At 35.8% G+C, this 69,720-nt stretch overlaps 7 protein-coding genes across 13 annotated transcripts; 3 read left to right on the top strand and 4 right to left on the bottom strand.

Annotated features, from left to right (window-relative positions):
* Positions 1-1,324: 1,324 nt before the first annotated feature.
* LOC104908732 (hypothetical protein) lies at positions 1,325-5,034 on the bottom strand. The gene is made up of 2 exons (XM_010697883.3): positions 4,537-5,034; positions 1,325-1,695 (listed from the first exon to the last, which is right to left on the bottom strand). Exons 1-2 carry the CDS (start codon positions 4,905-4,907, stop codon positions 1,584-1,586), a joined length of 483 nt encoding a protein of 160 aa, XP_010696185.1. The 5' UTR covers positions 4,908-5,034; the 3' UTR covers positions 1,325-1,583.
* Positions 5,035-10,271: 5,237 nt separating this feature from the next.
* On the bottom strand, positions 10,272-19,525 carry LOC104908733 (uncharacterized). Of its 3 annotated transcripts, XM_010697884.4 has the most exons (13): positions 19,234-19,525; positions 18,931-18,959; positions 18,439-18,544; positions 17,194-17,347; positions 16,844-17,026; positions 16,454-16,614; positions 15,842-16,118; positions 15,135-15,349; positions 14,321-14,419; positions 13,710-14,236; positions 11,435-12,207; positions 10,942-11,140; positions 10,272-10,858 (listed from the first exon to the last, which is right to left on the bottom strand). In XM_010697884.4, the coding sequence occupies exons 1-13, from the start codon at positions 19,400-19,402 to the stop codon at positions 10,697-10,699; spliced, it is 3,054 nt and encodes a 1,017-aa protein (XP_010696186.2). In that variant the 5' UTR covers positions 19,403-19,525; the 3' UTR covers positions 10,272-10,696. The 3 variants fall into 3 exon arrangements, with proteins under 3 accessions (XP_010696186.2, XP_048503744.1, XP_048503742.1); XM_048647787.2 differs by lacking the exon at positions 19,234-19,525 and having other exon boundaries at positions 17,194-17,273; XM_048647785.1 differs by lacking the exons at positions 18,931-18,959; positions 19,234-19,525 and having other exon boundaries at positions 16,844-17,099.
* A 3,536-nt stretch (positions 19,526-23,061) lies between these two features.
* LOC104908735 (elongator complex protein 3) lies at positions 23,062-28,569 on the top strand. Its single transcript, XM_010697885.4, has 8 exons — positions 23,062-23,679; positions 24,872-25,114; positions 25,325-25,499; positions 25,901-26,067; positions 27,334-27,553; positions 27,642-27,746; positions 27,961-28,113; positions 28,224-28,569. Exons 1-8 carry the CDS (start codon positions 23,201-23,203, stop codon positions 28,380-28,382), a joined length of 1,701 nt encoding a protein of 566 aa, XP_010696187.2. The 5' UTR covers positions 23,062-23,200; the 3' UTR covers positions 28,383-28,569.
* An 879-nt stretch (positions 28,570-29,448) lies between these two features.
* On the top strand, positions 29,449-31,463 carry LOC104908736 (uncharacterized). The gene is made up of 2 exons (XM_010697886.3): positions 29,449-30,536; positions 30,654-31,463. The coding sequence occupies exons 1-2, from the start codon at positions 29,749-29,751 to the stop codon at positions 31,276-31,278; spliced, it is 1,413 nt and encodes a 470-aa protein (XP_010696188.1). The 5' UTR covers positions 29,449-29,748; the 3' UTR covers positions 31,279-31,463.
* A 4,015-nt stretch (positions 31,464-35,478) lies between these two features.
* Positions 35,479-39,419, bottom strand: LOC104908737 (uncharacterized). 2 transcript variants are annotated; one of them, XM_010697887.4, is made up of 10 exons: positions 39,006-39,414; positions 38,722-38,747; positions 38,515-38,599; positions 38,208-38,417; positions 37,457-37,579; positions 37,122-37,179; positions 36,819-36,892; positions 36,275-36,363; positions 36,107-36,188; positions 35,479-35,997 (listed from the first exon to the last, which is right to left on the bottom strand). In XM_010697887.4, the coding sequence occupies exons 1-9, from the start codon at positions 39,114-39,116 to the stop codon at positions 36,119-36,121; spliced, it is 846 nt and encodes a 281-aa protein (XP_010696189.1). In that variant the 5' UTR covers positions 39,117-39,414; the 3' UTR covers positions 35,479-35,997; positions 36,107-36,118. The 2 variants fall into 2 exon arrangements, with proteins under 2 accessions (XP_010696189.1, XP_057252336.1); XM_057396353.1 differs by lacking the exon at positions 35,479-35,997 and having other exon boundaries at positions 36,102-36,188; positions 36,814-36,892; positions 39,006-39,419.
* Positions 39,420-39,733: 314 nt separating this feature from the next.
* On the bottom strand, positions 39,734-40,717 carry LOC104908773 (uncharacterized). Its single transcript, XM_010697924.1, has one exon. It carries the CDS (start codon positions 40,715-40,717, stop codon positions 39,734-39,736), a length of 984 nt encoding a protein of 327 aa, XP_010696226.1.
* Positions 40,718-49,725: 9,008 nt separating this feature from the next.
* LOC104908738 (uncharacterized) lies at positions 49,726-68,876 on the top strand. 4 transcript variants are annotated; one of them, XR_008970103.1, is made up of 22 exons: positions 49,726-50,045; positions 50,376-50,462; positions 50,548-50,616; positions 50,709-50,841; positions 50,949-50,995; positions 51,113-51,199; positions 52,088-52,149; positions 54,463-54,505; positions 54,591-54,671; positions 55,481-55,597; positions 57,553-57,658; positions 58,542-58,605; positions 59,713-59,755; positions 60,530-60,793; positions 60,875-61,036; positions 61,384-61,518; positions 62,513-62,665; positions 62,870-62,956; positions 67,469-67,537; positions 67,642-67,777; positions 68,250-68,317; positions 68,394-68,876. XR_008970103.1 is itself a non-coding variant. In XM_057396112.1 (21 exons), the coding sequence occupies exons 1-20, from the start codon at positions 49,914-49,916 to the stop codon at positions 67,747-67,749; spliced, it is 2,049 nt and encodes a 682-aa protein (XP_057252095.1). In that variant the 5' UTR covers positions 49,726-49,913; the 3' UTR covers positions 67,750-67,777; positions 68,394-68,876. The 4 variants fall into 4 exon arrangements, 2 of the variants coding, with proteins under 2 accessions (XP_057252095.1, XP_010696191.1); XR_008970104.1 differs by having other exon boundaries at positions 68,382-68,876; XM_057396112.1 differs by lacking the exon at positions 68,250-68,317.
* The last annotated feature ends 844 nt before the right edge of the window (positions 68,877-69,720 follow it).

Raw genomic sequence — 69,720 nt, 5'->3', positions numbered from 1 at the left:
TACATTAACCTCCAAACCAGCCAACTTTTATCTTTTGGCCTCTTCCCAAATTCTGTTGATATTGAATCTACTTATGGCATATTGGAGTGCAACATGATTCACCATCCCCCTAGGCAACACAAGGTCGATTGAGGAGGCTGAAAAAAGGTCAAGGACTAGTTGTCTTCTTTGATTGTTTGGTAAATTTGGTTTTTTTAGTTGAAATGTTATTTTCTTGTTCATTTACATGCTTTGTGTTGTCATGTTCTTCATTGTCGGAATTCGAATCAGAGAAGTACCATACCGCATCATCCTCATCTTCATCGGCTCTCATTTGTTGTTCCAAGCTCAAGAGCTCTTCAACACTTATGTCAGGTGCTAAATTCTGCCCCAGCATACCTTCCAGCAGAGCAGTTCCTCTTCATCCATGAAAAATTCATCTCCAATTCCAGCAAACACAACAAAAGCCTCAAAGTCTTGTTCATCCATTGAAAATGTGTAGAAAAAAAATATGTTGAAAATCAAAATGCTCAGTATGTGCAAGTGAAAGAAAGTGACAGTAATATTTATTTTTTTTTTAGTTTAAGTGTGTGTTTTTCTGAGAAAAATCCCTTGTGTTGTAAAAATATGAAAATAATTGTACAGCTACTCCTTATATAAGACGTGATGGCAGTAAAATTTTGCATGCAAAAATTCAAATTTTTCCTGAATTTTAGAAGTAGTCCCAATTTTAAAACTTCCCTCCCTTTTTGCTTTTAATCTCAGCTGAGAATGACAGTTGGGTACATTTTCTTTTGGCAATTAAACACTTAATTGAAGTCATCAAAGGTATGAAAAAGTGGTCTCTTACTCTCTCTCTAGGAGCATTGGTTTGTATGACTGTATATCACTTCTCTATGTTACACTTGTTTAAAAACGGAGAAAGTATGTCGTAACATAAAAAGGCTATAACTTTAAACTCTAGTGTAGATTTAAGTAAGTTGAACTAGAACACCATTATACTTTAAAAAGTAAAAAGATTTAGCTCAAACTCAAATGAAAGTTGAACTGAGTTCGGTAACCCGAAGCCCACGCTCAAGGTCACGTTGGAGTCATTAATACAAACCCAAAAGTATACCAAGTACCAACAATGTCTCAATACTGCACATTAAAAAGAGGAAATGCATCACATAGGATACAAGTTTTAGTACCAATAGCACATAGTCATAGAAATATATGGAAGAAAGCACTCAAATAACTTCATCATTCTCATGTAAGCTTTCCAATGACACATTGCCAGTGCTTGTAGCATGAAATTTGGTTTCGTGCTCCGGCTCCTCGAGTCTTCTAAAGCAACAAGCCAAACTCCCCTTGTAGCAAATTGTTGCTGCAATCGCTTGATTCATTAAAATATAACTGATCTACTGTTACATCTTTCAAAATTCAGTGTCTTCTATCAAAGAAACAATAGTAAAGCTTTCAAACTATTTTTACAACACATCCAGTTCTAGTATTTGTAATTTACTGCTTTTTACACTGTTGTAATTCAAAAACCACTAATCACGATGCACTAAAAGATTTAGTTCTGTCAATTGTCAGCATGTCACTTGCTAGCATCAGCTTGGTCAATAGGGAAGGTCACCTTCAGGAAGGTCCCAGTTATCGTTATCAAAGTCATCAACTTCCTTCTTCGGAATCTCTGTATTGTTCTGCTTTGTAACTCTTGGCTGAAAAGGCCTGCATATAAACAAGTAGGAAACATGAATCACCATTTTAAAGAAATTTAAAAGATTTCACTGACGGTTTATGAACATTGATTCTAATAAGAAAGCAACAGAAGATCAAGATCACACTCAAACAAAAGTGAAAAACAGTTCATTTAAAGCACTTTAGGGATTCTGCAAGATGCTAATTTAATACTCCTCTTAGTAGTAAAGGTAAAAAGATATACAGAGCCATTCTTCATCTTGTCAAAGTCTGCATAATTATCTCACAGATTACTATTACAGAGAGAAAAAAATAGAATGCCAGTAAACAAAACTACAACACTAACCATAAACGCATAAATTCCCATCAAGGTAAAATGATAGATAGCAATGTTGCATGGGTAAGCAACAGAAAGAATGAAATTTGGTTGCAGCTTCTCAATTCTAACACAGATGATGGATGCTAATTTGTTACCAGAGACTTCAGGTAACTAATTCCACAGAGTTGGTATACATCTGTTTATTTGGTTGCGAACTTGCACCACATATTCCTTTTCCTACACAATCTAACAGTACATCAAGCAGAGTGGATAGCTGTAATAGAGTGATTGGTTGATTTTAACGGAGGGAGTATAGCACAAGAACTCGGACATAGAGGCTGAATTTTATGGGATAAAAGGAAAGAGGCAAAAAGCAATGTTATTAATAAACCTTAAATTTGTCGAGCAAACAGAGGAACCTATCTAAAGGCTTCTATGGTAACTGGTAACCTTTGGGCTTTGCTACTACAAATAATTGCATAGGCTAACTTCTAAAATGACTCAACATATGTAGTTATGTACTGAATTTCATATATGAAGAAATAACAAAAGATGTTCTTTTTACTATTTAGCCTAACTCTGTCTGGAAATAAAAGCCAAACGTGAGACTATTTTGCGTTGTCTAGAAAAATTTCTCACCTTTCCTGGTATACTAGTAAACTGTAATTGAATTTCCCAAGATACCCCTGCTTAGAGTTACGTACAGAAGATGAGAATGACACAACTAATTTAAGAAGTACTTGGAGATGTTATATCCTTAATTATAGGGGAATAATGTGATAAACTAATTACCATTACACTTTTCATTTTCCATCCGGGCCAATCGTAGTCAGCGATAGATCGATAGCAAACATCTGCGCTACACAGCATAATCCATAAAGGATCTCTAATACCATTGGAACAACAGCAATATCCAGAAGACCAGAACATATTAATTTTGACTCCTCAAAGCTCTAAGTCGTTCAACATACCGAACTCACCAACTCTGCGAAGAGTATTCTGGGCAAAGAAATAATTGAGTATACCAAGGTATTCAAAGGAATGATATGTCTAGTATCATGTTTATCATACCATAATGCAATCATTAGCAACCCAAATTTCCTTCATTTTGCACTAAAGTAAGGTGAAGATTGCCCATCTATCAGATATGAAACTGATGTTTTGATTTTGTGTCTAACTTTCTACAAGTCAATTATAATTACTTACAGAAATAAAATCTTCAATCATCCCTTAATAAAAGTACAAATAGCCTAAAATTTTCATCCTTCATTATGATTCTTCATGCTCATCCCAGAAATTCCAAATATGTGAAGCCAGCCAAAACTAAATTTATAATTTTATATCCCAGTTCTTCCACCCATCTCTTACTAAAACAAAACAAACATCCATAAACAAAACCAAACAACTAATATAGAACCCAAAAGGAGAAAACTTCTGTAGTTTTCGCTTAGATAAGTCCACTACAATAGTCCATCACTCCAAACTCCGAAGTATACAAAAGACCTTTAAAAAATGAAGTGAATACAAAGCGGAAATAAAAAGGTGCTGCTAAACCCTGAATTTTCCATCACAATTTTTTCCTAGGTCATAAGATCATACTTCCAAGATTGGGACTTTGCATAACCATATATCATCATGTTGCTCGTCAAGCTTATTTAAGCAAACATAAAAACTAATCTGACTGGCATACCTCACTATACACATTTTGATATACTTCCTCCGTTTCTTTTTACTCGCTACACTTTCCATTATGGGAAGTTTCACATTACTTGCTACACTTCTTTTTTGGGCAATAAACTCTCTCTATCTCTCTCCTCCCACATGGGTCCCTTTTCTTTTGACTCTCTACCTCTCTCTTCTCCAAAAATTGCCTACGAGTCCGTGAAATGAGAAGTGTAGCGAGTAAAAAGAAACGGAGGAAGTATCATCATAGGACCCAATAACTTCCACCACCTAAATCCATTCTTGAATCCAAACATAAAACCCCCATTTTTTCTACATTTCACAAACCTTTTCGAATTTTGCCGGAAACTTTCTAATCACCATTTCAAGTCTGGCAAAACATAAAATTTTCACCATAAAACTTAGCATAAGGACACTTCGCCTTTGCCCAAGCAAAACCCCTCCAATCTTTCTCTTCATTTATATATCTGGAAGTTCTTAATTTTCCACCATTAAACTTAGAAAAACCACACTTCACCCAAGTAAAACCCCTTCAATTTTTCTCTTCATTTCTCATTCAAGGTTTATAAGTACATCCTTTGCTAATAAAATCCTCACATTTCTACCAAAAAGTGCATTTCTTTTTCCGGGGTCTTTGAGGATTCCCAGTAACATATTCTACCCTAACTAAACAACACAAAACCAAACTCCACAACAACAAACAAATCCCAACAATCTAAAAAGGCAAAAAAAATGCCCTAAAATATCAAATAACTTAAAATCCCACAACTTTGCAACCTGAATCAAATACAATCAGATTAAATCATGAACAACAATAACAAAATCTTAAAGCAAAAGAGTAATAATTCCAAGAAATGAATAGGAAAAACCTTTTACGATTCTTCTTAGCAGCTTCACGAGACTTGCGTTTCTTCTTATCATGAGGATTTTCAAACCATCTCCTTCTCTTAGATTCTTGAATAATATTAGCTCTTAAAACTTCTCTCCTAAACCTATTGAGCAGCCTCTCTTCTGGTTCATTTTCTTCCACTATTACCTGCACATTATAAGTTCCCATTGATGTTATAAACAACCCATTTCGATTTCTGGGGATTGTTTGGATTTTGAGAGAAAATGAAGGGAATGTAAGAGGATATGAGAGGTGGGTTTTTATGGAAGATGGGAACTTGGTTTTGGGGTTGTGAGTTTGTGGGAGTAAAGAGAAGAAGTTTGAGGAGGAAGAAGTTGTAGTAGCAGACATGGTGGATTTTGTTGGAATGTTGGGGAGGGTTTTTGTTTGTGTGCGGTTTAGGGTGGTGATGGTGGAGAATACAACTTTCAAGTGGTCCAACAGGTAGAATTGGGTATGTTATGTTGGACAAGAAAGTCGCTACCAGATAGGCAGATACTATGATTGTCTGATTGAGACTTGCACTTATTTTTACAAAACTGAATCCGGAACTAAATTGAACTGAAAAAATAATATTAACGATTAATAATAATAAATATTAATATTAATAATTATAATAACTAATAATAATACTATCTCTGTTTCCTAAAGATCTTTCTTGTTATTGCTCCTACATATACCAAGGATAATCCATTTGTGTAGGGTATGAGGTGGGTAAAGTAAGAGAGAAGAAGGGGTTAAGATAAATAACAAATAAAAATGGGTTAAAGTAGAAAAGAGAAAGAAAGTAAAATTGAATTAATAATGTAATGGTGGACCATATGATAAGGACATGAGAGGGTAAAAAGGGAAAAAAAATTCCAAATAAGGAATAAAGTAAAGGAGGGAAAAAACCTTTTGAAAACACACTTAAACGGAAAAAGGAAAAATCTTTAGGAAACGGATGGAGTAATTAATAATAATAATAATAATAATAATAATTAGTATAATAATAGTAATAATAATTAATTAAAACAATAATAATAAATTATAAATATTAATAATAATAAATTATAAATATTAATAATAATATAATTATTAATAATTTTAATAATAATTATTATTATAGTAATAATTAGAATAATAATAGTAACAAATGATTAATACTAATAATAATTAATAATAAAAATTAAAAACAAAAATTATAGCAATAATAATAGTTGTTAATATAATAATAATAATATTATTATAATTAATATAATAATAATACTAATAAAAATAAAAATAATTAATAAAAATAATTAATAATAATGATAATGATAATTAACGATATTAATAATATTAATTAATTATAATAATAATAATAAATTACAATAATAATAATTACTAATAATAATGATGATGATAATAATAATTAATAATTATATTAGTAGTAATAATAATAATGATAATAATGATAATAATTAATAATTATAGTAGTAGTAATAATAATGATGATGATGACAACTACGATGACGACAATGATAATAATAATAATAATAATAATAATAATAATAATAATAATAATAATAATAATAATAATAATAATAATAATAATAATAATAATAATAATAATAATAATAATAATAATAATGAACTAAACGAAACTGAATTGAACAGAACTGAAAAATACTGAACTGAAAATAAGTCCAAAATAATAGGGCCAATGTATTTTGGTTCTTGGTTAAGAATGTTTGGTCTGTTTTTAAACAATAATTAAGATAATATATATAAACTACAGTAAATGCATGTGGGCTAATATGACAAGACTATAAATTACATAACTCGTGGGGTTACTAAGATTCACATATCTTTACATCACGATAGACTTATATCATTTAAAACTCCTTATTTTCCTTTAGAGAGTCTTATGAGTTATGAGTTATGAGTTATGACCATAAACACACATCCCACTTTCGCTTATACTCTCGCTTGTACTAGTTTAGTAATTTTCATATATTAATATTAAAACCTAGATGATGATTTAATATATTAGAATAGGTTGTTAGTAAGATTCAAGTACTCAATGGCGAATCTAGTAATTAATTCAAGTAGAAGTCAATCAAAACTAACTCTATTATATATATATATATATATATATATATATATATATATATATAATATATATATATATATATATATATAAACTAACTCTTAGATAAACACAAATATAGTTATTTCTCAAAATCATATTAACAAGTTTATAAAAAAAAATTGCCTAAAAAGATTAAGCTTCAAGTATGACACTACACATTTACTACCTCTGTATTTTTTTAGTTGCACCATTTGCTTTTTCACATTTGCCGAGACGATTCTTTGAACGTTAATATCTCTTATTGGGTGCAAGTAAAAAATATAAAAATTTGATATTTGGAATCCTCGCATTGAGACGAATCTAACAAGACCCCACTTGACTATGTTTTTTCTTATATAATAATGCGAGATAACTTAACAAAGTTGATTGATGAATAGTGCCACCAAACCAAATGGTGCAACTAAAAAAGTACGGAGGTAGTATTTCATAAGTTTATAAATTATTAATTTAAAATCTAAAACTTTAAATTCCAACAAATATTAGATATTTATGTTTATATTATACTCCCTCCGTTTCCTAAATATCTTCCTTGTTACTGTTCCTACAGATTCCAAGGAGGATCCATTTGTGTTGGGGTGTGGGGTAGGTAAAGTAGGGGAGAGAAAGGGTTAAAATGAAGCGAAATTTGTCAGAAACCACCTTATATAACCACTTTATTGTGAGGAACCACCTTTTAAAACAAATTGGTTCATTAGCCACCTTTTTGGTTCTTTTTTTTGTTGGAAGGCACCACTTGCCAGAATCTGGTGGTTGAACCCAATTTTCCAGCATTGACCATCATATTTTAGACATTCTTCCCCTTTATCCTTCTCCCCCCCGCTCCCCTCGCATCCCCCGGGAACCCCCCTCTCCCTCGCAACCCGCCGGCAACCCCTCCCAACGACCATCCCCACCCTCCCAGCCCTAAGCCTCTCTCCTCCCTCGCATCCCCTGGCAAAACCCCCTACCCCCACGCAGCCTTCCCACCCCTTCTTCTTCTTCCTCTTTCTCCCTTCCTCCTCCCTTGCTCTGAAATTTCAAAAAAAAAAATTGAGGGAGGAAGATGCTAGCAGAAGAAGGGAGAAGCGTGAAGGTGGAAGAAATGGCGAACTTCTGGAAAAAATGGCAAAAATATGATGATCAACGCCGAAAAATCGAGGTCAACCACCGAATTCCGACAAGTGGTGGCTTCTAACAAAAAAAGAACTAAAAAGGCGACCAGTTAACCAATTTTTTTTAAAAGGTGGTTTCTTACAAAAAAGTGGTTATAAAAGATGGTTTCTGACAAATTTTCCTAAAATAAATGAACAAATAAAAAAGGGTTAAAGTAGGAGAGAGAAAGGGAGTAAAATTGAATTAATAATGTAATGGTGGACCATATGATAGGGACATTAGAGGATACAAAGGGGAAAAAGAATTCTAAATAAAGAATAAAGTAAAAGTGGAAAGATATTTTGGAAACGCACTTCAACGGAAAGAGGGAAGATCTTTAGGAAACAAAGGGAATATATATATCTAGGGGAGAATTTTATTGATAAAGTGTGGGGTCAAAAGACCCCACTTGGATTTTAAAAAAATATAATCAACCAAATTTGGGAAAAAAAGAAAAATAAAGCATGAAACTTTAAAGTTGCAACAGGTGTGTAACCTTGGTGGTTGGTAGTACTAGTATAATAGGAGTAGTAGTTGGAAAAGTAACATAAATACCTAAAAAAAAGGTAAATTAAAAAACCAATCAAAACACCACTTTTCTTCTGCAAATCTGCAGCTTTTTTTGACAATTTTCAGCGAAAAAAGAAGAAGCAATTCCCCTCTATTAGAAATACCCCAAGTTTGCAGAAAATAATTCCTCTTTTCAACAACAAAAGAACAATTTTCTACTTAACTACTCTCATATAGTCATATGTCATATTATATTAACCTCCACAATTCACATAACTTAGACTCACATAAGCCATCTCAATAAAAATATAGCAAATCTTAATTTATTACCTTTTCTTTCCCTCAAGTAACATATTTGAATTTTTTCCTTGAATAATGCAAAAGTGGGTTTTAATTCCCAAAATATGCCCAAAAAAATCAAAATTCCCTGCGTACCGTCCACGTAGGACGGCACGCGAGAAAATTATTTTTTTTTTGTTTTAACCCACAGAAACCGCTACTCAGAGTAGCGGTTTAATTTTAAAATAAACAGCTACTCGGAGTAGCAGTTTAAGATTTACAAATATAAACCGCTACTCTGAGTAGCGGTTTACCTGGGCAAAAATATGGTAAGCAGATATCAGTTTTCATAATAAACCGCTATTCGGAGTAGCGGTTTTAAAAAAAAAAAAAAAAAAAAAAAAAAATTTTTTTTTTTTTTTTTTTTTTTTTTTTTTTTTTATAAACCGCTACTCCGAGTAGCGGTTTTACCTAAGTTGAAAAAAAAAAAAAATTCTCGACACTTATAAACCGCTACTCCGAGTAGCGGTTTTACTAAAAAAAAAAATTCTCGCGTGCCGTCCTACGTGGACGCGTACGCATAGGGAATTTTTAATTTGGGCATATTTTGGGAATTAAAACCCACTTTTGCATTATCCAAGGAAAAAATTCTAACATATTTATTTCTTAATAGTAATAGTTTCATTTTCCTTTCCATTCCAAAACTTGAATCAAACACTCAACAAAGGTAACAAGATTTGTAACCATTCCACTTTCCCTTTTCCCATGACTTCAACCAAAGATGCTCTAAATACAACATTTGCTCGAAATTAGTTATAGATGTATCGAGCAATAGGGCACAAATTTACGGAACTAGCCTTGACAATTGTGCAACATATTAGAGATTCATAAGCTATTCTATTTTGTTAAAACGAGGCAACTTTTTTTTCAGAAATTCTGAACTAGTACCTCTTTCAAATTATAAGACATGTAAAGCACTTTTACACATATCAAGAATTTAGTTAGTTTTGATTAGAATATAGGTATTAAGAATTGACATTAAATATAATATTGGTAATGCAAAATAACCTACAATATTATCTTGATAGTATGAAGTTGCATTTAATTTTACATTGGTGTTGTACAATGCCTTTTATTTTGAAACAATTTTTTTTAGCTAAATGCCTTAGGGTGAGTTTATCGCATGGTCTAGAGGTGAGTCTTCGACAAAGACTCTGACAAGACCAATAGCATTTTGACGATAAAGTAAGGTTAAGTCTTGCAAAGTCTTGAAGAAAGTCTTTAAATACCAAACTCTACTCAAGAGTATGGTTCTGCTTCAAAGAAAATTTTACTTTTCTTTGCCCAACCAAAAAATGCCATTTATCTTTTTTTTTAATGTTAAAGTAATGTGGAGTGAGACTGGAGAAAGTTTGAGGGATAAAGTATAAAACTAAAATGAATCTGAAGTAAGTCTATAAAATAAAAATAAAAAAGTAGTGAAAAGCTGATGTGACACAGTATGAAGTTTGGAGTTGAGTTTGAGGAATAAACTCACCCTTATCATTTGAAACCAAGAGAGTAGTACAAAGAATAAATGACTATGACAATTACTATTACTCACTACACCAGATGGAGGAAGTTTATCATTCTTGATATTTGTAAATCTTCTAATTTCTAAACCATTCTGTGCAGCGTGGAAGTTCCATAAAAAAGACTACATATCAATTTTACCATCAGTTTCACAATGTGTATGTCAATATTATTCCAAGAAACAGGCTAATAACCTATAAAATACTTCTGAGTAACTTCTAACCACCTCTTTAGTAGCAAACTACGGGGTAAATTCTCATAGCCGGCTAGTTGCGGATATCAGACTATCAGTAGTGAACACCTCCTTTACACACCCTACGTACCCCCAAGGCTCACTTATGCACTTTCTTTTAACAGTAATTAATGTTCTTTTTTTGTATTTACAGTAATTATACTCACTTAAGGAGCTTCAAATGAACAAATTTGGGCGTCCCTCCAGATAAGTACATCAGGGCTCGGGGGTGATAGAAATTCTCATCGACTACAACACGGCCTAACTGTACAGAATGTATGGTTTACCAATATCAAAACCCAATTAACTAAGAAATAAACTGTTTGATCCAGGAATTCTGATAACCCCCTTTGACAGATTAGACGGAAGCCCGATGCTCTTTTGTGTACTACTTTCAGCAGATTCTAGAGCTCGGGAAGCTTGGAGAGACACCTCTGCATGAAGCTGAAGACATGCCATGGCCATCTATGTGCAATAAAAGAACTTCATACAGTTAGAACATGTTAAAAAGCTGTAAAGAAGTCTCAGTTAAAGACTTTGTGACTCACCGTACAACACTCTCTATCAGTGTCTGATTTGGCTAATTGAAGTGCCCATGTCCGAACCCATTCAAGTCCTCTACAAACTTCCTCATTCCCTTCAATTATTGCAGATGCTATGAATGAAGGGTGAAGTGCCGTTAGAGAGCAAGATGCAGCAAAGAGTACCGATCTTCTAACAAATGGTTCCTTGTGCTGGCATAACTCCCTGCATCCAAGTAAACTCATTTGTTCATCATCAGTCATCACAGAAGAAAATCAAACCAGACAGACAGAAAAACCACAATGCAGGGAGATATAATTGATAGCAGAAACGTCTTTCAAAGGAAAAGAACTCACTACTAAATTCCACATTTTATTTCCATATTACATAAAACTTGGAGTGCACTTAAGTGAGTTATACTTGCTTTTTTCACTTTATATTTTGCATTCTCAACAAGCTTTTAAGAAATGAGAAATGACTATATGTTACGGGGAAAATGTTAGGCTAAATGTTCAATACCTTGTGCTCAGCATGTCCAGAAGTGGGGGAGCCAAGGCAGATGCTTCTGGATGAAGAGCAGTGCATCTGATACAGACTCCAAGCATATAGATAAGTTTACCCAAAATGAGGAAATCCCTTCCGAGCAAGTCAACTCCATGACTTTTCTTATCAAAACCTTGCATTGCAGGAAGCATAAATGCTGCTGCATAAAGAGGAAATTTGTTCTGGGACCAGTCGATCTCAGTAGCCTGCAAATTTGTTGGTTTATGACCCCATCGTCGTGTTTTTCCTTTCATTTCACCAGGTTTTGAAGGAAGTTCTCTCTCAAAGCGGCTGGTCAGATTCAATGGAGAGAAAGAAAGTGTATCTGGAATCTCTTTCCAAGATCCAGCTCCAGGCATCCCTTTGCTACTTGGCAAGAACCAGGGTTGAGGTTCAGATGAGGATGATATCAGAGGTTTAGACCGCCTTTTCTGGACAAGGGTTTTAGCTTTAGCAAGCTCCTGGGCTGCATCTGTCATGACATCAAGAATCATGATGCGTTGGCTCACATCCAAATGAGGAGAATATAAAAGCTTGTTTATAGCAGTTAAAGATTCAAAGGGACACATCACAAGCAATGCGACAAGTGCCTTCTGTCTTTTTTCTTCAGCTGATTCTTCCTCTCCTTCTAACACTATATCAGCGCAACGAACTTGTACTAGTGTTCTCACTAGATCACTGGCTACATGCCGTAGTTCATCAGGTGATGCACGTACAAGCTTTTCAGCAACATCAAGAGCACTTTCCACCTGCATAGAAAGTGCCATAATTATCACACATTCTTTTGTAGTCTCAAGTCAAGATGGAGTTATGATTTTATTCTCTTCAGGTACCAAGCTTAACACGCTTTCTGATGCCATGAAAGCCAAGATAGGGTTATGTCTTTTTAAACTTTGGCATTCAAGCTTAACATCCTTTCTTAGAGTACGAACAATGTAAATGAGAATGAGTTAATGGAAACTCCACAAACAAAGGAGCTATATGACCATGAGTAGCATAGAATTTCCCTTATCCAACAAAACAGGTACACCAATTCAAAGTTCTAGAGACAGCCACGTGTAAGAAGAAAGAATTGAAAAGTTTACACCTAGCAGTTAGCTCGACTGGCCTGGCTTGAACAAAATAGTGTGACATGTCAGATATTAGCAGATAAGGATTGCTAACGTTAGGGAGAGGCCCAACCCCCTCCCTCACAATTATTCAGAAACCAAAAAGAAATCCTCCAAAAATATACTTCCTCAGTTTCCTTTTTTACTTGCAACATTAAAGCATGAAACAAGAATTTAGGAGAGGAGAGGGATATAGAGTTAAAAATAAAAAGGACCCCATGTGCTAGGAGAAGAAAGAGAGAATATAGTGCCAAAAAAATATCAATTTTGCACGAAATATGCACCTTCCTGAAACAGGAAATGTTGAAACTAAAAATAAATAAATAAAAGAAAGTAATTTGATGAAGGCTTATGTCACTGAAGAGTGCCTTTAGCATGATTGGACTAGCATAATCTAGGAAGATTATCCCTTTGTTCACTGAAATTTATACTACAAGATAAGACTTTTCAGGAACCATGCGGGAAGATACTTAATCATCTATATTATGCTGCGTGTTAGACTAACAATGGTTATAAAACAAAACAGAACTATATTAATCTACAGAAAAGACAGAAATACAATCGAGTATGCTATTTAAAGGAGCCTTTCTCATTCAAATGCATCCAAAGGCTCTGAGCTTGATAAGCTAATTGACAAGGTTCCCTCTAAGCATGGGGGAAATGATCAGGTAAAAAATGAAACCGACAGTAAGGAAGAGCTAAAAGAATTTGATGAGATGTACTGCCACTGCAAGCAACAGGAATTAAGCTCTGCATTAGCTGTGTACTCGTCTTCTACATATGCACTGTACGATCCAGTTCAACACTACAACTACGTTGGCCGCCTTTTCTATTTTCCTTCCACGAGTATCTCCTCAACATTAAGTCCAGGCCTCCATGTGATAAAACGATATAGACCCCCGGTCACCAGCAATACCCCCCAGACCCCCACCCCTGCGCTTTCTGAAACTTATCTAAAAAATATATGTAATGGCAGAGCCAAAAGAACAGGATTTTGCAAGATCATTTCCAGATAACACCACCATATAGTTTCTGCTGTGGGCAGTACTGGGATTTAGATGCACACTACCTTATTTGCGACCAGTCAAGACTGGAAATTTAGCTAGAAGATATACTAAAATGAGGTCAATTTTAGGGCTTACTCCATCAGCGTCGTCAGGTTTTCTAAGGGCCCCCGCGACATCCACCAACTGAGAGATCCTCTTTTTAAGATCAGTGTCATCATCTGTCAAGTCATAAGGTTGTAAAGATGAGTCGCTTGACGCTTCAGAATCTTCACTTGTGTTGTCATCCTCCTCTTCACCAGGGAGAGACTCATCGTTGAATGATGCTGGATCAATAATCTCATCAGGATCAACCAACTTATACTTTAAAGCTTTCTTTTTACCAGGATTCAACTTGCTTCCTCTCTCAGGGGTATCTCCATGGTCTAATTCTGTCATTTGCACAACATTATCAATTGTTTCTGTATGCTCCAAGTTCTTGGAGGTTCTATCTCTAGTAGCCAAAGCACCATTTGAGGAGGCCAATCCAAACTCCCAGTCTATAGTTTCTTCTCTGCAGCTATCATCAAGGTAAAGAGGATTTTTTGGGTCAACTACCTTTGAAAAAACAAGTGCGATATTGCTAGCCATTTTTCTGACTAAGTCATCAGGGTTCTCCAGTCTACCTGTCAGGAAAACAGAGCACACTCTAAGGTAAGCTTGTTCAGGTAATAACTTTCAGGAAAAAGAAAGAAGGTTCAAGATAGTACAGCTAACTCCTTCAAGAATTGAGCGCATAACACTTTTAGTCGAGTCTAGCTCTTCCTTTGACATATTCTCCAGCAAAAGACCTACTACAGCAGTTACATCTGCAACCCAGGTTAAGGTGAATGCAATCCAACATACAAGAAGCGAAATTGATAACAATGACAAGTAGTGTATTGAAATTAGCAATATGTATTTGGGATCATGTACAAAGGATGATTAGGGTGTGTTGTGTTATATTCAAATATTTTGACTTCTCTGGACTTATGTGAACATATCGTAGCTAATATAAGCATAAGTCAATATGAGTTGGAACATAACACTACCATAATAGTGTACAGGAATGAGAGCCATTGAATCAGCACAATCCAAGGGTTGAAATTTCCCATCACGGATCAATGTGAGCAAATGAAAAATATATAAGCAGTCCCGATGAAGATAAGCAAATGAGCATCAAAAGGAATCAAATGGGTAACAAGAAGTAGTGAAATGAGCAAATTTATTGAACAAATATGCAGTGAAAAATCTACATTTTCGTTCTACAAATGTACAGTTGAAAATGATTTGCAATCATGTAAACTCACAAGCAATTCAACAACACACTCCAAGGTTACCTTTTTCCACCCCTCTCGAGTGCATCAAAACTTATGAGAAGGTAGAAACTATCTATCAGATCGGGAATTGCCGATTTCAAAGTCACTCAACTCTTAGTATCCTATTCTTATGTTCAGATAACATAATTTCGATATAAAAATATAAAGACAATAGGAAGAAAAAGGTAGAAGAAAACTACCCAGAAACATATTTCAAAGAGGATACACACTTGTTGCTCCAACGGAGCCGATTGCACAAATTCTCGTTTGGACCACACTGGTACAGCCCGTTGGATAGTTTCCAACAATACATTATTGTTTTCACACTTTTTCAACTTGCCATCATCAGAAGCGCAACCAAAAACAGCAAACTGAAGTATCCATCTCAAGCAACAGAGAGGAAATACTTTCAAGAATAAAAATTTCTCAACAAACATGAGCCTGAGGTGAATGTAGACAACAAGATAAGTATACTTGCAAAAACAAATCTATGAAAGAATGCCTAAACATCACTATATTCATTCTTGCTTATTAGCAATTCTAAACTTTCATATTTGACCTAAGTTATCCAGACTCGAGTATTAGACATGGGTAAATTGTCCGAGTGTTGCTTTGAAATTATATTAAAAAATCCATATATTTGATATAGAATGAGGCATCAAGTGCCCGTACTCATTTGGGGTTGTCGAGGATCCAACCCATGTTCTTGAAGTCAAATGAAGAGTCCAAGTAACATATAAGATGACATTTATTCCATCCATATCAAATGTTCACATAGTTCTTCAGCAGAATGCAAATCACTTCCGAAAAAAAAAGTCTAATACTAAATCATGTGAACAGATCAAACAAAGAAATCAATAAAAAAAAAATGCAATAAAAACCAACATTAACACCATCAATCATCCAACCTCTACCAAACTATCAAATATATACCTGACTGTTGTTTGATGTTGGAATGACCGATGAAACAGTATCCATAATATCCAATATGCTTCAGTGTCGTTTGCACATTTAACTACCAGCTGATGCAAGATTTCCTCAGTCATTTTCTCCACGACATATGTATCTTTAATTATTTCGATCATTAAGAACCAGAACTGAAAGCTGGGGTCTGACTTGAAACTGTTCTCAGTGATTGTGCCCTTATGGGACATTAAAAAGTTTTGTACATGTCGATGAATTCGTGGAATCACCTCATTTATTAGCAAGTCTGCATAAAACATTTTCAAGTCAACATTTCTTAATTTATGGACAAGCTTTGAAAATACATATATATATAGCAGATGGAATAAGAATCATCACCATGTAATTTATTAGAACTATTTAAGTACAGTTCTCAGAAAGTTCAGCAATAGTTTTCTACAATAAACCAGTGAAGCTCATCGTTGAAAGCCGAAAATTACAAGCTCAACAGAAGCCAGTGGCAAATGCGACATTAAATTCCAACCAAAGCCTATTACTACAAATGACCGCTAATAAAGTACACCTCAAATGAACGAAGAGCTAAAACAATGAGTCCCATAAATGAGTATAATCCCATCTTACCAGCTGATCCACGCCGACAAATCCGAGTAAGCATTTCTGCAACAAACTGGAAGGTACCATCCACATCAGTGCCACGAAATAAAACTTCTTTACCATGTAACTTGCAGCTTATTTCTTCTGCTCCATACAGAAGCTGAGTAGCGACGCTCTTGAAGAATAAACTAAGAACCTTTGTTAGGAATGAACAAGGACCATAGTTCCCAAGCTTATGACATAAATGCAGGCAAACACTCAGCGGATATTTTTCCACTAAACAAAGACAAAAAAAAAAAAAAAAGGGACTGAAACAACCAAGTCAGCCATACTTCTCAAGAAACATCCACAATCTTTCAGATTTCACAGTTTAGTAGCTGAATGAAGCATGTATCTTAAATGAATATGAAAGGATACTGAGAAGAAAGAGATTTAGGAGCTCCTAGCCGTATCTTGTCAGGAACAGATGCGACAAGCTGAGCCACTCTAGACACTATCGGATTGACAAAAGAGCCAACGGTATCTTCAGATTGGTAAACACCAAGTTCCTTAGCCAGCTGAAGTGCACCTTCATCTTCTAACAAGCAGAGTTCAACTAATCTGTGTAAATTTGGGAAAGCAGATGTGATCAGAATTACGTGAATTCTTGGTTGCTTCTTGGATAAACTGTAATCTAAATTCCATAAAAACAAGACAGAAATATATGAGGATATGATCTAACAAGAACGAATTAGAATTTCAATAAACAATATTTGCTTAGTAAACACCTTTCAGCATTTGATCTTGCAGCATTAGCATTGTGGTCTAAAGAAGGAACCAAGGCTTGAACAACTTCAATAATGAAACCCTTCACAAAAAATACATCATAAACCAATTTCCTCGCTGTCAGAGGGAAGCAAGATAGCCAATTGGAAGCAACATCTGCAAATAATTAAAAGAAAGAAGAATTGAGACAATTTGTGAAGTACTTGAGCTCCCATATATTAAATTCAACCGAGGCAAGCTTATCCAAATTATTCAAGGAGCATATTTTTCCAGGCAATTACTAGCCAGCACAATTGGCTAAGCCTAATATTACACAAATGGCAAACCACACATGAGAGACAACAAATCCAGCTTGAGTGTTAGAAAAAACCTCTCTTATATTCATGTATAAAATTTATTTGAGCTTTCACATACATCTGTACTAACTACTAACCATCACATCTTTCTCAGACTTTTTTCTCTCTCAATAATAAAAATAACTGCCATCCTACTTAGAAGAACCATGTTGACATCATCTGCCTCCTCTTTGGACCCATTACTTTTAAGATAATAATTCAAGGAAATTGACATGGTTATGAAATTTGAAATTGAAGCATCTTGATCAACATGAAAGACTGTATGTATGTAAGCTCTATCTTATAGAAAATGGAAGCAAGAAATTCTAACAAAGTAATGGAATGCAAAGGCATTTTCCTTGTTGAAAGACATTCGCCTTGTTGCATACATGCACTAAATAAAACGAGTCCAGTAGGTTACGTGTCTCTTTGTATTTCTAGATAGTATGTTACTTGGACTCGGGTTTTCGTGTCAGACAGGAATACAGGATACATGTCCATGTGTCTAACTCAGGAAACTTTATGAGAAAATTCCATAATATGGCCAAAAATGAAGTGCTGAAGTGACTATACCATGTCAGAATATCGAGACTCCGACACGAGCATTTGAGGTTAGCACACACTTAAGGTAAACCAAAGAGTCCGTGTAACATAATGTAGATACCAGACTTCCTTTCAATGTAAGGATGTAACGAAAAGTAATCAATCATGATAATCCACTGAATTACTCCCTCGATCCAAAACTTATGATATGATCCTCAAAATCATTCTCTCCATGGAAATTAATATATGTAGTGGCATATCAGGATTTGTATAAACCCATACTATTTCGGGAAATATATATTAGATTATGGGACATTATTGGCAAAAGGAGGGACTACATTCAAAACAGTGTAGATTAAAGAAATATACCATGAATCAAAAATCGAGCTAATGTAGGAAAAGAAATTCCTTTATAGAAGACTTCCCACCGCTGATTCCTCCCCTCGCTCGAAGAGGCAACTTCCGCTTCATTGAGCTAAAAAGATGCAACTCCGATTAGCATTATACAATCATGCACACAACACATAACAAAAGCTAAGATACAGCTCATATACTACTTACTAGAAACGTCAAAATTCCTAAATAAATGAATGACAATCTTAAATTAAACAATGAAGTAAAATAAATAGAGTTTGTCTTGTAAGAGACCGCCTACTTTTAAATTAAAATTAGGCAATGGTAAGTCCAATATTAAAAAAAGAACCAGCTCAATAATGACTAGTTTAATTTTTTTCGGTAACTAGTTTAATTCATTTAGTAACTAAGTCTGCTTTTATATTAAAATTAGACGTCTCTTTTAATAATTTTTGAAATAAATATTGTTTCAAGTATACATGAATTCAGAAGACAGAAAACAATCACCTGATTTCTGTATTTCTGTGAAATGACCCCTGCCAAATTTAGTAAACATGCAGAAAACAAGATTATTAGCAAAACCCCATATTTAGATAAGTTCCAAAAACCAAAAATAGGACAAAGAAATTTAAGAACAGAATTACCCAAAAACTAAACAAGCATATTTATCGAGAATTTCAGATTCTTATGCTTCAAATTAATGATATTTTTGTACCATAAATTGAATAAGGGTACTCAAAAAAGCAATTAAAATTAGGAATAAAAATGTAAAATTTGAAGAAACTAAATTTGAGTTGGGTATTTTCCCACCTGAAAGGGAAGAAGTATCAATGGGAAAAATGAGTAGAGAGAGGGAATGAAGAGCTAAAACGACGTCGTCGACGTGTTTAGCAGTTGTGATGGCGGAGATAGTGTCGGAGACCTTTTGGAGGAGTTGGGTCTCCACTTCACTCGTCTTCAATTTTCCCTCCGTCGCCATTGTACTCAAATTTCTCTGCTGTTACTCTTTTCGTTTTTGTACAGGAGAAACATCAAACCTCAAACAAACTAATAAAACATGGTCATTTTGTAATTGACCTTTTTGAGTAGAGTTGATTTTTTCTATAAACAAATTGTTTTATGTTGTGAAACCAAAAAAAAAATATGGAGTGAAAGATAGCAGGGAAGTGATTTCAATTCTTCCCATTATTGTATATTGTTATTTATGGCAAAAGCCATTTATACTATAAGAAATATATTTCAAGTCAACAAATATACATTACCTTATTATATAGGTTTAGGAAAAACTTATCATGCAGTAAATACATGGCATTCACTTTTTGACTTCATAATATTTTCGATTTTTAGTTCCTTTTTTCCAAAGACTTTGCAAGAATTTCATTTCCATGTTTGGAAATCTCACCTTTTGCTATTTACTATACTTTTAATAATTTATTAATAGAAATTATAAAGGGTTGATGAACAATTGATTGTTGGCTATTTGTAATAATTGGATGTTTACAAAAGTGTTTAGTAAAATCAATTGTTGAATGTTGATGGTTTATTACAAAATAGATCGGAATATGTTGATAGAAAACAATGCCCTCAATGTCGTCAACTCAGTTAAGCACAAATCTTAAGTGGTTTTTCTCCTATCTACTAAATATTTTACGATATTTGTAAGCTTTTTTTGAATTTCCACCATTGTTCTTTTTGTCATGCGAAAAGGACGAGTAACACTATGGCTCATCTTGTGGCAAGATGGGATACTATGGGACACGATAAATATGATGTATCATTGTATAGGTTAGGAAGGTTCTGACACGGTGTAATGTAGGCGACTATATAGGAACCCCACAAATTATGTCCTTGCATTAGTTAAGTTTATTGTTTGCAATATAAACAAGGTGAAGCCTTGTGGATCAATGGTAATGCGTGATTAGAATTGCTCAACGGGTGGGGCTTCCATGAGAAGCTTGAGTCCAACCTGTTTTTAATGGGGTTAAGGCTGATATTTGTCATATATAGTTGGCTCTTAACATGCTTTTGATTTAACATGCTGGACATAAATTTTGAAGAGCTCTTAAAGGGGTATAGATATATATTAACATAGGTCAAATTTTAGAACTTTTTTACTGTGAATCTGACTATTCTGAGACATCTCCCTCACTCTCATATGGTAAAGTGCAAATCAAAAGTTCATTTAATATCTCTCAAAAAAAATGACAAGATTCAATCCATCAAAATTTGGCGACAATTTGGAATCAAGTATTCCATTATTCATTGTTCACGTTTTGTGTAAAAAATCATCAGATATGTGTATCACAAGATGATGATTTGATGATATTTTGATCTATTCTTCTATGATTCATACTTGTATTACTTGTCAAATTGCAGTTTCAATTGAATGGTTGAATACTTGAATTTACAAGTTGAATTTATTGATTTAATTATTGTTTCTTTAGAAATTTTAAATTTTATGGTAAAGCGATATTTTGTTTCTTTGGAGTTATCTTTTATTTGCTAGTTTTTATTATTGTATTTTTAGTTAAACTTTGATTTTCATGAATGTTGATGATGATGTTATTTCTAGGATTTGGAGAAAACAGGGGAAGGGGTAAAAACGACACTTAGCAGAATTGATAAAACTCTATTTAATTTCTAGCCCCCTATTTTGATAGAAGTACTGAGTACGACTTTTTCAAGGGACAAGACTGGGTCGGACTCAAAAACCCTTAAGCCACGACCGTCTAAAGTTTGCAAATTAACCAACCCAGCCCGTCCCAAATAAGCAAAGTATGGCCCGACTCTGCTCGGACCCGGTCTGTTAGGCAGCTCTATCCGTAATGGACCAAAAAAAATCCACAAATGAAAAATAATCAGTTTGAAACTTGTAGCTAGTAGTTACTTTTTATGAGCTTAAATATATCCCCATGACCTCCCATTAATGGCTAGTTCTATCCATTAAATATTTACTTCTATGCTCCTAAATTTTAATATAACAATTAGAGATCTTTCATTCTCAATAGCTACATTTAATGTTTAATGAGTCTCATTTATGTTCAAGAAGCCAACAATTTGAATTAAACAATCCCTCCCAAGAAGTAAAAGAGATAATTAATAGTAATTTTATTTTTCATAATAAGAACCTCTTATTTGTTTTAAATTATAAATAAAAGCCAATTTTATGAAATAGTACGAGATTTCCGTCATCTTTTCCCTTTGGTATAGGTCTTTTTCCTCAAAAGCCTCATTGTTTTGACGAATCTTGATTTAATTCAATCTATTTAAATATAAAAAGGACAAAATATATGCAAAAGGCAATTGAAAAAACCTATTAAAACCAGCTTTTGGCTGAAAATATGGCTTTTTCGCCAACCAAAAAGTCATTTATGAACACTTTTTTTTGGCGATTTGATCACATCAAAATTTCAAAAGTAAAAAGGCAATAAAAAAACCTCCTAAAAGTCACTTACCAAACATCTCCAAGGAAAAACATAGTCATGTATAATATTCTTATATATGTCTTAACATATATATTCATTAAATCATTTTTTTTACAAATTTCACAAATTGGTATAATTGTATATTAATGCTCTAAGTTTTGCATTGACAAACAATCTTTTGTGTACAACTATTAAAAAACGAAGGAAGTATAACTTATTTTCTTTTCACTATTTCAAGACAAATATTTGACTATTAATATATATAATTACATATAATTAAAAATCATATGCAATAAATAACTCAATTGCACTTACCAAAACGAATCTACTAATATATTAAGATAACAATAATTCTCAGAAGTGAGTGAATAATAGAAAAATCAAAGCCTCCATATGAGTAAAGCATGTGACAAATATGCAAAAAAAAATATCGGGAGCACATAATTGCACTTACTTATGGGAACACCAAAAAACTGTATACAAAAATACCTAAATTAGAACCATTGAATATTTGTTGTTGAAAATAATTTTTGATGGTACAATAAGCAAAAATACTATTATAGTTATCATAAAAATTAGTATATAAAACCCAATAGATTTTGTAATAAGTATATCATCATAGTGATTTTTTAATTTCACTATACTATTTCATTGATATGATAAACTACTTCTTTTATTAAACGAGAGAGGAGACACATATAGAAGAGGAGCATTTCAACGACTCATCAGTTTGCAAACGAAGGGCTTAGATTCACTCATTCTTCATCTACAGTGAATTTCATGCTTTTCTCACCCATTCCTTATCTACAACCAATTTTAAGTTTTTCTCACTTATTTCACTATTTTTTAAAAATATAATAGAAATCCCCTACAACCTTCGTTAGTAAAAGTTTATAAAATTGTTCTAAATGGACAAAGCTCATGCTTGATACTTCTATCACTCTATGATAAATTTGATGAGCTTTCTCTATTTTTTGTAAGGTAAGGAGAAGACGCCCTAATCAAATCAGAATCTCATTCAGGTCAATCTGGTTTGGGTTTACAGACAAGGTCCCTTGAAAATAAGGAAAAATGGTAAGGAAAAATTCCCACCCTAAAGTACTTTTAATGGGGTTTGTCTCCCACAACATTACCAAGTAATACGGGTTAACCAAACGAACAAAGTGGTCTCTATAGAATCTAAAGAGTTTACTTTAGCCCCAAATACTAGTGTAATGTAAGCGACACAAAACGTAGAAATCCAAAAAACTTCCTCGCACAGTCTCAAACTCTCAATTCAACTTTACACAGTTACATAAACATTTTCCTCCCACACCGATACAACATCGCAAAACAAAAACCCAGATTCTCCAATGGCGGCAGCAGCAACAGCATCACCCACACAACCCCGCAAACTCCCTCGCCCAGGACGAGGTGGTGTAATCTCCGACAATCTAACCGAAGAAGAATCCCGCGTCAAAGCAATCGCCGAAATCGTCTCACAAATGATCGACCTCTCCAAAAAAGGCGAAACTGTCGACCTCAACTTCATCAAATCCACCGCATGTCGCAAATACGGCCTCGCACGCGCACCAAAGCTCGTCGAGATGATCGCCGCTGTCCCTGACTCTGAGCGCGCGTCTCTACTCCCGAAGCTCCGCGCTAAGCCTGTGCGTACCGCGTCTGGAATTGCGGTTGTTGCGGTGATGTCGAAGCCGCATAGGTGTCCGCATATTGCTACTACTGGGAATATATGTGTGTATTGCCCTGGTGGACCTGATTCTGATTTTGAGTATAGTACACAGAGTTATACTGGTTATGAACCTACTAGTATGCGCGCCATTCGTGCCAGGTCAATTTTCACAGTTGTTTGATTTTGTGATTTTCAAATTTTGATTTTTATTGGGTTTCTGTAGTTGTTTGATTTTATTGTTTTGGAGGTTTTTGGGTTTGGGTTTGTTTTATATATTTTTTTATTGATTGGGTAATAATAATGTATCATGTTGAATTTGATTTTTCTGAGCTGTGCTGATTATTGATGGGATTTTAGTTATGCTGGGTGTTGAAGTATTGATTTTCATTGGTTTTGTAGGTAGTTAATTAGGTGGTTTGGCAGGTTGGGGAAGTTGGTAGTTTTTGGTGATTTTTGGGATTTTAGTTAGGTGGATCGATGGTTTGTTTGATTGATTGGATATATTAAAGTAGTTTTATGTTTGACTTTTTTTATGGGTGCTCTGTTGAATTTTGATGGGTTTTTTGTTTTAGGGTTTTTGATTGTTTGAGAAGCTTTTGGTGATTTTTGGATATTTATTTGGTTGGTTGGGAGATTGGGATTGCTTTCAATTGTTTGAATGTAGTTTCTGTTTTGATGTTAGGCCGTGACAGGTACAAACCATGACTTATCATAACCTTACAAGAACAGGCAATTAAATCTTAAGAGGATTTAGTAAAGGGTTTTGAACTTACAATGACTGTGATATTAGGCTGTGACGGCAGCAAACCTTATTAGAGAGCTGCTCGCTTGAGCAGGGGAATAAGGGATAATAGGAAATGAACTGGTTTATCATTTGATGAGATTTCTAGACCAACTAGGAAAAGGTTAGCGCCCAATTGATACAATTCCTAGGCTTCAATATGTTGTCTTCGTCAAACTTGATTAAGCCCTATCAATGATGCCTTGTCTGTCAATTGAGAGAGCATGGTGTAAGTTGAGAGCATGGTGTAGCTGATGTTGGCTTTTGATTCCCTGGACATACCTACATTGTTAGACTTTGCAAATGGCATATAATATCTTATAACTTCACTAGTGTGATTGGGGGAGTTGGAGTGATTCTTGCGTTTCAAGGCAATGATGTCTCTGGCTCCAGCATGTCAAATTGCCAATCGTCACTGTGCTCATAGAATTTAAGATTTCAGTCAGCTGTTGACTGAGATATCAGTTTTGTTTTTTCAGGCCAAAGTGATATAATGTAACAGATGACATTGTACATTACTTGAATAATGAATATTGCATGACTGAGAAGATTTCATCTATGTGGTTTCAGATATAACCCTTATGTCCAAGCCAGAAGCAGGATTGATCAACTCAAGCGGTTGGGTCACAGTGTTGATAAGGTTGAGTTCATTCTAATGGGTGGTACTTTTATGTCACTTCCAGCGGAGTATCGTGATTACTTCACAAGGAATCTGCACGATGCCTTATCTGGACACACTTCTGCAAATGTTGAAGAAGCTGTTGCCTACTCTGAACACAGTGCAGTAAAGTGTATTGGAATGACTATTGAGACGTAAGCTATCATTCTAATCGAGTCATCATAATTCTACTTCATGTGTTCTGAGCTGATGGGATATAACTTTTTTTCTTTTCTTTGTTTCCTGTTTATTTAGCTATTTTACCTCTAATCTTCTTATTGATTAGGACAGAAAATTATTTTTTGTAAGTCTTTTTCGCATTACCTACAATATAAAGATGTCTATGTGCCTCGATGGAATATCAGGAGACCGGACTACTGTCTTGGCCCTCATTTGCGGCAGATGCTATCATATGGGTGTACGCGATTGGAGATAGGAGTTCAAAGCACATATGAGGATGTTGCTCGAGACACTAACAGAGGGCATACTGTAGCTGCGGTAGCTGATTGCTTTGCCTTGGCAAAGGATGCTGGTTTCAAGGTACATTATTTAACCTTGCATCTACGGTTCTGGAATTTTTACTGATTGAGGCATGACATTTTAATTTGCTATACAGAAAGTGCTGTGATGAACCCTGATTCTAATTGTTACTGAACTCTGAAGTAAAACTTTCTTATTTGGTATTAATAGTAGACTAGTAGAGTATTGGATCTTAAATATGTCGTACTCCAGAAATAGTGCATATGCTTCATTGTGACTTGTGTAATTCGTGCATTAGTTTATAGTTATGAGTCTTAACATCGAGAACTAGTTATTTTCCTGTTTTGAAACAATATTACTGTGTTGGATGTTCCTGTCTGCTAAAAGTTTACAGTTGGCTTAAGTTCGAAACTTATGAGCAATATGTTTGATGGTCTGCTGTCTACGTGCTTATTTGACAGGTTGTTGCTCATATGATGCCTGATCTTCCAAATGTTGGGGTTGAGAGGGATATGGAAAGTTTTAAGGAATTTTTTGAAAGTCCTTCCTTTAGAACTGATGGACTTAAAATATATCCTACTCTTGTTATTCGTGGAACTGGGCTTTACGAGCTGTGGAAGACTGGCAGGTATTTCTCTTTTGCACTTTTGCCTTTCATGTTCTGCCCTTAAGTTTTGTGTTCTCATATGGGTAGTGTATCCAAGCTGGCATAATTTGAAAAATGAAGGCCATGGAGTTTTCTCCTTCTAATGAGTAGAAAGCCGGGCATTGTGTTTTTTTCACTATTTTATAGCAACTTTGATTAGGTCATGATGAGGTCCAGATTGATCTCTCTTTTGTGTATAGGGTCCATATACATCTTGCTTCCTTTTTCCTTGCCTGTTTTTGGTGTCTTGTTCTTGTTACAGGCTTATTGTTTTGTAGTGACTTTCCGTTTTCCTTCATGAGATTTTTTTTATATATCAGATGTCAAGTGAAGAAACTTTTTCTAAAATAATTTTTTTGAAGTGTAGCCAGATCTGTAGGATTATATTAATGTATCTGAATTAGATTAGTGCGAAACCGCTTCATCTGTCAAGATGCTATGGAGCCAATTGGTTCACTATTTTATGAGGTGTAGAAACTGAATGGAATGACAAGCTCCTCAACCAAGTGCTTTGTTCACTCTTTTTGCTTTTTTTTGACAATTCGGTTTCTATTTTTTGATTTTTAATCCCTTAGTAGTTAGTATAATCCCATTACCTAGGGGAAATGCAAACCCATGGCATCGTTATACTGCAGTGTGATCACCAGCAATAGTCCCCATGATCATTACAGCACTAGTACTATTTATCTAACCAGGACCACCTTTCCACCCATCTATCTTCTCTCTTCTCTAGACCACGCCTCCATTAGTGGTACCAGGAATTAGGCATAAGATCTTTATTAAAGAGATCTTCTGAAAACTAGGTAAGGGAGATGAAAAGGAGGAAGAGAGAAAAACATACCATACCTAAAGAATAACTATCCATGACTAGAATCATCATTCCTCAACACTAAGCATATTAACCAAGTCTTGATTAGGACATCACCATGACCAGAATTTGCCAGGTGGTGCTTTCTCTTCACATTTATGGTTGAGAACCCATCTATTGTGATGTAACTATGTAAGAGGAGAGAAACGAGTGACCATCAACTCCTGTGACAGCAACCTTTGGTTCTGAGGAGGGAGAGTTAAAGGCGTGAGGCTGTGGTTTGGAGAGAGGAATCAAGTCTTGGAAAAATGAACCAAAAACTTTTTTGAAGAAATTAAATGGGTTATATTCCCTATCTTTCGTCCGCCATATCTGTATATTTATTTTTGTAGTAGGACCAAACAGACTCTTAATTTGACCTTTTTTATGTATTCTTTCAGGTATAGAAATTACCCGCCTGAACAACTAGTAGATATTATAGCTAGGATTTTATCTATGGTGCCTCCTTGGACTCGTGTTTATCGAGTACAGCGTGATATACCTATGCCTTTGGTTACTTCTGGTGTTGAAAAAGGCAATCTTCGTGAATTGGCTTTAGCTCGAATGGATGACCTCGGACTAAAATGCCGTGATGTACGAACAAGAGAAGCTGGGATTCAGGTACGTTGTCTGGCTTAGTGCTCTCAATTGCCGAGTCAAGATTGGATTATAGAGTTCTTATGCATTGAAATGGCCTTTATGTGCTCAGGACATTCACCACAAGATTAGACCAGAAGAAGTAGAGCTTGTTCGCCGTGATTATACAGCCAATGAGGGCTGGGAAACCTTTATCTCATATGAAGATACACGACAGGTATTGAACATTTGACAACTCTGAAGACTTTTTTATTCAAGTTGTTGGTTCATTTTTCTAAGACTTGCAAATAATTGGTAATACTTTGCAATTCGTCTTTGTTGCTGACTTTTTTCTACTGATAAGTGATTATTTGGAATAAATTTTAGGCAATGTGCAATCTGAGTTTGTGGTTTCTATTTTAGTTAGTAATCATTTGAAAATTTGCCCACAGGACATTCTTGTAGGCCTCCTCCGTCTAAGGAAATGTGGTAGGAATGTCACCTGTCCTGAACTCATGGGGAAGTGTTCGATAGTCCGTGAACTTCACGTTTATGGCACTGCAGTCCCTGTCCATGGGCGAGATTCAGATAAGTTGCAACATCAGGTAATAAACTAAGAAAACACTGTTATCGAAGCCTGAGAGCGTTGTCAGTATAATAATGTCGTTGTTTCTTTCATAATAGTGCTCTATATTGATTCTGTCTTTGTCCTTAGGGTTATGGCACACTACTGATGGAAGAGGCAGAGTATATTGCTAGCAGGGAGCATAGGTCAACAAAAATAGCCGTTATCTCTGGCGTCGGAACCCGGCATTACTACAGGAAACTGGGCTATGAACTCGAGGGACCTTACATGGTCAAATATCTAGTGTAACCAGACAATTGTAGGAAAGAAGGTTATGTTGTACACTATGGTTTAGATGTAGATCAGACATATTAACCATTTGTATATTATGAATTTTGATAGTTTCCTGTCATTTAATTGGCTATCTTCTATCGATTTTACAGTTGCCAACTGTGATGTACCAGAAAAGTGAAATCAATCAAGCTTTTTGATCCAATGAATTGTTGTTATGCCTATGTGAAAGTTCTGTAGGTTCAGGTACAGCCTACAGATTGGTTCTGATGCTATTGAATGTAAAACCTTTTCTTGCTATCAACAACTCTTTACTCGGTAACAAACTAACTGTTGAACACCACACATGCAAGGAAGGAAATCTTATGTAGAAGATTCATTTTCCTAGATGCTGAATGTGCATAATGTCCCAACAAACTCATCTTAAAATTGAAGGAAATAATCTATAATCATCCATGTAAAAGTTTCATTTGATTTCAAAAGTCTGCTTGAAGACTCTAGACTAATACTTGCTCAATTTGTACAACCCTATTAATTAGTAGATATATGTAAAAAGACTAATGGAACGGTTGGCGATAATGGCAAAGTATGACACCTTATTTTAGCGATATGGACATTTTTATTTATTTAGCTTTATAATTGACTATAATTAGTTGAATAAATACCTAGTTTTGTGTTTTGTTGGCTTTTTCAAGGTAACAATATACTTAAAACAAAATGACTAAAATTACCAACTTTGATAAGATTCACCAGAAATAAAAATAGCTTTGAAAAGGTCTAATTTTACTAAACATGTTTGGTTAAGTCTAAAAAAAAAACAATCTCCAATTACTTATCATGTTCGAGGATGACATCTTCTATTTCGAAGGGCTATTTCTTTCAAACTAAAAGTAACTCTTAATATTTAATATCCCATAATAGATTAGTATGAGACGGTCTCACCCAAGACTTTAACTTAAAACAAATATGCTTTAAAGGAATAAACTATCATAAAAAAGATAAACGGAGATTAACTCAATAGTAGTATACTATCAAGATTTTTGTTTAAAATGAAAAAAAGAGTTGTTATATACTTATATTTACACTAATCTTCATCTAAAACAGAAATTAAAAGAATAGCTCAAAGGTGAAGAAAAAAAAATAGAGTACATCACTAACACTAGGCTTGAATGAAGCTACGTCGTTACGTGCTTCAACCATATTGTGAATGATTTCGCTGTGACCGTTGCTTCTCCCTCCAATAAACAACATTCACTTCATGTTATACATACATTATACATTCATAAATTAGGGAACCAAAAATAAGTTTGGTGAAGCATTTTCCTTTCTTAAATCTTTTCATACCAAAAATAAGTTGCTGTACAATCATTTCGTTGTTAAAATCATGCTGAAAACAGCTTTTTCACCAATTATATCTACTCTTCATATTAGATGCAAAGCCCCTAAATTCTCTTTTACTGTAAGAAATGCTCATACACAATGCACATCAACTGTTCGACAAATTGCCCCAACCAGTCCTACTCCTCTTTATCAACTCCCTCCAACCTCAGCTTACATCCACCTTCCTTTCTGTAGGAAACGTTGCCATTACTGCGACTTTCCTATCGTTGCTTTAGGGTCATCCTTGAATCAATCCCATGACGATGATCCTCGAATCGTCGATTACATAGACTTGATATGTAGGGAGATTAAGGCAACAAGATTAGATTTTGATCAATGCCCACCTCTTGAAACTGTATTTTTTGGAGGGGGTACCCCTTCTTTGGTCCCACCGAGGCTTGTTTCTTTGGTGCTTGATACACTCAAGTTAAAATTTGGGGTTTGTTTGGATGCTGAGATAAGCATGGAAATGGATCCTGGGACTTTTACTGCAGATAAGCTAAGGGACTTTATGGGGTTGGGTGTGAATAGAGTTTCTCTTGGTGTGCAGGCATTTCAAGAGGAGTTGCTCAAAGCTTGTGGAAGAGCTCATGGACTTAAGGAGGTTTATGAAGCAATCGAGTTTGTTGAGTCATGTCGAGTTGGAAATTGGAGCATGGATTTAATTTCTTCACTCCCTAATCAAACCTCTCAAATGTGGAGTGAAAGTTTGCAGCTCACAATTGATGCAAAGCCCACCCATGTATCTGTGTATGATCTGCAAGTTGAGAAAGATACTAAATTTGGAGTATTGTAAGTGTTTTTACTCCTTCACCACTCATCTAGCTATTGTTCTTGTTTTTGTTTTCCATGTTTGGTAAATGAAATGCCATAGAATGAAGATTGAGGCTGAAAATGGTTGATATACAGGTATACACCGGGAGAGTTACCTTTACCATCTGAATCCCAAGCTGCGGAGTTCTACAAAATGGCTTCCAAGGCACTTACAAGTGCGGGATATGATCATTATGAAATCAGCAGTTATTCAAAGAGCAGGTTCAAGTGTCAGCACAATCTTACTTATTGGAAAAACAAATCATTCTATGCCTTTGGTCTTGGTTCGGCCAGCTACCTCAATGGTTTGAGATTTTCGAGACCGAGGAGGATGAGAGAATACAAAACTTATGTGGAAAACTTGGAATATGGCTTGGCAAAACATCAAGAGAATGATGATTTTGATCCCAAGGATAGGGCAACAGATGTTGTGATGTTGTCACTCAGAACAGCAAGAGGATTAGATATCAAGTCATTCATACAAGATTTTGGTGCCTCACTTACCCTATCTCTATGCCAAGCCTATAAACCTTATGTAGAAAGTGGGCATGTCCTCTGCCTCGATGAAGAAAGGAAGATCATACCGGCGTCTGAAGTTGGATCCTTGTTTGTTGTGGAGGAGAACTTAGAAGGTGTTGCATTCATCCGGCTAAGTGATCCGGAGGGTTTTCTTCTTTCCAATGAACTGATATCGATTGCATTTGGGGTTATTTCCCCATGAAGTGAGCGGTTTTTAACTTACAATATTCATGTCACATTGAACTTGTTGGCTAGAATTATAGGAGTGTAAAATTTTTGGTAACATTATATAAGACAATTTTGAACTTTTGATCTTATATGATGTACTCAATGCTGTACAAAATGTTGTTTAAGTAAATATGAATCGGCCATAATAAATCCCTTCAATTCTTGTATCTTTCACCTCCATGGCTTGGTTCATTAACAAAATCATGAATCATGATGGTGAATTCGGACTAAGGTATGTTTGGTTTGGTTTGACGGAAAACATTTTCTATGTAAAATGGTTTTTCATGGAAAATATATTTGGGTAGTTTTCCTTTGTTCGATTTGATGAAAAGCTATCAAGCTCAGGGGTAGTGTTTTCTTAGTGAAGGGGAGCCTTATAATTTTATGAGAACTATACCAGGAGTCAGGAGAGATGGGTTTTCAGTTAGGAAAGATCCTTCATAATTAAGAGCTTGATATGCATCAACATCAGCATATATGTGTACATTTTAGAACATCAAAGCGATTGTATTCATTGAAATATGAGTGTCATAGTGATAAATTGATAAGGAAACTACAAGATTACTATATTTAGCATAATTTTAGGTAGAATCTTCTACCTAAGTTGATTGGTTTGTTTGAAAGATACCCCTCCGTCTTAAAATATAGTTCCCATTTCAATTTTGGGAGTTAAATTTTAAAAACTTTGACCAAATATTCTTACTAATGTATACAAAAAAATATACTCATGATGGGTCTTGTTAGATTCGTCTCAATTTATAAATTCGTAATATCAACTTATCATATTTTTTACTAATAAGAAATAGAGATATTGTAGGTCAAAAGTACGTTTTGCAGACTGTGGAAAATGAAATAGAAATTATATTTTAGGACGGAAAGAGTAGGTCTTATCTTTTATACTGGGTGCATAGGATAGAAAACACAAATATCAAATATGTATATACTACATGATAATTCAAACGATAACTGAAAACAGATTGTTTTATAAGATTTACCTTTGTCAACAATAAAAGACTCCTTTGAAACTAGTCATGCACTCTTCCATGTCTTAAGGCTTTTTCTCATTGTCAAACGCGAGTTGACCAATCCTCAATTTAGAAAAATAAATGGCCTCAGGAGCAGCTTGACTAGCTCTTCATCCATCATCATCACTACCATTTTTCTAGATTTGGATTCCAGTTACGGGAATGGTTGATTTTAATTTTAATTTTTTGTTATTGTGTTTATTTAATTTAGTTAGGATTACAAATATTTTTCCTAGTTATTTTTGTTAAGGTTTAGAATTTGGGAAACGGCTTGTAGAACAACTAAATTTCTTGTTATTGAATGATATGGGTACAACCCTATTTATATAGTACAATGACCTTGGACAATAAGCTAACCCTAGAATCCTAATGAAGATACTTACCTAATATCATAAGGAAACGAGTACTATACTCGTTTCCTTATAAGTCTAGGAAGTATAATATTACCGGTTTTTTCACCAAGTACTCCCGAGTTTTCAAAAAATTCACCTGGTACCCTCCATGTTTTCAAAATTCACCAGGTACCCCTAAGTTTCAAAGTAATACACGGGGTAACCTTAAATGCCCTTAATGACTAACGGCGTTAACCACCGTTAGTCATTAACCCTAATTTTCTGTTTTCAACTCTAATTAACCTCTAAACCTAACCCTAACCCTAACCCTAACCCTAAACCTTAAACCCTAAACCTTAACCTAACCACCCTTCCCAACCCTCCCACCACCCCTGCCCCACCCCCACCCCACCCCCGCAGCCCCCTTCCCTCACCCCAACAGCCCCCTTTCCCCCACCCCCACCGCAGCCCCCCACCCTCCCTCCCGCACTCCACGCAACCACCGCAGCCCCTGAAATCTCACCCCTCCCCCACAGCACACCCCCCACCCCCACGCCACCACAACACCACCTCGCTTCCATTTTCGCACCCTCCCCCACCCCATTCCACCAGCCTCCTCCAATTTCCGCGAAACAAAAAGGCCCCCCACAACGAAAAAAACAGAGGAAGAAGAAGGAGTTGCAGGCGGCGCGGGGGCCCGGGCGGTGGGTGCGAAAATGGAAGGGGTGGTGTTGTGGTTGGCGCGGGGGTGGGGGAGAGGGTTGGGGGGCGCGATGAGGAAGGAGGGGTGGGGGGACTGCTGAACTGAACTGAGTGGGGGAGGAGGGCGGCACGAGGGTGGGGAAGGGGTTGCGGGGGTGGGGGAGGAGGGCGGCGCGAGGTAGGGTAGGAGGGCGGCGCGACGGTGGAGGAGGGGCAGGGGTGGTGGGAGTAGGCCAGGGGCGGTGGGAGGGTGGGGGGTGGGGGTGGGTGGTGGGTTAGGGTTAGGGTTAGTATAAGTGTTAGGGTTAGGGGTAGGGGTTAGGATTAGGGTTAAGGTTAGGGAATTAATTAGGGTTAAAGCAGAAAATTAGGCCAGGGTTAATGACTAACAGCGTTAACCGCCGCTAGTCATTAAGGGCATTTAAGGGTACCCCGTGTATTAGTTTGAAACTTAAGGGTACCTGGTGAATTTTGAAAACATGGAGGGTACCAGGTGAATTTTTTGAAAACTCGGGGGTACTTGGTGAAAAAACCGATAATATTACATACCATAACTCTAATAATTTTCCCTACGCTTAAATTTTGTTAGGATTACAAACTTTTCCTAGTTAATTCCCTTATATTATGGTTTATGATAGGTGATTGAGAAGTGATGATATGAAGGCTAGAGGTGTGCACAAACCGGTCCGGACAGGAAGTTGGACCGGATCGGAGATTTCACGGGAAAATCATGCGGAAGAAGAAGGGCTAATTTCCACCTGGGATTATATATGACCGGCGACTCACGAAATTTCTGGTGTGACCGGCCGTATATAAGAATGTGTGTTTTTTCAAACATAGCTAGTTAGACTTCTTACTCCCTTCAAACCCATGGCAAAAGAGTGGTGATTTGGCCTCTCCAAAAATTAGCTAACATTACTACCTTAGTTATACTTTTAGCAAGTTAAGATTGGATTAAAAAAATTATTAGGATTTAGGAATGATTGATTAATAGTATATCTCACACACAATCTCTCTTTGTACAGCAAAGCTCGGCACTGAAGCTATAGAACAATTGTTTTAGGTTAACCTAAAGAAATGCAAGTATCCTGCAGTCTTCTTTCAAACCAAAATCACGAACGAGTACTCGCATAAGACATTATAAACCCACCATTGAAAACACAACCATTCCTCCAAAATAACCTCCATTTATATGAGAAAACTATCTTTCTTTTTCAAATGAAAACCCCGGTGTTTGGTTCGAGACTCGAGATTCACACATTAGACATATCACTCTTAGGAATGAGCATAGACCCAAGACGCAACCCAGACCCGATTGAATCCTTTTTTAAAGGATTTAGGTCTAGAATTTTGAGACTCATTGAATTTGGATAGCATCTGAGTATGGGAGTTGAAAATCGGGTTTGGGTCTAGACTCTAGATTTGCGACCCAAGCCCATTTCACAACCTTTTTTTTTACACATTAAAAATATATAACAATAAAAATATATAATAAGCAATAAAACTTTTTACCCTAATAGTTAAATTTTAAATCAAGTGACTCCAGTTTTCGAGCCCTAGACTTCTCATTTATCCATTATCGACCAGGACTAAAACCAACTTGATGTGGATGCTTTAATTTGAAATGTTTTGTAGAAGAAGTAGATTATTATTTTGGTATTTTATCATTTTAATAATTAATAAAAAAAACTCTTGATAAGCTTGGGACACATTTTGAACTTGTTTTAGATCCAAGACCCGCCATATTCATTTGATCTAGGCAGGGCCAGATCTTTTAGACTTTGTGGGTCTGGCACAAGGTCTAAATCAAAATTTATGAATCTGAGTCAGGCTGGAGTGTTGGACCCATCCCAAATCCGACTCATGCCCATCCCTAATCATTCCCCGTGGAGAGTTTCAACTTTTTCATCGACGACTACATCAATGTATTGATAGGCATCTCCATTACATGATATTCAAGTTCACCATCATCTTATAGATGAAATGGGGTAATCAAAAGAAGCTTCTAATGGGGGCTAGCCGGCTAGGAATCCATGCTCAACACTTTATCAGGGGGTTTTGAGAGCCCGCTTTGACCACCCAAGGCATTTTGAAATGATTTAAGGAGCTGCCAGATACATCAACTATTAGTCTCAATTCATTCAAAATAATATGTATAACAAACCTTTTAACCTCTAATTCAATACTGCACCATCCAGCGAAAAATAAACACGTATATGACTGCACTGACAATCTGCAGTCCAATCCAATCATTAAATACGACTCGTTGGTCACTGATAAATTGAATTTGGAACATGAATTCTGAAACGGCCTACATTAAAAAGAAAATGCTAGTACTGATGTTCGATGAAACCTTTTTGGTTAGTGATTGTTGGGACTTGCTAAGTGACATGAACGACGCCAAGCAATAAGCTGATCTGCTTCATTGAGTTCCTCAAAACGTGAGCTTTCTGTGCATCTTCAAAAAGTTTTTAGGAGACCCTCAATCCTTTTTAATCCACAAGTTACCAGTCACCCTATAACAAAATCAGTTTCTCAAGGGAGAGATACAACAAATATGAAGTCGTACAGCTTCATATTCCAAGAGCATGAACCATTAGGTGGAATATGAAATAGTTTGCTTTTGCAATTTTCCTAACATAGCACGAAACAGAAAGAAATGTGTGAGTTTTACAACCCAAGCTTAATAGATGCATACTGATAAAAGGGGGAAACATACAATACTTGGTTAGGCGGTTCTAACCTTTTCTACTGGTCACATAGGTTTTGCTTTGCGGCCCAATCTTGAAATTCGCTTGAGCTGCTGGGTATCCTTTCGTATTTCACTGAAAAAAATAGGAAGACATCTTCAATCTTCTGCTTGAAAGCATAGCAAAAAAGGAAATGACGTGCTGAGATATATCTCACATACCTCTGGTGCAAACACACCAAAACATAGAAAAGGGGAAGTAACATTAATGTCAATATTGAGGCGGCAATGTACAACGCACTTGTCTGCTTCTGTACAGATGAAAAGCAGAAAAATCATTAAAAAGTTGTTCACATTACAGCATGGTTCAGTAATGACGAGAAATGGAAACTATATTACAAATCTTTTAGATTGGTTCTTTCACCTATTTTTATAGCCGAAATACTTCTAAACTTTGTTGACAAGTCATCTTATTTCTTCTATAGCCAAATGCTTTGTAGTTTAGCTTTATTTTACCATAACCACAATCTCAATAGGTACTTGCATCAGTGCATGACTTTCCTAGAATATGCCAGAATAATAATTTATAAAAAACATATCAAGCATGCTCATGAATTTCTTGTGCAATACCAGATGAGGGAAAGGTACAGAAAACAGACGAATACTATAATTTCTTGGTTGCTATAGGTCACTAATCCCAAGGAGAGAATTTTATTACTTACTCCTATTTGAGAGATTAATTAATAAAGAAAGAACAAGACCTTACCCTTCCTCCTTTTGAGAATGGTTTTTTCCCTCCTGAGCACGTGTGAGCATAACAGAATTGTTGCAAAAATAACTCTGCCAGGAAAAGTGAGACGTTACAAGAGTGAACAATCCAGACAATGAGATTAGTATGTTGGGTAAATCAACTTGGTGCAACCTAATTTCAATTACAACACCCACTGCAGTGATGCATATTTCATACCCCTGTGGTCCTAACCCCCACCCCCTTAAATAACAAAGGAAGCGGGGAGAGAGAAAAGATAATGTAAATATATAACAAACTATTCTTTCTAAGAATTAATACCGTGAAGACGGCTTGCAGATGGTCCATGGCTCACAGGAAAGCATGTATCAGCTAGACTCTGCACACAACATTCCAGGTATTAAAACAAAAGCAGCCAACCAAAAAACATTAACAATGTGTTCAGACTTCAGATGGAAATTTTGGACAGAAGAGGAAGGGAGGGAGAGTGACGGCCCATTTTCTTTTGTTTGGAAGGGGAGGAAAGGGTGTCAGAGAGATCAAGTTCTGTTCTTGTATCAAACTAAAACCTTGTGCTGAAAAGATTTAAAAGGATTCCTTTCCTTTGTGATAGATAACCATTGAGAGGCTCAAACATATAAAAACTAAAAAGTAACCTCACACAAGTGGCGATTTCTTGCAGCAGCTGCAGGGTTGCACTTGATTCTAGTTGATTTTGAATTCAGAACATGATCACAATGCAATGCACCACACAAATCTGCCAAGCACTTGCTTCCAGTCTGCAATAAGATTTTACACATAAGCCCTCTTTCCAAGGGACAAAGAACATAATAGCAATGTAGACTGTAGTAAACCTATAGCGAACATTTATTCTTCACTATCTAACCTTAACCATGGCCTATTCTTTTGGGAAGAAAAAAAAAAGTTTAGCACAATTCACTAAATAATGAGATGCTTACATAAGGGACTTATCATTTACAAAAGATAATAGCACGAAGCAAGTAAAAACATAGTCTTTTTAGGCTGTCCTAAAAAATGCGACTTTCCAAAAGTAGCAATGTACCCTTCGTGATAGTCTTTTTAGGTTGTCCTAAAAAAGGCGACTTTCCCAAAAGTAGCAAAATACCCTTCGTGTAATGATACTACCCTAATTAAACTCCTTCCCATTTACGCAACCCATTTCTACTAATGCTAGCCAGTCCAAAAGCCATAGTCCTTTGAACAAGAACTAATTTTTTTGAATCTTTCTTAAACGGGCATCCTTCCCAACCGAGGGGAGGAACTACAATTTTGACGAGTCATAGATAAAAACTAATGGAATAAATAAAGGAGAGGATCTATTTAGTTCTCAAGCATCACAATTAAAAAAATTCCACGTAAATCAAGATTGAGAAAACTGCAACTTACAAAATTGAGAAGATTGTAATGTCTTCTGTCAAAATGCCGATCAAGAAATTCTTCTGATAAGAAGCTTTTCTTACAATATCCACATTGCCATTCATTCACATCCCCTTTAATCTTGTGCTCCTCCTGATCTCTAAAGAGATCATTTTCTGGATGAAGCCTACATGTCCTCGGGATTTCGTATCTTTCCCGCTCCACAAAATGCATTATATACTGTCAAGTATAAGTTTTGCAATACCATTAACCATTAATTCTGAGTTCACAACAAGCAGATTATATCAAAAAACAATGCAGCATTACATAACGGTACCTTTTCGATGATTTCCCAAGCTGCCCTACTTCTTTCCCTTGAGCAATGAATCTCATGGGTTTGTTTATGTTCTTTTTCTAAATCTCTGAATATTTTAGCAATAAAGTTATAAAAATTAGAACTTTTACATAGAATTAGAGGGGGGGAAACAAACAAACTTCAAAAACAAAAACTAGGAGATATGGCACAAAAAGCATTGAACATCACCTAGATTCAGCATTCTCCATCAAACCCTAATCACAAAAAAAAACACAATTAATCCAGAAACTCCAAAGATGTTTACTTAGGTTAAGAATTAACTTAGATCAATTTCAACCCAATTCAAACAATTTAAAGTACATAACTTTTCTTAAATTGCTTCAATTTAACAAGAGACTTAAAAATTAAAAATAACCCACTAAGCTAAATCAACTAATTTCTTGTTTCAAATCCTTAATTTCTCCAAAAAAAAAATCAATTAGTAAACATTAAACAAAGTAAAAAGTAGGAACCTGATTTTGATGAGGGAGAGCTTCAACTGCAAATAATCCGAGTATTACTGCAATAACAAAAATTAAAAACCAAAAGAATGTAATTGATTTCTCACTTCCCAATTTCACCATCTTTTCAATTTAATGGTTGAACTATGCAATTTTTGTACACAGGGAGCATCTATGTTCCCGCCCCAAAACAACAACAGAAAGTGCTTAATGAACTGAGCTGAATTGGGTTTTGATGCCAACTTCTCAACTATTTCTCCTTTGTTGGGTAAGAAAAGTGGGCGATTATATCCAAAGATCTCAATTTTATCTTCTGATTCACTGTTTGTTTCAGGGGTTAAGAAGACATGGATAATTCCGAGTTCATATCGGGGCTTATTACTTGTACTGTTGTACATCGACGAGCTGTGCATAATGTTCAATCGATTCGAGTGGAATTGTTTATTTTTTTTAAAGAAATTACCTTATTCAAACTATTATTTTTTTTTAATAAGGAGAGAAAAATATATTAGTCTATATAAGACCAACCTAACACATCCTTACGGATGATAGAGAGGAAAACATGATCATGTAACTCAAACCATCGATGTGGAGAATGCACCGAGTGACCCTTGTTAGCCAGGAAATCCGTCGCTTGATTCGCTTCTCGAAAGCATTACAAGAGACATCAAGTAAGACAAGTGTACATGAAGTGAAGTGATAAAACAACATCATAGGTTGATCTAGGGGGAATAAGAGGGCTAGGCATTAGAAATATCATCCATGAGGTAATCAGCTACATCGAGGTCCGGGAGTGGAGTAGTTTCAGTGACGAAATTTGTTTCGCCGCGTCTCCCTTGACCCTTAGTAGAGGCCACATATAGATCCACAAGATGTTTGGTTGTGCGGCATTCATTCGCCCAATGCCCTTGAATGCCACATTTTAAACATTTCTCTTGTGTTCTTTGTTGGGAGTTTCTTCCTCCGCGTCCTCTATTTGGGCGCCAGTTTTGGCATCCTCGTCCTCTTCCTCTGCCACTTCCATTGTCATTTCTTTCTCCATTACCCCTATTTTTGAACTGGCCATTCCAGTTTGAGTTACCTCCCCGCTTATTCCAGCGCTTGCCACCTCTAGTGGCATTTGTTTCAACTGCTGCTGCACTGGTACCTGCTGGCCTTTGATTATGAATTGAGAGCAGGATTTGATTGTTCTGTTCTGCAACCAAAAGGATGGCAATTAGGTCGCAGAACTTTTGGCAACGCCTTTCACGATATTGTTCTTGCTGAACAACATTATTGGCATGCATAGTAGAGAAGGTTTTCTCAATCATGGCTCGTTCAGACACAGGTTCTTCGCACAGCTTTAGCTGTGAGGTGATGCGAATTAGTACTACATAATTGTACTCGCGTACTGATGCAAAGTCCTGAAACCTGAGTACTGACCATTCATGTTGGGTCCTTGGAGCGATAATTCTTTGCAAATGCTCAAATTTATCCTTTAGGTTATCCCATAACTCTTTGGGATCTTCCACAAGGATGTATTCAGATTTGAGTTCTTCGTGTATATGGTGTTTGAGGTACAACAATGCTTTCGCTTGCTCCAAAGGGGTAGGGGTACCACCTTCGACAATGGTGTGGTCGAGGCTAAGTGACTTTAGGTAAGCTTTTGCATCCACCCTCCATTCTAGATACCTTTGGCCTGAGGCTTCAAGGATCTCAAAGTTTCGATTTGCAAGTCTAGCCATTTATGAGTTCATGTGATGTTTCAAAAGTATTAGTAGAAAATTAATGCATAAATATATAGCGTTCCGAAAGAAAATCACACTGGGATGTAAGCCATAGTGGTCCGAGAATCCTTAACCGTTCAAGAGGTTAAGGGTTCGAAACATGATAATAACATGAAAGGTGAACAATAAATATATATAAAAAGGCTGCATTTTTTTTTGTTTAACCAGAATGTGACTATCATGTCCAAAAATAAACCACATGTGTTAATAGCATAGTAATAGAAAATTTACATAATTAAGCATTATAATTGCGTTTTACAATATGCAGAAACAGAATTACAATAATTCCTACTAAAATTGTTATAAGTATCATTCCCCAGTAAAACATGACCTTCAACTGTCTGAAAGATTCTAGAAGATTTGGTGTGTCGTTTTGAGGATGGCGGTTTCCGGCATTGTACATGGTGGCCGAAAATAGTGGAGATGAAATTTGTGAAGTTTTATGAGAGAGAAAATTTTATGGGGTAGAAGTGAGTGAGGGAGGCGGACGAGAAAATGAAAAGGGTTAAAATCCCTTTTATAGTGGTGTAAAAACACCATTCACATTTAATAGGTAAATATATACTAGTTGTTGTGAAAACAGTGGAATGACCAATTCCACTGTTGAACACAGTGAAGTCCACTGCCATGCATTCAATGCATGGTAAGTTTTTCTTGCCGTTATTGTTGATTTATGCAAATACACAGTAAGATTTGTGCCTATAAATACTACCATTTGTGAATACACCGAACATCAATGCAATACAATACTCTCTGATATATTTGCATAACTTCTCTCTCTATTTCTCACAACACGTTATCAGCACGAGTGTTCTACCGGAAATTTTTTTAAGGTATCTTTAAAATTTTTACATCCATTTTGTTTTTAAGTTTAAATTTTTTTTCTCCAAGCCCAACCCTTTTACTACCCGAACATGGACCAACAAAGTAACGGATTAACATTGTTTTACACAATGTCTCTGTCTCGGGTATTTATTTTTGGATAGAGCGAAACAATGTGCCATTCACTACCAACCCAGCGAGGGGAACTGTAATACAGCCCCGACCCAGTAACCGTAACAACGGTACAAATACTCATACCAGAGAAAACCCACAAACCCTGTTCCCAACACCAATAATAACCCTCCTATACAACCAGCTGAAAATCAACCTCCGCCCAGTAATAAAAGAGATAGAGATGAACAGGAAGAAACTAGTAGTAAACGTCACCATACTACTAACGCAGAAAACAAATAATTTTAACGCCACCTTCATGGAGGGCAAGGACATTTTATTTACGTTATTTTATTTTATCTGCTCTTAAACCGCCTATATGGACAGGTTAATTTTTTTATTGCCACCTATATGGACGGCCTAGTGAAGTGATAGCATTATTATGTCTTATATGTGCAATAATGTCGTATGTATGCAGGGAACAAGCATTCAGAACATTATTATATATTATTGTCTCTAATCTTCTACTTTTTTTTGCATTTAAGTTACATATATTATATTACCAATTTACTAGCATGCTCTAATATATATTTGTCAATATTAGAATTTTATTGCGTTGTATATTTTTTAACTGTATATGAACTGCACAGTTAGGGATAACCCTCTATAAAAGCGGATTACCATCCCCATTTTCACCACATATCCCTTATCTTCTTCCGATTTTTCTTTCTCTAAACCCACAAATTTTTTTCCTTCTTCCTCAACCTTCCGGCCACCATGTTTAACGCCGACGACAACCGTCCTCCACCCTCATCTTCCTCTTTTGAAGAGGATTTTAGGAAAATAAAACTCTACTTATTTCTTATAGCCGGTTTCTTTTTCCTCCTCATGGCATTAATGATATATCTCCTAATACATAAATAGGAGACAAAAAAAAATTTCCCCCGGAAGAATGGCGAAAAATGCACATGAATATCAATTTTTTTTGTCTTTAAGTGCATTTTAGGAAGTTTTTTTTGTTTATTCACTTGTTGTATTTTGTTTCTATTTTTGGTATTTTCTTGTTTTTTTTTGCTTAGCTTCATTATTGTTGTACGCTATTTTTAGTTTTTTTTGTTTGTATTATTTATCTATAATAATAATGATATAAATCAGGGGAGATAATATATATATGTGATTTATCATCATTACTAATTTCAAATATTTACCTATTTGTAGTCAAAAGAATGGGAGATCTAGTGAAAAGACAATTTAACATACTAGATCTATCTGGGCAAAAGTTTTTAGAATGGACGGTGGACGCCCAAATGAATTTAAAGGCCCAAGGACTGGAACATACAATTAAAGATGTGACAACCCAACAAGGGGATGCAACTACAACAGCCGCATCAGTTAAAATTGCGACTGTACAAGAAAAGGCAAAAGCCTTAGTCCTCCTAAGACATCATTTACATGAAAGTTTAAAAAGTGAATATCTACTTGTGGATGATCCAAAAGAACTATGGGATAGCCTAAATGAAAGATATGGGCATCACAAAAATGTGCTTCTCCCAAAGGCACATTATGACTGGACCAATCTGAGGTTCCAGGATTTTAAAAGGTCAGTGATTACAATTCAACATTGTTTAGAATTGTATCATTGTTAAGATATTGTGATCATCCCATCACAGAAGAGCAAATGATAAACAAAACGCTCTCCACTTTCCACGCCTCTAATATCATATTGGCAGAACAATACAGGTTCAGAGCTTTCAAAAAGTACTCTGAGCTAATCTCAGTACTACTTGTGGCTGAACAAAATAATGATCTTTTGCTGAAAAATCATAATCTTAGACCTACGGGGTCTTCAGCCACTCATGAGATAAATGCTATAGAAAGCTCTAATCCACCAGAAGCAAATGCTATACATAGTGGTGGACGCGGTAATTACAACGGTCGTGGGAGAGGACGTGGTAATTACCGTGGCCGAGGGCGTGGACGTGGAAGAGGCCGATTTTCCCCAAGAAATAATAATTTTAAACATTCTGATAAAAATTGGGGACAATCATCTGGAAATCAGAGGCAGACGTCCTATAAAGGAAATGATACTTGCCATAGATGTGGCATGACTGGGCACTGGGGCCGCACATGTCGTACTGCCAAACATTTGGTAGATCTATATCAAGCTTCAATAAAAAACAAAGGAAAAAATGCTGAAGCAAACTTTGTTAATGAAGCCACTACATCCATGCCCAGCCTTGATGTTTCAGATTTTTTTTGGATGATGCTGAAGTTGAAAATAAGTTTGTTTAGATCACAATCGATTAATGTGCTTAGTTTATTTCAACTGCTTCAATATCCACTTTCATGTATTTGTTCCTTGTTTATTTATAAAAATATGTATTTTTCTTATACTAATCATCGTATTTATTATTTATGAAGATATGAATTCATCAGAAGTTGGAATTAAAGAACAATGTCTCCTGGACAGTGGGACAACACACACCATATTGAAAAATAAAGAGTATTTTTCAAAACTTACAATATTCCAAGCAAATGTTAGTACAATTTCTGGGACAGCCAAGCTAATTGAAGGCTCTGGAAAAGCTTGCATTATATTTCCAAATGGGACAAAATTGATAATTAATGACGCATTATATTCGAGTAAATCTCGAAGGAACCTCATAAGTTTCAAAGATGTACGTCAGAATGGTTACCATTTGGAAACAATGACAGTGAACAAAGAGGAATTCATATGCCTAACGGCAGAGAAAAACGGCAAGAAATACATCTATGAAAAATTGCCAGCAATTTCCTCGGGACTATATCGCATAGATATACGTCCGATTGAAATTAATATGATATCTAACCAGAAGTTAGATAATAGAAAATCATTTACTCTATGGCATGACCGATTAGGCCATCCTGGCACAGGAATGATGCATAGAATCATTGAAAACTCAATGGACACTCTATAAAGAATGTCAAAATTCCTCGGTCAAATGAATTAACATGCTCTGCATGCTCACTTGGCAAATTGATAATCAGGCCATCTATAAATAAGATTGCCACTGAATCTCCAATGTTTTTAGAAAGAATTCAAGGAGATATTTGTGGGCCTATTCATCCTGCATGTGGACCATTTCGTTATTTCATGGTATTAATTGATGCCTCTACTCGATGGTCACATGTGAGCCTTCTGTCAAGCAGAAATGTTGCATTTGCAAAACTTTTGGCTCAAATAATTCGATTAAGAACTCAATTCCCAGATCATACAATAAAGAAAATAAGATTAGACAATGCTGGGGAATTTACATCCCAAACATTTAATGACTATTGCATGTCTATTGGGATTATTGTTGAGCACCCTGTACCTCATGTACATACACAAAATGGTCTTGCTGAATCATTAATCAAAAGACTACAATTAATTGCAAGACCATTAATAATGAGGTCAAAATTGCCATCTACTACTTGGGGTCATGCTATATTACATGCGGCAACATTGATAAGATTAAGGCCGACAGCCTATCACAAATTCTCACCATTACAATTAGTATCTGGTCGAGAACCGAATATCTCACATTTGAGAATTTTTGGGTGCGCTGTACATGTACCTATTGCTCCGCCCCAACGTACTAAAATGGGTCCACAAAGAAGGATGGGAATATATGTTGGATTTGAATCTCCATCAATTATCAAATATTTAGAGCCAACAACTGGTGATCTATTTACGGCTCGATTTGCCGACTGTCATTTTAATGAGTCGGTATTCCCATCCTTAGGGGGAGAGAAAGTGGACCCACAAAATATAAAATCGGAAATTACATGGAACGCATCGCAAATGTCGTTTCTGGACCCGAGAACAAATTCATGTGAACAAGAAGTCAAGAAAATTGTTCATCTGCAAAGTATTGCAAACCAATTGCCAGATGCATTCACAGATTCTAAGAAAGTGACAAAGTCACATGTACCTGCTGCGAATGCTCCGGAACGGATTGAAATTCCTAATGACAATAAGGCAATTGAAAATGAGTCAATAGCACGTCGAAAACGTGGCAGACCACCCGGTTCTAAAGATTTAAAACCGAGAAAAATGAAAAGGCAAGGGGAGACAACGAACGAAATTAATATAAATCTCCCAACAGAGCATGATGAAAACAAAAATGAAGAGAAACGTGTTCCAGAAGAAAAGGAACATGAAAGCGTAGACAACAATGAAACTTCAATTAATTATGTTTCTACAAAGAGACAATGGAATCGAAAAGATGTTGTCTTGAATGAAATTTTTGCTTACTCGATAGCGGTTGAAATGACATACGATGAAAATGATGTAGAGCCAAATACAGTTGATGAATGTCGCCGTAGAAAAGATTGGCCAAAATGGAAAGAGGCAATTCAAGCAGAATTGAGATCACTTGAAAAACGTGAAGTATTCGGTCAAATAACCCAAATACCAAAAGGTGTAAAACCAGTTGGGTACAAATGGGTATTCGTGAGAAAACGAAATGAGAAAAATGAGGTTACTAGATATAAGGCAAGATTAGTAGCCCAAGGCTTTCGCAAATGCCAGGGATTGATTATGATGAGACATATTCTCCAGTAGTCGATGCAACTACACTAAGATTTCTGGTAAGTTTATCAGTTTCGAAAGGATTGCAAATGAGATTGATGGATGTAGTGACCGCATATTTGTATGGCTCACTTGACACAGATATTTATATGAAAGTTCCTGAAGGACTAAAACTACCAGAAAATTGCATGCCCAAAGAGATGTTCTCAATAAAATTGAGAAAATCACTCTATGGGTTAAAACAATCTGGAAGAATGTGGTATAATCGTCTTAGTGAATACCTATTGAAAGAAGGATTCAAAAATAATCAAATCAGTCCCTGTGTTTTCATTAAGCGATCTAAATCAGGATTCGCGATCATTGCTGTATATGTCGATGATTTGAACATTATCGGAACTCCTAGAGAACTTGAAGCGACTGCAAAATACTTGATGAAAGAATTTGAGATGAAAGATCTCGGGAAGACAAAATTTTGCCTTGGCCTGCAAATGGAACATCTAAGAAATGGGATTTTTGTCCATCAATCAAACTATACAGAAAAAATCCTGAAACGTTTTTTCATGGACAAAGCCCACCCAATAAGTTCTCCAATGGTAGTGCGTTCCCTGAATGAGAAAGATGATCCATTCAGACCACGAGAAGAGAACGAGGAGATTCTTGGTCCTGAAGTACCATATCTAAGTGCAATTGGTGCTTTAATGTACTTGGCTAACAATACTCGACCTGACATAGCTTTTTCAGTAAACTTGTTAGCTAGATACAGCAATGCACCAACCAAGAGACATTGGAATGGAGTCAGACACTTATTACGTTATCTTCGAGGAACACAAGATCTCGGATTATTCTATCAGTCAAGACCCAATGCGTCACTCATTGGATATGCAGATGCTGGCTACCTCTCAGACCCACAAAAGGCTAAGTCTCAATCCGGATATGTATTCACTTATGGAGGTACTGCAATATCTTGGAAATCTACAAGCAGACTTTGACGGCCACATCATCAAATCATGCGGAATTAATTGCTCTTTATGAAGCTGGAAGGGAATGTGTATGGCTAAGGTCAATGATCAAGAATATCCAAGAAGAATGCGGGATGGAAACAATAACAACAAATCCAACTATCATCTACGAAGACAATACTGCATGCATCACCCAAGTAAGCGAAGGGTACATCAAAGGAGACAGAACTAAACATTTATCACCAAAGCTCTTCTTCACTCATGACCTCCAAAAGGAAGGGACGATCAACATTCGACAAATCCAATCATGTGAGAATCTTGCAGATTTATTCACCAAATCCCTTCCGGCGAAGAAATTTGAAGAATTAGTCCGAAAAATTGGAATGCGTCATCTTCTGATTATGCTAATTCAGGGGAGTATTATATGCGCTGCACTCTTTTTCCCTTCGATCAGGTTTTTATCCCACCGGGTTTTTCCTGACAAGGTTTTTAATGAGGCAGTTAATTTTATGCATATAAGGATATATTATAGTTATACTCCTTTCCTTAGTTATGGATTTTCCTAACAGCATTCTAAATAGGACAACATCTGTTATGAGTTATCAGTGGACATTCAAGGGGGAGTGTTGTGAAAACAGTGGAATGACCAATTCCACTGTTGAACACAGTGAAGTCCACTGCCATGCATTCAATGCATGGTAAGTTTTTCTTGCCGTTATTGTTGATTTATGCAAATACACAGTAAGATTTGTGCCTATAAATACTACCATTTGTGAATACACCGAACATCAATGCAATACAATACTCTCTGATATATTTGCATAACTTCTCTCTCTATTTCTCACAACACTAGTGAGTTATACATAAATTTTGACAAAAACCAAAAGAGAAATAGAGTATATGTAATAATTTTACAGAAAAGGAACAATCATACATAAATTACCTGTCATTGTAATAATTTTTTTTTTGTCCATAGAAATTATATAAATGAGTGCATAGATACTGACTATAACATGTACATGATCAATGTGTGTTAGTGCATGCAAGAGTGTATTATAAAGAGTGTGAAAATGTGATTAAAATATGTTGATAGATTATGTATACGTAAAGTGCTATGTGATATGTAAATAACAAATAATCAAATTGTGTGTAGAAATGCATTGGAACTATCATAGCTTGCATCAAACTTCGAATAGGAAACGTAAACTTTAATGCCCACTTGGTTGCTAGATGACAAAGTTTCAAGTTAGCATGGGAAAAGTTGCTGACAAACATTAACATGGGACAAGTCATCAAATTGATGTGTCATCACATTGGCCTTGGAACTAGTAGTTTTGCAATTTATAGAAAATCCGAAGGTAGATGCTACTTATTAGCTGTTTCATTTCGGTGCAAAGAAAATCTAGCTACTTCTTTCATCATTTTCTTTCAATGCTTTCTCCCCCTTTTTTTTTTCAGAGTTAAAAAAAAAAAAATACAAGACATAAATAACAAGAAAAAGGTAGCAGGTAGCTCCACCATTATAGCTATTTTCCGGCCAAAAATTCATTTTCTTTGAGTGTAAGCCGTCCATCCAGGCGGCGGAGTCCGTCCATTTAGGCGGCAAGTGCAACATAATAGCCTGTCCATATAGGCGGCTTTAAATGTAAGGTCTTTGCTCTCCATGAAGGTGGCACGACTTGCTTGGCGGCGGCCGAGTCGATACCGCCAGTTAATTACTTTGTCGTCACTTGTTGTTGATGGAAGGACCCTCATCGTCCCTACTCCTTTTATTATTATTATTAGAAGTTTGTCGGATTTCAGTTGGTGGTTCCGAATGAGGGTTATCATTGAGGTTATGGACGGTGGTTTGTCGGCGTTCACCGACATGGCTATTAACGTGAGTATTATGGCGTTGGGGTGTACTACTAACTCCTCGTGCCGGATTTGTGGTACAAGGTACACTATTACGTTCTATGATAAATTATATACTGCAAAGAGATACATTATTTAGAATAGTAATGATCCCATTACACTGGTGTTTCATTTTTTTTTTTGAAAAAAAAAATTAGTCGCAATTGAGAAGAACTACCTTTTGATAGTAGAGCAAATTGGTGCTGATAACGTGTTGTATTATAGAGAGATTTTAAGCAAGATTGGAGAGTATGCTCTTGTTGTTGTGTACTTCATTTTCTCTCGCGAAGTGCGATATATATAATTCCGGGTGAATCATTCACCCGGTGATACATCATTTCACTGCATAATTGCAGTGAAGTGTCTAATCATGGACGGCGCCGTTTTATCCGTTCACTGTTTACATAAAATATTACAACATAATCATGATATTAATATTTATAATAGTAATAGTAGTAATAATAATAATGATAATAATAACTATCATTATTTTATTATTGAAGAATTAAATAACTTAACAGAATAGAACTGATTGCAACTAAACTGAACTGATTGCAATCGAACTGAATTGAAAATATGCCGGGGAAAAGACCCTTAGTCAAAGTTCTAGTACACGGTCGTTCTGTCCATAAACTGAAAACCTCTCATTGCAACTATTTTCGCTAAACCTGTTTTCGTAGTTGGAAGTTGGAATATAAAGGGGAACCAAAAACTCTTGTTTGTGAAATTGTGTTCCATAACTCTTACTGAATAGGAGTACTGAGGAAGAAGAAGAAGAAGAAGAAGAAGAAGAAGAAGAAGAAGTAGAAGAGGAAGAATGGGTAAAAAGCAGAAAAAGCCAGGAAAAGGCAAGGAGAAAACTGAGAAGAAAACTGCTAAAGCTGAGGTCAAAAAAGCTCGCCGTGAGACTAAGAAGCTCTCTCCCGAAGATGACATTGACGCCATTTTGGTTCTTTCTCTCTCTTGCAAAAACCCTCTTTTCATTATGTATACTGTAACTTTTACCAATTGGGTACTTTGTATTATAATTTATAACTTATACTGTAGTATTTATGGTGTTCAAATTTCAAAGTTGGGTTTTTGGGTGGTTTAATGATAAAGGCCCTTATTCATCCTTGTAGGTTGAAGTAATAATTTTTTGAATTGGGTTTATGCTGAATTGGTGGAATTTTTAGTTTGCAGTTGTGTAACAAAGGATTTTTGATACTTTTAGAGAAGGGAACTTTTGCATTTTCTGTCTATTTGTAGCTGAACTTTTGGAAATTGTGTACTTATGCAGTTAAGTATCCAGAAAGAGGAGGCTAAGAAGAAGGAAGTTCATGTCGAGGAAAATGTGCCTGCCCCATCTCCCCGGTCCAACGGCTCGGTATTTTTCTTGCATATAATTTTTTTTGGCTGTCTTTGATATGTTGTTAGACTATTGATTGGATGTATGTTTGATGGTTATGTAGTTGAATATAAATCCATTGAAAGAGACGGAGTTGATCCTTTACGGTGGTGAATTCTACAATGGAAATAAGGTTATGATATGTGGAATTGTTTAGAAAATCAATGTAGTGCTGTATCTGGCTTTTTTGTGTGATGTTTTGGATTACTTCTGTGATGAGTGCAGACATTTGTCTATGGTGATCTTTATCGTTTTGATGTCGAAAAGCAAGATTGGAAATTGGTATCGAGCCCTAACAGCCCTCCACCTCGTAGTTCACATCAAGCCATTGCTTGGAAGAATTACCTCTATATTTTTGGTACAAACACATATTGACTCAAGGAGTTTTGACAATTCTTTGCTCTTTCTGAATTATTTTCCACCTTGCAACACTTTCTCAATTGCTTCCACTGATTATTGGAACAGGTGGTGAGTTCACATCTCCGAATCAGGAGCGATTTCATCACTACAAGGTGAGAACTGCTTTATCTGCTTATTGTCGTGAAGTCATATTTTAATCTCTTCCCTGCTTTTTGTCGTCACTGTTCTAAATCATTGCTAATGGAGGGAATCCTGTTTCTGCAAAACAGGACTTTTGGGTATTAGACCTTAAAACAAATCAATGGGAGCAATTGAATTACAAGGGAGCTCCAAGTCCGCGGTCTGGCCATCGGATGGTAAACTTAACATAGATTGAACTCTTCAGTATTAGCTAGTGCAAGATCTCTTCCATGCAGTTGGTGTCATAGTTTTTTTTCAGTTAATGAGACAGACATTGTTGCGGTGTGGTTGCCTTTTGCATTCAGTTTCTGACTCTACCTTTTGAGAGGTTTTATCAGACTTTAGGATAGAGTATCTATCAATGGTAGACCAATAAGGATTTGTATAAAGTAGCTTCTTGATCCTGATGAAGATATCAAATGACTGGTTGAGCATAGCGGTCTCCTATACTAATCTTGTCAAATATGTGGCGGATTTGAGGCATTTGGGTCAATGTGAAAGAGTATTCCTCTGGTTTTATTAGTGGCTAATCATGCTCTGGAACTTCATTTACCTCTGCTGCAAAATTTGTGTCTTACTTTTGCGATATTTATCTCCTAATTTTTGTAAATTCTAAGATATTGCTTTCCAGTTTATGGATTTGTTATGTGTTTATATTTCTTACCACTCTTCACTTTGATCAATGTTCCCGCTCTAGATTAGACATAAACACATAAATTATAAAATTGAGATAATGAGGTATTAGTCCATACTCAATAACTTTTAGCTGGTCTGCCAATTTTTTTTCCTTCTTATTGTAGTATTTCTTTTATATCCTTGAATGTTGATCTTATCCCCAGACCTCCCTAGACAATGCCAATATTAGGATCCACTCTGTGTTCTTGTTTATTTTCTGTAACTCAACCTCTTTTCTTAATTTTTGCAGTGTATGAAGGGATAGATGTATCAATAACTTTCCTTTTTTTTGTGAAAAGTTGCATCTACAATTATCTGCTTTACTCTTTTAAGTTACTTTGAGTGTTGCAGATCTGTCTATCATCCGTCTTATAAGAAATGTCTTGCAGGTTCTGTACAAGCATAAGATTATAGTGTTTGGTGGATTTTATGACACTCTTAGAGAAGTAAGGTTGTGTTTCAATCTTTTGTCATAAGCTATTTTTTTCCTTAATTATTATTTATTTTATTTTCTATGTTTGTTAATCTTGATGAAGTATGAAATTATGTTGAAGCCGTATCAAGAAACACTATATTTGCCAGTTTTGGACAATGAATGAAGGCCTACCAATAGTATGATTCATGAATATTCTCAAGCTGTATCACACTTCGAATTATTTCATGTGAATGCATTGAACTGAACCAAACTACAGGTAGAATTCCTTATGATTGGACGTTATCATTAATCTAATTCTCCCAACAAGGCTCCTGATCAGGCCAATGATCAGGCCAAGTTAAGGGGTGTCCTATGTACACGACTTATCCCTGCAACTATAAACATGGTAATTAATTAGATTCTTGATTGAAATATCATCGACTAATTTGCTACTTCAAATTCACCTGCAGGCTGCAGCAAAGAATAGTTCGTGTGACATTTAGTTTAGATTTAGTTTGGGTAGTTCCAGTTAGGGTGTAGACTGTAGTTCAGACTTCCCTTTATAATATTCCCTATACTTGCTTTCCTTTTTAAGCTACCAGTGATGTAACTGATTAGGAGATTAGAGAGGATTAGAAGAGATGACTGTAGCTTGGGGCTGGGAGAAGCAAATAGATCACCTTACGAGTTGGGAGTTTATCTAGTCAGCCTAAGGAGGCGGGACGCTTGGGTATTGGTAGGATGGTGTCTAACAAAATCTCTTTAGTGGAAATGCTGTGAAATTTCTCAGTTCCCAGTCTTCCCACAAGGACTTGGTTTCTGCCGTTGGTGTGAGTATGAACAAATATGGTTTCGAGAGGAATAGCTAGGATGTAGTAGACATTGGAAGTTTTTTTCCAGAGGTATCTGTGTATCTTTTCTTTTTCCCCTCTTGGGTAGGTTCAAGGTTGTGAAGGGATTCTTGTTGTCTTTTGGGAGGATCTTGACAAGGCAGTAACTTTTTAGTATCCTATTCTCTACGCCTCCATGGATTGTCCCATGCTCTTACGTCCTCTTTGGTGTGTGGCTTGATCCCTTTTATAATATCTGCAATCTACTTCAGGAGCAGAGCTTTATTATTGCGAGTTGGGGGAACTCACTAACTTGCTGAAAATTCTTGAAGCTCTTTCTTTGTGAGATTTCCAGAACAAAAGAATGTAGTTGGCTGACACTTTGGGTGCCTTTTCTTCTTGTTTTTTCCAACCACCTTACTATATAGTATTATAGTCCTACCTTGCCCCTTTTTTCTCTCTTCACAGAAGGCTTGTTTTGGAGTGGGTGAAGTCTTTCGTGTGGGTGCTAGTCTGGAGAAGCTCGATACTTATGAAAATCTAAAGACAGAGGCCATTTAAGATTGTCTCCTCAGATGTGTACTTTGTTTTTTGCTCCTGCCGGGTCATAATTCTTTTGTTTATTTTCAGTTAGTTGGTGGCGTATCTGGGGCTTTTTGATGTTGTTTTTTAGTTAGGCTATGTTAAATCACCTAATTCTTACTTATCTAATGTGATATGAACTTACCTTTTCTGATTACTTCTGGTCTGTACTTGTTCAAACTTGTCTAATTTTGATATGAACTTAACTTTTATAATCTGATTTGATCTGATTTAAAATAAGCAATAAGGTCGTGAAATAAGGTGAACTAAGTATAGCCTTAGTCTACTCCATGTTTCGTTTTGGTTGCGGATCAAATCTCGTCCAGTAGAGCTTTGGATAACAGAAGGCTTTTTTTTGTTCTTTTTCCTATTGTTTCGTGTTTTATTTGTCTTGAGAGGAATCATAGGATCTTTTGGGTGAGTATGTATCCTCTAGTTTCCCTATAGTGTTGGGTGATGTATTTAGCTTCTCCTTGGGCTCATGCCCATGAGGCTTTCTCTTGAGTGTCTGTTTTAGATATAACCCTGGATTGCATTTTTTCCCTGTAGCCTGAAGTTGAAAGATTTTGATCTCCTTTCCTTGTATCTCATCTTTCTGTGTTTTTCTACTTATCTACCAAATTACTGTGATAAAAGCATTAACAGTTTCCCCAAGTTCTTTTTACAAAAAAATTTCACCATTTTCTTTGAATAACAATTTCTGATCCTTACAGTTGAACATTGGAAAGCTTAATTTATCTAAATGCAGTTCAATAGTACTGTAGAGATTGATAACTGTAGATAAATTGTAATAGTTGAGACTTCCCTACTCGTTGTTTAAGGCCTACAATTGAGTATCAAATAATCTCAGTATCAGTTGTTTTGTGTAAACGTCTTGCAAGAACAGCACATATTTATCTCGACAAGTTCCTTTGATGATAATTGATAATGTTTTCAGGTACCTTAATGATTTGCATGTATTTGATCTGGATCAATTCAAGGTGCACATCAATCAGCTCATTTGTTATGGTATTTTGCTATCATTGCCTGCCTTCCAAAAAGTCATATGCTGTTTTTTAACTGCAGTGGCAAGAAATAAAGCCTCGGCCTGGGTGCATGTGGCCCAGTCCAAGGAGCGGTTTCCAGCTTGCTGTTTATCAAGATGAGGTTAGATATTGACTACTTTTATGTCAGGTTTATGTTCACTTGCTCTGTCATTTGCTGTTACTGATGCAGTTCCATTTCTCCTTATTATGATGCTGTTGCATTGTGTCCAAGGTGCAATAATGGGTGTTTGTGTGGCAAGTATTTATGTTTATTTATTTTGGATTTAATTTATCTTGCTTGTAGATCAGTGCTTGATTATATAATGTCCTAAATTCTGTCATCTTCTTTGGCTATATTATCTACATAGTGAGAATAGCCTTTCCCTGTTACATTTTATTGGACGCAAGTGCTTAAAAACTTCTTTTGCGCATTAGCTTTGGGGTTTTATGTGAATTTTGGTCAGCACGGGAAGAAAGTAGCATGGATCTTTCATGTGGATACTTCGATGAAAAGTGCCTTTTTGCATTTTTGTGCTTCACCCATGCCACTTTACAAGGCTTCGCCTGCCAGTAAAAGTGTTTGACCCTAGCGCCTTGGGATTTAGTGTCTAGGTGATCCTTAACCGCGTTCTTTTATACCCAGGGGTAAACAACCACAACACTCAGCAGAAGAATTTGCAAAACAACGATCTTTGATTCGTATTACTAGATGACAAAAACAATGGGATGCACACACAATGTATCCGAGTCCAAACGTCTTAGTGTAGAAGTCCTAAAGTTTGAGTAGATTGACTGTGCTGCCTGAATGGCTTTCTTTTGTTTTTTCTTTTTTAATAAATGCTGTTCACTTGATATAACTTTTCAAGGTCTAATATCTTCTGAAATCCTGCATAGTTATTTTTCATAACTTTATTGCTACGAACACTGCAGATATTTTTGTATGGAGGTTATTTCAAAGAAGTTTCATCGGATAAAAACAACTCCGAGAAGGGAGTAGTCCACTCTGATATATGGTCGTTGGACCCGAGAACTTGGGAATGGAACAAGGTTTGTTTACATCTGATAATTTGTGAATGTTTTGAGTATTTTCCCGTTTGTCAACTTATGAATATGTACAATATTTTTGGCTTTTTTTTTGTTTACGTGTTATATATTGTTGTTGTACTTGTCATATCTGAGAAGTGTTTGGTCGCAGCCTCACAGACACAACAATCTCTTTGACACACTCCCTCTCCATATATATATTTGGGGGGGGGGGGTAGTGGTGGTGCGAGGGGGTCTTCCTGTCTGTATCAACTTCTGTTGAGTGTTAATCAGCACTCAATGTATCCGAAATATCAAAGGCAGCTGCGTATTTCTATTGTCCAGTGATCAGTCTTAGTCTTAGTTAAAGGTCAAGGTCCAGTTGTTAGCCAACAAAATTGAAACAGTATTCAAAAGTAACTGGTTTCCAGCTATCACTATTGCCTCTAATGTTTATACATAATTAATATAAATAAGAGATTGTTTTCAAAGCAGTAATGAACAGTATGTTTTGAAATATGTTGCTGGGAAATTTTTTGTCTTGGAATCATTTCAAGCCTTTTCATCTCCATATATGCATGTATTGTCAAACTTCTAATCTCTGTATGAATTTACTTGAATGGTTCCTTTGACAATTTGGTGGTGCCTTGGAAATAATGAAACCGACGATTTCTTGAGGCTAGAGCCTAGAGCTTGCTTGTAAGTTGTATCAAGGTGTAAATTTCCTTCTTTTAGGCTTTATATGTTTCAGGTCACACTTGATTTTTCTTGCATACGTAGTGTCTAGTTTATCATGATAGCTTAAGGGCATTGCATTTTTGGCTCTATCCAATAAGATATACATATGTTGTTTGTGGACCATCTTGTTTTGGTAGATGAGGCTAGAGTTTGAGATGATGGAGACAAAGGTTAGAATCATTAATGTTTAGGCTAAGTAGGTTTAAAACTAGTAAATGGAGAGTCAATTTAGTACTCAGAGGGAGCCAATTGAGGAGGTAGTGACATTAGATGGCAAGGACTTACCCCAAGTTAGTGCTTTAGTACCTTGGTCAATTATTTAGAGGAATAGAGACATTGATCAAGATGTGACTGAGAGAATTACGTCTGGGTGGCTTGAATTCAAATGGAGAGCAGCAATTGGGTTATTTTGCAATTGTAGAGTACCTTCAAAGTTAAGGGAAGATTCTATAGGTTGGCAGTTAGACAAGTGCTATCATATGGGTGAAAATGTTGGCATTTAGAAAGAATTATATTAAGAAGATGCATGTAGAAGAGATGCGTATACTGAGATGAATTTTTGGTCTCAGTTTTGAGGATACAATTTGTAATTAGGAAATTAGTATAGGAAGTTGCAGGAGGATAAGATAGCAGAAAACCGGCTAAGTTGATTTGGGCGTTTGCGACATCAACCACAAGATGCATTGGTCATAGAAGTAGACAGTTGGGATTATGAGGATCTTAGAACAAGTTGCAGGAGGCCTAAGATGACTAGGTTTGAAGGAGTAATTATGTATGTGAATACACTGGGAGTGCAAGAGCATATAGCACTAGATAGAATTGAATGAAGGAAGATGATATTTGTGGACAGTCACCGGAGATATACTGTTGGTGCATACAGCTGACCCCATCTTTTGGAATAAAGGCTTTTATATTAATGTTGTTGTGCTAGCTCTGCACATGTTGACACCTTGAGCGTCTTCTTAACATATTCATGAATAAATCATGATTGTTAAAAAAAAAAAATGGCGCCGGCAGCCCAGAAGTTCGAGGTGAGCTTAAGGATTATTCTGAATGCAGTGGATATATATTGCTCCAACAACAAAAGAGATAAAGAAGAAAAAATCATTTTTTTCGGCAAGACCTGCTTTTTTGGATATATTAATTGTATAATTGTGTTTCCTGTAGCTGTTTATTGTTTCAGCCAGATTCTCGATTTTGTGTCATCTATAGAATTGTGTATCTTTGTCTCCTCTGATCAGGTAAAGAAAAGTGGGATGCCTCCAGGACCTCGTGCTGGATTTTCTATGTGTGTGCACAAGAAAAGAGCTGTACTTTTCGGAGGAGTGGTTGATATGGAAGCTGGTGGTCAGTTTATTGAGAACTTTGCTTTAGGATTTTTTTAGTTTGCTCTTTTCTCACTTGCTTGAGTATTGCAAGTAATTGTGTGAAGTTAAAGTGGTAATAGTTTAAAGAGTCGCTCTAAGTTCAGCCTAACTTTATCTGCATCCTAAAAGGTTAACTCAAGAAAAACCTTGAATTTTCTGTTTAGAAATGGAATAAATCAAATCTAGAATTTTACTTCACTTTCGATGCATCTTCTAGCTGGATGACATTGTATACTGTGTGTTCTGACTTCTGATGTAATGTAATGGACCATATCACTCTTTATTGAGCGATACATCTATGACTTATATTTGTATTATTTGGTTTTTATGGGAAAATATAATTTTATTACCTGCCAAAGAAATTAATACAGTCAAAACTCAAAACCCCCTAAAACACCCTAGTGCACACTGCATCAGTATATTCTCCTCCCCATCTTTTTGAATGAAAGACTATGTATTATTTTCTTTTTCCTGCATTCATTTTTTTTATAATCTGCTTTTCCTGTTGCATGCAAGTCTAAGTCATAAGGATTTACCTTATAGGAGTTGTTTTCAATCCTTCTTTTTCATGGTGGATGTTTATTGATGATTGGTGATTAACTTCTCTCTTCCATACCGTACTCGCAAAACCTATTACGATTCTAACCCATAGGCCATACCACCCTCGTAGGGTGTAGGGAGGGTAGTTGTGAGATTACTCAATTGTCTCTTTTGAGACTAATAAAACTGTATCGTCTGCCCTAAATTTGCAGAAAAACACTTCTTCGTTTTGTACTCATATTTCCTAACATCATATCAGCCTATGCTTCTATAATTGCAAACTGTAATCAATTCTTGCTGACCTGATTTTTATATTTATACAGGTGATGTCATGATGAGTCTATTTCTAAATGAGCTATATGGTTTCCAATTGGACAATCACCGCTGGTAAATCTCATCATATTGTGGAGATATAGCTACATAAAAGTTACACTTTATACTTTTGGTGCCAATTCATATCTGCAAACTAATATCTCTGGAAGTATATTCTTCCTCCGTTTTATTTAGTTGCAACCAAAGGTTTGCACATATTTTTAGGAGGAGAAAGTCTAGAAGTTAACATAACCTTGTTATTAGAAGGAAAAACAAGTGATGCTATTGTCCCCACTCTTTAAAATTTACACGGACCATAAAGGGGGAGGTAGCTGAAGATTTGAAATTGCCTTCCTTCCCATAGGTTATAAAAAATTTGGCCTCCCACCAAAATTTGAAAAAACTTACATGCTGCTTTTTTACAAAGTTAATCACTTTAAAGAATTAGGCTGCTTCTGCTGTTCCATTCATAACACATTTATACACTTCCAAAACACTAGGAATTCCACTTAGAAATTTCTCTTAGGTTTCTCACTTGGACACAACAATATATGGAATTGATGGATGATGATCCAAGCCTACTCGAAGAATATCTACCGTGCTCGGGTTGACGAAGGGGGGTTAGGATTGAATCAGTAGAATCAAATTGTAAGATCTTTACTACATAATTATAAACCGAAAAATTAATATTAAATCTCGCAATATATAGATATGCTAGTTAGGATGTCACTGTAAGAGTATTTACATTTCTTTGCAGTCTCCATGCTGTTCACATATATGAGCCTAAGTTGGAGATAAACAAAACATCATGGCTGAGTTATATGTGTTCGGCCACTAATAAAAGATAAAGATTTGAGGGTGGGGGGGGGGGGTGGAGAATCTTCAAACAAATGGCAAAAGGGCCAGCCCATGCCAAACCAGTCTATGAGAATCCTTTACCTGCTTTATCCGGAGTGTGTTGGTGGCGTGCTGGCACCTTGTCTTTTGGGGTAATGTTGCCATCCCTAGATCCCTCTGTGACATAAAGTCACAACATCGATTTTACCTCTTGAATTTATGTGAGTGGTATATGTGCATTTCTTACGTCATTATGAATTTGTTGGGATCAGTGCGCTCTCGAATGGAGCATAATGATTGACAAGTCCTAGTTGCTGGAACTAACCTATCTCTTCTTATTATTAGGTACCCGCTGGAGCTCCGGAAGGAAAAGTCCAGCAAAGATAAGGTATCTACTTCTAAGACCTTAAAGTGGATATTGGGATGTGTTTAATTGATCTTGCAGAGGTCCGATAAGTAATTATCCAAGAAAAAAAGCTCGTTTGTTAGGGTAGTGAAAATCTCTTCTGATTTTTCTTGAATACTTTATAAAATAGATGAATTGTTATTGTTATGATATTTCATGGCCTTGACCTGCAATTGTGGCTAGGCTATTTTTCGAGCCTTTTGATTCCGACTTTTTTCTTTTAGTTCTTCACCATTGGATTCTGTCTAAAATAGAATATTCTAAGAGTTGAAGCTGATTGTGTGAGTATATTTGACCATTGAATAAGCTGGTCTGACTTATTGATTGCATTAGCTGATTCGTTAATAGTTGCTTGGTAAAATTAGCTGGTAGCTGTAAGCGATAAGTGGATAGTTGTTTGAAAGTGTTAAAGTATGGTATGTATGTTGATATGTCTTTTAATCTGCTATAAATAACTTTTTCAATAGGTTTCAAGTTTGAGGTTACTGTAGAAGTTCCCGATTGATCCAATAAACTTTTTAGCTTTTCCAATAAGCTTTTACCACACACTCGAAAAGAAAATACCTGCAAGTACGTGGTCAGTTCAGTTTGGTTCGCCCATTTTGTAATACTTGATTAAGATGCTTGATGATTGATGCTTTTTCCTCTAATTTTATCCTTTTGTTGGTGGAATCACTTGGTTTTTCTTTTGGGCTGGTAGAGCCAAGTCTTCTGATATTGCCTCTAATTGTGGCTTCTTCTTATATGGTTTTGCAGTTGAAAAAGATGGCTGATGATAAAAATAGTAAAGTTCTACTTGTAAATGAGGTTAGTTCATTAGATATAGATACTGGTGAAGGAAATAGAGTTGATATAGCTATGGATGACCAAGAAGTAGGAAATGAGATGGAGGACAGCATTGGTGAGATGTCTCTCAATACAGACAATATTGGCAGCAATGGTAGACTGGTCTCAAAAAATGATAGCAGGTCTTGTGAACCTGGCACTAGCAAGGAATCAGTAGATATTGCTTTACCAGAGGTGTGCAGTACAGAATGCTTGGCTATTGCACTTTATGGGTTTTGCTTTTGTTCTGTGTTTTAATGTGATACACATGTTCAGACTATCAAGCCTTGTGGACGCATCAATGCGTGCATGACTGTTGGAAGAGATACTTTATACTTGTATGGGGGCATGATGGAGGTCAAAGATCGTGAAATTACACTAGATGATCTGTACACACTTAATCTCAGCAAACTGGATGAATGGAAGTGCATACTACCAGTAAGTTTTATCCTTCCTTTCTTATATCTTTTAGATTAGTAAATCATTTTATGGACACTGTTTGTCAACTATAAGCTGGCGTAGCAGGCATACCATCTTCTTCTGCTTGTGTGCTTTGAGGGTCAATGCTTCTTTTAGTGCGGAATTTTATGAAATATCCCCCTCCATCTTTTCCCCTTCTTATGATGGTTTATGAACGATTCTTTTAGTTGATAACTTCATTTCATGAGATATAGGACGTATGTAATGCAGTCAGCGCTCTAGAAATGTTACTCTCTTTGAAAATGTGTGCATTCTATTGAATATGATATTGATCTCAACTCCCTTCATTCAATTGAATGTATCAGGCTTCTGAATCTGAATGGATTGAAGCTTCAGAGGATGAGGATGAGGATGACGATGAGGATGAAGATGAGGAAGGTGATGATAGTGAAGACGATGAAAGCAGCAGTGAAGAGACCGATGATGATGTAGAAATGGAGGTACTTCCCTATTCTTGATTATTGATTGAACATAATCCTTATTTTCTGACTCCCTCGTTTCTGCTTTCTTATTTGTGTTTGCAATTCTTGCATTGAGCTGCTTATTTGCCCCATCTCTTTGTCTCCTCTGTGGAGGAAGTGAGGTTCAGTCCTTGTTTTCTTATGGCTGCCTATGCATGCATAAAGCTTCGATATATGAAAGTCTCTTTTTCTGCAGGAAAAGAACATGTGTTTAGGTCACATTATGTTTTGGTCTTGTTAGATCTGATCTGGATTGGCTGCTGAGCTGAATTATATACAAGATAGGTTGTTAGATATTGATATCTGTAATGCTTCTGTATTTGGGTGAAATAGAAATTTCTGATCCACCACAATAAGTATAAAGTTTTGACCTCCTTACAATTTTTTAGTTACTATTTCTTTTAGTGGTGTCTGAATTAGCTTGAAATAAGTATGTCTTTTCTACTTTCATGAAGCTTGGTTCTAGTTTCCTTGGAACATACAGAAGTTCATGTACCAGAGTCCACCACTGGAAAATAATTAGGGTGGCATAAGTAGTGTCAGGCTTTTATCCATTTTGAAGTGTGTCTGAAAAAGGGTAAAATTTCAATTACAATGACTATCAAAAGTCTCACTAGGCTCTCTTTGTTTGCCATAAGTACAAGGTCAGTTAGGTTCCCTTCGAAGCAAGTATCTAAACAGAAAACAGCTTCTTTGCAATTCTAAGGCAGTAAGGCATGGCTTGGGTTGCAATTGTGCAGCTTAGGCTGTGTACACACCTCTGGTACAAAATAACTATACTTTCCGTACTCTGTCTTGTTTCCGGTGCAACTCTCATGAACTAGTACTATTCTGATGTCGGATGTGTTGCCTAATATAGGAGCCTTGTTAGAGGTATTGGGGGTGATGGTACTGTATGGTATTGATGAGTAGCAAACAAGTACACTGAGAATGTTTGATTTTTTCTTAATGATTATATTTGTTCTTTGTGAAGGCTGTGAGTGCTGATGGAAAAGCGCGTCAAGTAGGAGATGCTGTTGCTTTAATAAAAGGGGAAGGAAAGAATCTCCGGAGGAAGGAAAAACGAGCAAGAATAGAGCAAATCAGAGCTAGTCTTGGCCTTTCAGATACAATGAGGACACCTGCGGTACTTGCAGCTCTTTTCACCCTTTAGTAACTAGTGATTAACCTGTGTCATGTTGCTTTCAATCACAAAGATATGCAATGCTCACCTACGCAACAGTCCTGAAAATTTGTCAGACCTTGAATCTATAAGCTATACTGCTGTCATATATATTGTTTGGTGGGGTGTGCTTTCGTGCACTCATGGATCTTTTAATGTCTTGTGAAGCCTGGTGAATCTTTGAAGGACTTCTATAAGCGAACCAATATGTACTGGCAAATGGCAGCATATGAGCACACTCAACACACTGGCAAAGTGAGTTACTTTCTTTTTCTCATTATGCTTTTGCCTTTTCCCCAAGCTGTAATTGCTCTCTCAGTTTGTGGTTCATCATTGTCTTCTAACAGAGTCTATAGGTGCTAGCTTTTCCTTGCCTTTTCGCTTGAATAAAAGTCAAACTACTTAATGCTCTGTTTGATATGGGTTAATGAAAAGCGAAATGGTATTGATAGGGTTTATAGTCTCAGAATTGTTTGACCATGGATATATCGCAGAATGATTGGTAATCATGTGAGATGAAATAAAACAGCATAGTTACCTTTACATTCCAAAAGTAGTTAAAGTATTCACACATTAAGAAGTTAATAGTTGTTATGTTGGTATCTACAACTGACAAGCAACATTACTTTGGGTATTAAAACTGAATAATTATAGGGATTTTTTTTTGGATATGATAGGGCTTTGATTTTAATTGACATATAGTGTGGGAACAAAAAATGTTTACTAAGTGGACAGATAATGTGGGAGCGAGTAACTAACAGGGATCTGTAATGTCTTGGACACTGAGATGCTTCATGTGAGAATCCGCTCCAAAATTACATATATTATTCTTATTAGACCAAGTACAGTAGTATATAAACTAAGTGAAGCAGTTAATGCTATTCTCTCCATTTAGTAAAAGAAGACACCCAACGACTTATGGTTTTCAAGGTTGAACTTTTGATCTCTGATTGTTAGTTTCTCTGAAATATATAGTGATAAATAATAAATTTCAATACATCTATTTTGAAGTATATTTTGTGCTAAATGTACTTTTTACTTTTTTTAGAAATTATGTATATATACTTCAGACAGTTTTACTGTCAAAGTTTGTGGGTGCCTTATATATATATATATTTTTTAAAACGAACCCAGGAACTAATTTAAAATATCAGAAATAGCCAAAGCAATAACATCTGTAGGAACATCATCAACCCAACTATGCTTGCCAAAAGTATGCTAAACTATTAGCGATTTTGTTAACAGTTCTCTTAAAAAAACACCAGACAACAGACACAAAAACGTATTTCATAACGTCGTTTTTATAAATATTAAAAACAAAGGGTCCCATAGAGAATACTTAAAAAGTATAAGGGTACAACAGAGAGAAACAAAAAAGTGAGGGTACAATGTAGAATTTTATATAACATAAGGGCACACCATAGGAAAACCCAAACATTTATCACCAAAGCTCTTCTTCACACATGACCTCCAAAGTGAAGGAAAGATAAACTTCCAAAAGATCCAATCATGTGAGAATCTTGTAGATTTATTTACCAAATCCCTTACGGCGAACAAATTTGAAGAGTTTGTTCGAAAAATTGGAATGCGTCATCTTCGTGATATATGCAAAATTCAGGAGAGTAATATATGCGCTGCACTCTTTTTCCATTCGATTAGGTTTTTATTCCACTGGGGTTCTTCTAACAAGGTTTTTAGTGAGGCAGTTTATTATAACATATATGATTACACAAAAGGTATTACTTTTTTCCCCTTATTTAGGTTTTTATCCCACTAGGTTTTACGTGATAAGATTTTTAACGAGGCAACTGATACCTCCTCTCTTTTTCGACATGATGAGCATTCAAGGGGGAGTGTTAAGAGGCAAAAGATGAATGCCACACATGTGGAATTCATGTATATGCATTTATTGTTTGTGGAAAATTTACCACACTTATGTATAGTTTAGTAGGTTAAATAGTATAAAACTTGTATTATAAATACCTCATATACTCAATGAACCATCATACTACTGTAGATGGCCAACAGTGCGGGCCAATCCCGCCTCTTGGGCTGATCTCGCAAAAAGCCCGGTCCAGCCCAGCTCGAACTCTGAAATTGGTGGGTGGATCGTGGGCCAGATCTTTTGAGCCCAGTTCACAAAAGTCCGCTACTAAAATTGCCCAAGCCGGTACACGAAAGCGGTCCAACCTAGCCCATGAACCGGACTAATCCAACCCAAGTAATTATTCAACCAAACTGTGTATATTTTAATCAAATTGCATATATTATAATTCAATCAAATTCAAAAATAATGAAATCATTCATTAATATTAATAATTGTATATATTTTAATTAATTTTAATTAATTCAATCAAATATCAGAATTAAGAAACTAATTATTTAATTATATATATAACTACTATTTTATCTCACTTTTGTAATCGTATAGTTGAGGCTTTGCTTAAGAAATACCATGTCACTCATAAGATTTCAACTGCTTATCATCCCCAAACTAATGGACAAGCTGAAGTTTCTAATAGGGAAAGTAAGGGGTCGAACCCACAGAGACTGCGTTATTATCTTAAACTAATTATTTAATTATATATATAACTACTATTTTATAAATTGGGGGGTTTCAAATATCAGAATTATACTAAAACTATTAAACTAACATTAAAAATACAAATTGCAGGAAATAAATTCGGTTTTAAAATATGATAAAGAAGCTAATAGGAGACATGTAATTTTCTATAGATATAGGGTATAATCATTGATTCATTCGACTAGCCTAGGATAGATTGGTCAACTATATAACCCATTGAAAGCAAGTAGATTACTAGTTTTATCTTTCGTACTCGTTACTCGTAAATCCCGTGAAATAAAGCACGCAAATTTAATCCTAATCAAGCTAAATTAATCCAACCATGAAAGCATGTATCAAATTATCAAACTTGACAGCGTTAGAAACACCAAACAACTGAACCCAAATTAACCTGTAAGCTGCAATTAATAGAATTCAGTTATTACACAAGATTCTAGCAATTATAATTAGACCAGAAAGCTGCAACCTAATTAAAACTACAATTAATCTAGCAATGGAAACATGAAATAATTTAGGTGATCAAACTAAATCAATAAACATGAATCAAAAGCCAAATGATAAACCTTGTATAAATACCCAAAAGAAACTAATCGTTCAATCTCATAAACCCATATATCAAATAGTCAATTACATGTTCCTACTAATGTAAACTACTCTAAATTAGAAATGAAAATAAAGAAAAGAGAGAAAAGAGAGTAGAAAAAACTCATTAGAGACGATATTTCGGACTGAAATTTCGCCGCCATAACTCTTGGTTCGTCCTCCTTCTTACTGCGTCCTCCCCCTCTTTCTTTTTTGGGTTTGTTTTTAAGTCCAAAACTCCTCCAGCTTTCCTCCTGGATGCTGCGTCCCTAATAGGGTATATGAAACCCTCCTTTTTTTTTTTTTTTTCCCCTCTTGACTTTTCTTTTCTTTCTTTGTGAAATACTTGGGCCTTCAGCCCTTTCTTGGCTCTTGTTTGCTGTTGGTGTATACATGTTGTGGTTAGAAGCAAGTGGGCCTATCCCATTTATTTTTCAACTTATCAATACACTTAAGATATACGGGCTGCATGTGTGCAACATAATTTCGACCCAGTAAACAGCTGAATTAGCTCTTGCTTTCTTCTAAGAAGTTGTAAGTCTCGATCTCAGCTTTCCGTAGCCACTTGAATCGTCTCGTTTCGATTCCGTATGAGTGAGATATGACCAAAATACTATATCAGCCCTGCAATATTAGTAATACTCGAATTTAGTGCAATTTCCGAACTCTATTCAGATAGGTTATTACTAAATAATTAATATAGACACAAATTCATCTTTTAAACACTAAAAATAATTACCAAGTGATTAAACCGAAATATTCCAAAAGTATATTATTTAACTCATATAACTCACCAGACGACACTAAAAGTATTATATTAGAGGGTAAAAAATATGTATAAATAGGCACTTATCAAGGCCCACGAACCGTTTCTAGTACCGTGAAAACCGGTAACAGACCGGTGTGGGCTAAGATTTTTCAACCCGTGGACCAGCCCACCCAAACCGTGAATTTCATGCTCTGGTCCTGGACCGTGAAATCTTGGCCCAGCCCACCATGGCCCACGGACCAGCCCACCCAACCCGCACCAATGGCCATCTATAAATCAGACACAAGTGAAAATTAGATTTCTCTGATAAAGTCCTGGTGCTTCTTTATTTCACAACAATGACAAAATTTCGCCAAGTTATTATTAAGATGGTTTTATAGGAAAAGAAAAATTCCCACTATTTCTCTATCTTATAGAAAATTTTGGCTGTTTTAGTAAATGGGTTTACGGTTAGTGGGTTGACGTTCAATCCATCAGGTTAAGCATGAAGGTTTCGTGTTGAAAATTCTAACCCAAACCTAACCCACTTATTTTCTTGTCGACCCAGTTAATTTAACGGGTCTAGTGTCCTTGACCCAAACCCGCTTATTTTGCGTTAGGTTCATGTCGGGTTATTGTGTCGTGTTAGCTTTTGTTAGCTCCAATGGAGGGAGTTATGTGTACGATTTGGATCATAACTACTGTCTATTCTAATCAAGCAAGTTTATGGCTCAAAATCTTTTGACCTGAATACATTGTTGTACAATGCAAGGGATATACTGTGAAGCCACATCGCCTCTTGATCAACTTCTTCTGATTTTGAGTTGACGCGATTCTTTTGTTTGTCTTCCAGGAGCTCCGGAAAGATGGTTTTGATTTTGCGGAAGCGCGATATAAGGAGCTCAAACCACTTTTGGATGAGGTACACTAGACTTTCCGCTCTCACATATATATAGGAGTTGCCAAAATGTTCATATCCTTAAGATTGTATATCTCCATAAAAATATTTTTGGTTTCTTTCTGTAGCTGGCTGTGTTGGAAGAGGAACAGAAGGCCGAAGAGCAGGAAGTGGCTGAATCAAGTTCTAAGAAAGTAGGCAACAAGAAATCCAGGCATTCATCCTCACAAAGATAATGTTTGGTTTTGCGCATCTTGCAAGAGGGTGTGTTTTCCTAGCCCCAGTTGTGAGTTGTCCATGAACAAAATTTTGACTCGTCGTTACTTTTACCCAATTTTCCCATGTACCATTCTCCTGAAACCGATCACTGTGCAATATTCAGCACAAAAACCAACTTAATTTTCTCAAGTGTGTCGTTGTCACCGGACCAATGGTTTGCATCATAGGATCCAGAGTGAAGATCTCTCCATACCCATCATATATACATATATAATCATGCACAACTTCAATTTCTTGGTAATTTTATCTTTCTTATATGTGAAACTGCTATTCATTCATCATAATTTGTGTTAAAGTGAACATAACATATGGTCTTAAATTCAATATCTTCATATAGTTTTTCTTAGTGAACTTGTTTTTTAACTGCTCTATTTCTTAGTGCGTTTTGGATTGAATATGGCAAGTAATTGTATCATATGAATTTGTTTTTTTTTCCCTATATTTCTCCATTTCTTAGGAAGTACAGCTAGTTTTTGATGGATTAAGAAAAATAAAACTTCTCACGAGAAATTCTCCATTTCTTAGGTAAGCAAATTCCTACAAACTTCTACTTTTCAGGTGTTTTTATGTCAACCAAACAAACACGTAGTCTTACATGCAGGTATGACCTCGCAATAGCCAGCTCATCTTGGGACTCCCATCGAAACCTAAATTGGTCCATGTTAAGCCACGTAAATGAGTCGGCCCGTGTCTGTGCTGTAAGAATTGAGTGAACCAACCTTTTGTTGTGAGCTTGAAAATGGAGGTTGTGTAGCTTTACACTCCATTATCCATGGGAGAAAGCGAAATGTCATTTTCTGTTATGGTTTGGAAAGTCAGCACTAATTCTGGTTCATACATGAAAGGTAAATTTCATTATATCAAATAATGGCACTATAGATACATGTGGTTGTCATGAGCATATATGTTTTTTCCCCTAAAGTTCAGCATACAGGTGGCTCTGAATCTAGACACATCACATATGACTTGTAAGTTATCTGTTAATGATGTTATCTTTTGAAACCTACAAATTGGGATTAATTTCTCTTGTAACTTTAATTTCGTTGCTAAAAGATGGGTGAAAAAGTTGGTCTCACTTATACAACCATCAGAATTTGTTCAAGTACATGTACATTTTGATTTTTTTCAACCTTTGTTCCCTTAAACATGTAACAAATGGCCCCACTTTTTACAAATTGTAATAACTTTGTGACGAAAGTCTAATTTGAGCATATATACTTCAACTAGAAAGACAGAAACTCTTACTTTTTTGGCCTAATTAATAATAGATCGTTTACTCTCAGCACATGAATATCCTGATGGATTAATTATCCTAAGAATAATCTCATATGAAAGAATAACACGCACTTAATACACTGTTTTGATAACTTAGATTACAAGTAGTGGTTTTGTTTGGTTGTACATAGAAATATTTATCTTAGTAAATTGCAATTCCAAGGTATTCAAGTAGAGTTAAAAGACTGTTTGTTCGTGGGAAATTGAAGTTTCGTAGAAAATTACACTTATATTTATCTTCCGACCAAAAAACTCCAATATCTTTTCACCATGCATTTTATAACAACCAACTAAGCTAAGTTTGTTCTTTTTTAAATATTCCACTATGTTGGGGAGGGCCTGATTCAAAGAACGATAGTAGTGATGGGTAGATATCAGTTGTTAGTAATTTTTTTTTTAATAGTTATCAGTTGTTACTAATTAATTGTCAAATCAAATTATTAGTGTAATATTGTATGCACACTAGATATAAAGAACTTCTATTAGATATTAATCTAGGTTAACACATTTCATTCTCAATACTTGTACATGGTATCACAATCTTAGGTTTGTTAAAAAAATTTCCATGATGCCTTCGACTGCTTCACTTGGTATCTCCTACGCCATGGACGATACTTCCTTTGTGTCGATCACGTGCGAAATTTGGCATGCTC

The sequence above is a fragment of the Beta vulgaris genome, chromosome 7, assembly GCF_026745355.1.
Source record: "Beta vulgaris subsp. vulgaris cultivar EL10 chromosome 7, EL10.2, whole genome shotgun sequence".
NCBI classification, from domain to species: domain Eukaryota; kingdom Viridiplantae; phylum Streptophyta; class Magnoliopsida; order Caryophyllales; family Amaranthaceae; genus Beta; species Beta vulgaris.
This window is presented reverse-complemented; position numbering and strand designations above follow the sequence as displayed.

Bases quoted from the DNA above. Each gene is read 5' to 3' on its own strand.
- LOC104908732 (XM_010697883.3), bottom strand. From the start codon at position 4,907: ATGTCTGCTACTACAACTTCTTCCTCCTCAAACTTCTTCTCTTTACTC. The intron at 1,696-4,536 runs GTTTTTCCTATT...GTTTATATGCAG, and splicing joins GCTAAGAAGAATCGTAAAAG to GCCTTTTCAGCCAAGAGTTA.
- LOC104908733 (XM_010697884.4), bottom strand. From the start codon at position 19,402: ATGGCGACGGAGGGAAAATTGAAGACGAGTGAAGTGGAGACCCAACTC. The intron at 16,615-16,843 runs GTATCCTTTCAT...AAAGGTTCTTAG, and splicing joins CCTAAATCTCTTTCTTCTCA to TTTATTCTTCAAGAGCGTCG. The intron at 16,119-16,453 runs GTAAGATGGGAT...TGTTTTATGCAG, and splicing joins TTGTCGGCGTGGATCAGCTG to ACTTGCTAATAAATGAGGTG.
- LOC104908735 (XM_010697885.4), top strand. From the start codon at position 23,201: ATGGCGGCAGCAGCAACAGCATCACCCACACAACCCCGCAAACTCCCT. The intron at 26,068-27,333 runs GTATTTCTCTTT...GTATTCTTTCAG, and splicing joins GAGCTGTGGAAGACTGGCAG to GTATAGAAATTACCCGCCTG. The intron at 27,747-27,960 runs GTATTGAACATT...ATTTGCCCACAG, and splicing joins CATATGAAGATACACGACAG to GACATTCTTGTAGGCCTCCT.
- LOC104908736 (XM_010697886.3), top strand. From the start codon at position 29,749: ATGCTGAAAACAGCTTTTTCACCAATTATATCTACTCTTCATATTAGA. The intron at 30,537-30,653 runs GTAAGTGTTTTT...GTTGATATACAG, and splicing joins GATACTAAATTTGGAGTATT to GTATACACCGGGAGAGTTAC.
- LOC104908737 (XM_010697887.4), bottom strand. From the start codon at position 39,116: ATGGTGAAATTGGGAAGTGAGAAATCAATTACATTCTTTTGGTTTTTA. The intron at 38,748-39,005 runs GTTCCTACTTTT...TTTTGTGATTAG, and splicing joins CTCTCCCTCATCAAAATCAG to GGTTTGATGGAGAATGCTGA. The intron at 36,364-36,818 runs GTAAGGTCTTGT...TCATCTGTACAG, and splicing joins CATTCTCAAAAGGAGGAAGG to AAGCAGACAAGTGCGTTGTA.
- LOC104908773 (XM_010697924.1), bottom strand. From the start codon at position 40,717: ATGGCTAGACTTGCAAATCGAAACTTTGAGATCCTTGAAGCCTCAGGC.
- LOC104908738 (XM_057396112.1), top strand. From the start codon at position 49,914: ATGGGTAAAAAGCAGAAAAAGCCAGGAAAAGGCAAGGAGAAAACTGAG. The intron at 54,506-54,590 runs GTGCACATCAAT...TTTTAACTGCAG, and splicing joins TTGATCTGGATCAATTCAAG to TGGCAAGAAATAAAGCCTCG. The intron at 67,538-67,641 runs GTACACTAGACT...TTCTTTCTGTAG, and splicing joins TCAAACCACTTTTGGATGAG to CTGGCTGTGTTGGAAGAGGA.